General features: G+C 57.9%; 1 protein-coding gene across 1 annotated transcript; it reads right to left on the reverse strand.

Moving 5' to 3' along the window:
• Positions 1-18,402: 18,402 nt before the first annotated feature.
• LOC124579201 (titin-like) lies at positions 18,403-43,014 on the reverse strand. Its single transcript, XM_047131240.1, has 3 exons — positions 42,008-43,014; positions 24,622-25,630; positions 18,403-18,549 (listed from the first exon to the last, which is right to left on the reverse strand). The coding sequence occupies exons 1-3, from the start codon at positions 43,012-43,014 to the stop codon at positions 18,403-18,405; spliced, it is 2,163 nt and encodes a 720-aa protein (XP_046987196.1).
• Between the last annotated feature and the right edge of the window lie 28,867 nt (positions 43,015-71,881).

The raw sequence follows: 71,881 nt of genomic DNA on the forward strand, positions 1-71,881 counted from the left end.
GAATGGTACATCATCGTGCGTGTCGCCGTACACGTACAGTACAATACAACAACAATGCGTCTTAATGGCACGTTCATTTCAACGTCACTCACACACCTCCACGCTGCAGTTACGTCGCACCATTGTCAAACTCGGCGTACAGCAAAGGGAATAGTGGGCGGCAAAAAAACAAAACAAAAACCAAACAAAAACATTTCACATTTCACCCTCGCCATGTATGATGTGCAAAAAAACAAACCCGCAAACGGCCGTCGTTACGGTGACACAAAAGTCGCCGATCGCACTGTCCCCCCTCGCAGACGGGTAACACACACACACACCCCAACAACACCAATGGGTCAAAAACCACGCCAACGAGGCGTGCCACCATTCCACGCCACGGCGACCAACCTCGTGGCCGTACCCCGCGCAACACGCTTTGACGCGCCCCCCCACCCACAATCAAAATGCACACATACATCACAGCCGTCCACACACACAAACAACAACAACAATTCCGCCCTTCCCGCAAAAGGCAAGTTGGTGGCCCTGAAAAGGGCCGTTTTGCCGCTCTCGCAACGGAGGAGCCTTCTCCATCCTTCCTTCCATTCCAGAGCCACCTCCTTACTTGGAGCTCGTGTACTTGGTCACCGCCTTCGTGCCCTCGCTCACGGCGTGCTTGGCCAGCTCGCCAGGCAGCAACAGCCGCACAGCGGTCTGGATCTCGCGGGACGTGATGGTCGAGCGCTTGTTGTAGTGCGCCAGGCGAGAAGCCTCGGCCGCAATGCGCTCGAAAATGTCGTTCACGAAGCTGTTCATGATGCTCATCGCCTTCGACGAGATGCCCGTGTCAGGGTGCACCTGCTTCAGCACCTTGTAGATGTAGATGGCATAGCTCTCCTTCCTCTTGCGCTTCTTCTTCTTGTCGCCCTTCGAAATGTTCTTCTGCGCCTTGCCAGCCTTCTTGGCGGTCTTCCCGCTAGTCTTGGGCGGCATCTCGAACCAACGTACGGCAGCAGCAACACCAGTAGCAAGCGCTCCGCTCTAGTCAGCGTCTCCCCACACAGTGGCACCCGCCGCCAGCCGCCGCCGCACCTTTACCAGCTCGCCCTGTTGCGGCCGCCGACCAATGGGGCGCGCGCGCAACCGGCCGCCGCACCCGAGCCCATAAAGCACCCCCACCCCGGCTGCGCCGGCACGCACTCCGCTGCTCGACTCGCTGCCGCTCGCACCGGTCGTTTTCGTTTCCGTTTCGTGTGCACCGTCGCTAGCCCATCGCCATGTCCGGACGCGGAAAGGGAGGCAAAGTCAAGGGCAAGTCAAAGTCCCGCTCAAGCAGGGCTGGGCTCCAGTTCCCGGTCGGCAGAATCCACCGCCTCCTGCGCAAGGGAAACTACGCAGAGCGCGTCGGCGCCGGGGCGCCCGTCTACCTCGCCGCCGTCATGGAGTACCTCGCGGCTGAGGTGCTCGAGCTGGCCGGAAACGCGGCCCGCGACAACAAGAAGACGCGCATCATCCCGCGCCACCTGCAGCTTGCCATCCGCAACGACGAGGAGCTCAACAAGCTCCTGTCGGGCGTCACCATCGCACAGGGTGGTGTCCTGCCCAACATCCAGGCCGTCCTGCTGCCAAAGAAGACCGAGAAGAAGGCCTAAAGGAGGCCAGGCAATCGCAGCCGCCGCGTGCTCCCCTGCACGCAACGCGCTTTGCCGGCTCGGCCCACAACAATCGGCCCTTTTCAGGGCCACCACACAAACCTACGTCCAAAGCAAAATTTCAGTCGTCCTCGCCGCACCTTGTTTTGTTTTAACTTTGCACCGTCACAGCACAGCCGCCGCCGGCGCACGTCCGCCATCTTGTCGTCCACACAGCCCGTGTGGCCCAAAACACACACACACACACACACATTTTGCACGGTCGCAGTCGCCTTCCAAACCGACAACGGCAGCAATAATGACCATTGTTAAAGGGAGGCGTGTCGACACACCGCCCTCCACTCCCGCGCGCAACGGCCGTCGACACGAACGAAACAGCTGATCCGGCCGCCTATGCCCACACGCCTTGCCTCGGAAACCCCAACGCCGCCGCCGCAAACAAACACACAGAGCCAAACCACGCAAGCAAATAATCACCGCCTCTCGCACAACAACACACAGCCCGCCATCTCCGTCGCGATCGATACAAAGACACACAATAACAAACACACAAACGAAGCAGCTCCACACACAGCCAGCCACATGACACGTTTCCTTTCCTTCTCCCCTCCCAGTCACATCACGTCGCTCAAACGGAAAGAAAGAAAGAAACAAACAAACAACACAGCGCACACACGCAGCAACAACAACACAGACTCTTTCGCACTTTTCAACTTCCGAACAGTGTGGTGGCCCTGAAAAGGGCCGTTTTCTAGTCTCTCCCACCCACAAGCACGGCCGCGGGAAGGCCAGCGCCCGCTGCGACGCAGCCTAACCGCCGAAACCGTACAGGGTGCGCCCCTGCCTCTTCAGGGCGTACACCACGTCCATGGCCGTCACAGTCTTGCGCTTGGCGTGCTCAGTGTACGTCACCGCGTCGCGGATCACGTTCTCCAGGAACACCTTCAGCACCCCGCGGGTCTCCTCGTAGATCAGACCAGAGATGCGCTTCACGCCGCCCCTGCGAGCCAGGCGGCGGATGGCGGGCTTCGTGATGCCCTGGATGTTGTCGCGCAACACCTTGCGGTGCCGCTTGGCGCCACCCTTGCCGAGCCCCTTTCCTCCCTTGCCGCGGCCTGTCATCCTTCCTTCCTCGGGCAAAGCAAAACGTGCACAAACAGCAGCTGCAGCGGCTGGCGAGTCGGCTACGGTCTGCGCCCAGCGCTTTTTTTTAATAAAGGATGGGGCCCCTCCACGCCCGCACCAACGTGGTGACCAACACAAAAGTTCTACTGTCACCTCCGTATGCATGTTAGTTTTGAATCAAGGCGTCACAGGATGCAGGCTGTGATGTTATCCATGCGTCTGGGTAAGGCTACTCATTAACATGGTCCATCAGCGCGCCCGCCGCCCCCCTATATAGACTCTGGCCCGCCCTCCCCCCACCACGCGCAACCGAGGGCATATAAGCGCAGCACGGAGGCGCGCGGGCCCGTTGTCAAGGCAGCACCGGACGCCGCGCCGCACCTAACCTCCACGCACGCCGCTCCGCTACCGCTACCGCTACCGCTACCGCCATGGCCCGCACAAAGCAAACGGCCCGCAAGTCCACCGGCGGAAAGGCGCCGCGCAAACAGCTCGCCACCAAGGCGGCGAGGAAGAGCGCGCCCGCCACCGGAGGCGTCAAGAAGCCCCACCGCTACAGGCCGGGCACCGTCGCCCTGCGAGAAATCAGGCGCTACCAGAAGAGCACAGAGCTGCTCATCCGCAAGCTGCCATTCCAGCGCCTAGTGCGCGAGATCGCCCAGGACTTCAAGACCGACCTGCGCTTCCAGAGCTCCGCAGTCATGGCCCTGCAGGAGGCCAGCGAGGCCTACCTCGTCGGCCTCTTCGAAGACACCAACCTGTGCGCAATCCACGCCAAGCGCGTCACCATCATGCCCAAGGACATCCAGCTCGCGCGCCGCATCCGCGGCGAGCGCGCCTAAACCGCGCCGCGGCACCGCACCGCACCGCACCGCACAAACAAAAACGGCCCTTTTCAGGGCCACTAACATCTCTCCGTCGCGAGCAAACTTTGTCGGTCGCCTGCCTCTCGCCCCGCAACCCAAAAACAAAAAAAAACCACCACTTCCCGTCCGTCCGCCACACCCGCTCACTCTGCCTGCCTGCTAGCAGCGCGCAACAATCACACATCATCCCTCCCCGGCGCTCAAAGCGCACAATACCCAACGGCCGACGTCACACCGCACGGGTGGCTGGCCGGCCGCCGCTTTCGTTTCGAAAACAAAAAAAACCCGCACTCCACTCCGACGGCCAACGGCCAGGCAGGCGCGCGCGCTCGCTCGCTCTACGCGCCACCGAAATCCCCGCCGACTCCTTCCACATCTCAACGTGCCCCCCGTTGCAAAACATAACACACACACACACACACACAAAGGAACAAAACAAAACAAAGACCAGACACGACTCGACAAGACAGACATCCGAGACGAACGAACGCAGGCAAGCCAACCAACGTATTCAAACAAAACAACGTGACAGAAAAACCAACCGTCGGCCGCCGCCACAAACACGGCGACAATCAACCACGACAACAACAACAACACCGCTTACCGCTACCGCCGCCCACACCCGCCACCGACCCCCGCAATCCAACCACCACGGCACGCAAACAGCATCCCCACGGGCATACAGAAACGCCAGACAGACACCCACACCAAACGCAACACGACAATCAAAACCTTCCCCGACGTGCTTTGATGGCCCTGAGAAGGGCCGTTTTGGGCCGCGCGTCTCTTGCGCGCCACTAGACGACGACGGGGGGTGGGGACGACGGAGTCAAGCGCCAAACCCTTCCTTTCTCCCATCTCTTTCTCCTCTACTCTACTTCTTCTTCTTGGGCGAAGCCTTCGCCTTAGACGGCGTCGTCGCCTTCTTCGGGCGCGGCGCCTTCGGCTTCTTCGTCGGAACCTTGGCGGCCTTCTTCGCCTTCGACGGCGACTTGGCCTTGGCCGGCTTGGCCGCAGCCGCCTTCTTCGCACCCGCGGGCGCGGCCGACGCCGCAGACGCCTTCTTGGCGGCGCCCGCCTTCCGACCGGTCGCCGCCTTCACGCCACCAGCCTTCTTTGCGCCGGCCGCACGGGCGCCCTTCTTCTCCTTGCTGGCCGGAGCGGCGCGCTTCTTCTTGGCACCGCCAGCACGAGCCTTGCCGCCCTCGGCCGCCCCCCCGCCGCCGGCGCCGGCAAGCTTGAACGAGCCGGACGCGCCCTTCCCCTTCGTCTGCACCAGCTCGCCCGCCACGACGGCCGACTTGAGGTACTTCTTGATAAACGGCGCCAGCTTCTCCGCGTCCGCTTGTAGTGCGCGGCTATGTACTTCTTGATCGCCTGCAGCGACGACCCGCCGCGCTCCTTCAGACTCTTGATGGCGGCCGTCACCATCTCAGAGGTGCGCGGGTGCGCAGGCTTGGCGCGCGGCTTCTTCGCAGACGACGCAGACTTGGCCTTCTTCGTAGTGCCGGTGGCGGCGGGTGCCGCAGCAGTCTCGTTCGTAGCCGCCTGATCTGCCATTTCGACGACGCGCGTAACACACAGCGAGAGCGAGCGGGACGGCAGGCAGGCACGCAAGCACAGCACAGCAGCAGAGCAGAGAATCACAAGGCCCAGCCAGTGTCGCGGGCGGGCGCGGACGGCCGAGAGAGCGGCCGCCACTCTGCGCGCCGCCGCGCCGCGCCTCCCGCGCTTGCTACCGCCCAACGTCCGACAGCCTGTGCGGAGCAGCCCCAAACCTGCGCCACAACCGCCCGCGCCTTTCAAACCACCGAGGATGGGGCTACACACAGCCACACCACAGTCGCCAACCAGTCGCCACGGCAGCGCCGCAAACCACGGCCAAACTGCAGCTACCGCGCGCTACAGCCTGGGTCGGCCCGCCGAGAATCGCCGCCCCCGCCCAAATGCCGCCCCCACAGCCCCAGCCGACGACCCGCCACAATGGCCAAACCTTCGGCAAAACTCCCACACCGTCGCCGCGGCAGCCCGGCCAGCGCGGCCGGCGCCACAGCCACACAAGCCGAGGCGTGCGGCGATGACGGCCGTGCAAACGCGCCTCCGCCGCCCCATCGCCTTCCGTCGCCCTCCCGCCGTTTCCCGATCGGCCCGCAGCCGTCGGGCCACATCGCGCGCCGTCCTCCTCCTCTCGCCCGCCAACATTCACAGCCGTTTCTCAACAATTGCCCGCCGCAAACGGACGCCGCCTGCGCAACAGGCGCCGCCGCCCCTCGCCGCTTCCGACCCAACCCCTCGACCGAGGCAAACCGCAATCCGAATCTACAGACCAACCCAATCTGCCGTCAAGCACACACGACAGCCGACCTTACACGTTACGCGTTACACATTACGTTTACACGTCTACGTTAGGTTAGGTTAGGTTAGGTGGACGTGGGTTAGGTTAAGGGGACTTGGGTTAGGTTAAGCGTCAAACTTAGGTTAAGCATTCAAACACGTCAGGCGTCAGAGGTTAGGTTAGGTTAGGTTAGGTTAGGTTAGGTTAGGTTAGGTTAGGTTAGGTTAGGTTACACGTTAGGTTAAGGGGTCAGTGCTAGGTTAAGAAGCGTCAAACGTAGGTTAAAAAAGCGTTCAAAAACGTGAGGCGTGAGCCGGACAGCTTACCTTACGTAGACGTTAGGGGCTCACAGGCTGAGCTCACCTCGCCACACCACAGGTTAGGTTCGGTTCGGTTCGCTCGGCTCAGCGTAAAGCGCCGAGGTCAGGGTTACGTTCGTTCACCTTCGGGCGCCACACTTTCGGTTGAAAGGTCGCGACGGGACGACGTCGGCAGGCACGCCGCAAACGAACAAAAACGTACAGACGACGTCGGAAACCGCCGACAGACGGGGGAGCAGCACGACCACGACCAGACACCGAGCGCGAACGAGACACACGCGAACCACCCCCACCGGCCAAAGGGCACCACACAACAACCCAGAGCACCACGTGTCGACACCAGAGCAACCCGCCGCTCACGCGACATGGCTGGCACCGAAGGGCAACCGCCCGCAACTGCGCTTTCCGCGCCGGCCCGGATGCACGTCGTGCTACAACAACACCACTACCGTACACAGCCGCTGTTCACAACATCACTATCAATGGCGCGCCCGCGGCTCGCCGCCGTCGCCGTCGCAGTCGCAGCCCCAACGCCAGCACTTTTGCACCACCATTCACACGCACCGCAACACAGCTCGCCGACACAGCCGAACAAAACAAACACCACACAACAACAGCAACAACGCCGCCGCCTCTACTTGTGCCGGCGACCCACCCCGCCGATGGCGCACCTTTCGCCAGCCGGCAATCGACACACACGCACCCACCCACCGGGGCCCAGTGCAAAAAAAAAAAAAAAAAAAAAAAAAAAAAACAAAAACACACAAAAACAAAAAAACCAAACAACACAAACGACACGGGAAGCGCACACCGCCACTTCGCGCGCACGCCACCAACCAGTCGTCGTCTCAAAATAACAAACACAAACAAAATAAACTAACAACTAGGGCAACACAAAACAAAAACGCCTCGCACGAACCGCCCACAAAAAGGACAAGCACACGCACAGCCTCTGCTGACGACCACGACGCAGCGGCACGCTGCTCCTGTCCCGCGCCCCGCGCCCCACTCGATTCACAACTCACGCGACACCGTCAACGACGGGCTCGCTTCCCGCAACCTACCACCTTTCCGCCACGACGCACAGCCCCAGCCCCACCCGACGACGCCCGTGGCAACGACTGCACTTTCACCACCGCCTCCCCCTTCCCCCCCAAAACACACACACACACACACAGCCAGCCAAAAACGCACTCGCGACCCACACATGCACGTGCATCGGCACACGCCAACCAGTCAACGTCGACAACCACACGCAAGGCTCGAAACGAAACCGGCGTCCTTCCACGTTGCCATCAAGCTACGCGACACAAGACACAAGGAACCAACACAACAGCCGGCCCCACTAATTCCCACTCTCACGCCGCAAAAAGCACACCGAAACCGCCAAACGCACGCACATTCCCCTTCGCACTGACACCACCGACCGGCTCGCTACCACACACCTCTCGGCAGCCGTTTCACGCCAATTCGCCACACCGCCCACACAGTCGACAAGCGCCCGCCCTGTACGGCACACGCAACGACGCAGCGCAGCAAAGGGCGCCCGCAACACATACCTCTCCGCCGCCCGACGCGCCAACCGCCACACCACACCGCCAGCCACTCGCAAATTGTGCACTGCCACCAGCCACACGTCCAACACGCCGCGCCGCCTCCGGCCACCCGCCAGGGGGCGCTCACGTCCGCGACAACAGCGCGGCCCGCCGGGCCGGGCCGAACCGAACCGAGCCGCCGCTGCTCTGCACTCGGCACGGCCACACCCTGCTGCAGACCGGGCTCGTCCCTCTGTACGCGTCTGCCTGCGCATCAACACAACACGACCTTTTTCTTTTTTTCCTCTCTACCGCCATCCCTTCTTCTCGCGTTTTACTCGTTGTTGCAGCAGCGGCGCACACCTACACATCCACAGCCCCAGCCGAGCCGGCCTCACCTCAGGGCCCGCCGCCAGCGTCTCCTCCTCGGGCACAGGTGCGGTGCTGTGGCCGCCCATCCAACCGCATTGCTGGCCGTCCAGCCACCAGGCGTTCCCACTGCCGCGAGCCACGCCGCGCACCGACCCTGCTGCAGAAAACGAAGCATAGCCAGAGACCGACCGATACACAAAGCAAGCCGTCGCCTCGCCTCTTGTCCTTCCTGCCTTCCTTCCGCCCCCGCCCTTCTCACACCACCGCCTCTCCACTTTCGCCCCCCCCCCCCTCCTTTTTTTTTTTTTTGTTTTCTTCTTTCTTTCTTTCTTTCTTTGGCCCTCTCTCCTTCCCGCCATGGCGGTTACGGCACCGCCTGCAGCGGCAGATTTTTTGCGCCCACACGCCTACTCCTACCACCATTAACCTTGCCCTGCCCTGCCCATCAACGTCGCAGTCGAACCGACGCTTGCCAACACACTGCCCACGTTCCTTTCTCTTTTCGGCCTACGCCCATTACGCGCCGCCGCCACAGCACCTTCCCTTCCCACAACACACCGACGTCATCACACGCACCCAAAACAGGGGCCACGACCGTGTTCCTCGCCCACTCCCATCCCGCACGGTACGCACATTCCCAACTACTACCGCGCACCCTCCCTTTCCAATCTGTGTGTCTCTGTGTCTGTGTCCTGTCCGCGCGTGACGCCTCTCAACATCCGCCGTCCCCCGTCCCGTTTTCGCCCCCATGCCGTCGTCGCGCCGCCTCCTCCCCGTCCACCGCCGCCCCTGTCCGCCCCGCACCACACCATACACCGCTGCTTGTCCCGGCCGTTGCCACCAAAGGCGCCGACCGCAAACGCGCCACGCCGCAGCCCCCGTGCGTCTCGCGCTCGCTTGCATCTCCGTGCCGACGCTGCCTCTCTTCCCACTCGCACTCGACCTCGACAACACAGTCTTTGGCTCCGCCACTGCGTGTTCCGGTGGTACGCACGCTGCACCACGTATGTATTCATTACCAGAGCGATGGCGAGGCATGACAGCATCTCTGTCTGACCAGAGAGTTCTTTATCGCTGCTAGTCGGCGCTTGGACCGCGCCAGACGACAGTAGTTGCACGCACCGGGTCGCCAGGAACAGTTGTTATATATATTGTAGCGCGAGTCGGGAGAGGTAGTAGTCGGTCGACAGTAGTAGCGGGTGGACGGTTGTACTGAGCGGGCGTCGGCGGCGTGCTCTGCTCGTCTCGCGACTCTGGTCACGGTTCGGGACGATGTATAGTATATTGTGTTATAATCAAAAGGTGGTGTGACGCTGCATTGCGCAAATCTGATAACGTATGTTCATTGTACTTATTTTGTTCAACAACAAAAGCCCCACTATTACTTTTTTTCTAAAGTAACTTTTGTCTCTTAACGAAAAACATTCACTTTTTAAAGACTACTTCCTATGGCATTTCCCTCCAAGGAGTGCAATTAATTACCAGCCAGCACTCATTCATTGCACACAGCTGTGTAAGGGGTATCTACAATTGAGGAGCGGATATAAATGCAATTTTTTGTTTTTTTTTGTTTTTTGTTTTGTGTGTGTGTGTGTTGTAACCTCCCAGCAATATTTAAAATAATGGACAATGTTATTTACGGATGCTAATGGACATTGCGCTAATTGTAACCTCGCCCACAATGAGAGGTATTGAAAATGGCAACAAAAATGTGCAATTCGCAATCTGACTCAAATATAAAGTCTTCACACAACATTTACAAAAGTCCGTTCAGTGACAAGAAACTTCAATTAAACCGAAATATCGGTCTTTGGCCCTGTGCAAAACAATCAGAATTAAAAGTCTTACCTCCGAATAAATGGATGTCACATTTCTGCTCTGGTTGTTGCGCAGCGCTTGGAGGAACTGCATTGCAAATAATAATATTCTCTTTCTTTGTGATTTTAGTGACATTTTTCTTCAAAGAAGTGGAACGAACTCTTTAGTTCAATAAAAGATTAAATGTTTGAAAAATGCTTTTGAAATAAAAATTATTATTGGGGAACTTGTTGGAGAATAATTACAATAAATACAATTTCTCATTATCTAACGATTATATCAATTAACAGTATACCTTATTCACCATCTTGACCAGTGTTGCCGACCGCCTACATCACACAACCGCACTCGGCTGCTACTACTGACCGACCGCTCTGCATGACGACTATTAGCGTACTGCACGCGACGACTACTGACAGAGTACAGCCCTCAACTACACAGACTGACTGACTGACTGAGAACCGCTCGCAACACTCGCGCAGTCCAGCGCAAACTCTCTGGTCACAGATGCTACAATGTCTCGCCATCGCTACTATGTTACATACGTGTTTCAGTGTCTTTTTCATTGGGGTAACGATCTTTGGCTCTTTTTATTCTGAATACAGGGCCAAAGGTCAACGGCTGCTGCCCTTATACAATTTATCAGGTTTCATTATGTCTGTTGCAATGTTACATACGGTTCACTCTTTCATTAATATTATCGTTGGGTTTGTTTTGTAGGGACGTTAACATTCTGGCACATTTTTATTATCATCGGACTCTCTGCTATTTGTGCAGGGAGGTTATACCTGGGTCCATTTCCATTTACATTTTAATATTGATAGACTTTTTGTTTTCTTTTTTGTTTCTTGTTGTTTTTCCTTCTTTTTTTTTGTTGTTTTTTTTCTTTTGTTTTGTTTTTCCCGCTCTCACCACCACCGCCGCATCACGCCTTCCGTTTTCTTGGTTTCTTTTCTGTGCTTCAACATCACCGCGCCCCATTTCCACACCACAGCCATCAGCCTCCAAGACGGGCGGGCGCAGTGTGCCATTTCCGGCGCACAAGCACACCCGTACGGTACTCTCCTCGCCCCCACGCCACCAACAACACAGCGACCACGCGGCTTTCAGGCACGGCACGGCACGGCACCGGCGAAATGCGCCGCCCCCGCCCCTCCGCGCATCCGTCCGTCTCGCCACGTTCACTGACAGCCGCGTCTGCGGCTACACCACGACAACCACAACACAACACCGCTCCCCTCCCTGGCAACTCACATTGTTTTTCTCCTCCTCTTTTGCACAAACCACAACGCCGAGCACAGGCGCAAGCCACCCACACCGCGCCCCTCCCCGTCCCGTCTTTGGCCGCCGCTCCTCGTTTCCTCGTTTGCCCCCTCCCATCTCCCGAAATGCCATGCCAGCAGCGTTACGCATGCCCCTCCCCTGTCCACACAACACTACCGCCTAACGAACAGCCTTTTCCGGGCCACATGCAGGGCACGCCCACCTCCAAACGCTGCCAATTCACGGACGCACACACACACTCACTTTCTCGACACCTTTCTGTACGGAGGGTGCGTCATCTCGACCGTGACAGAGTGACGGCAACTATCGACGATCCATTTCCCCCCACTGGTAAAACATGTCCACTAACACCTACATACATCATTCAAGTACACAGACAATAGCATACACACAATGGGAGGGCACACGAACATGGACGGCACGGCACTGTCATACACTCTTCCTCAGAACCATATCAACAAACGTTACGTACATCCGGGAAAGCGAAAGCGAACGCGAAAGCGAAAGCGAAAGCAAAGGCAAAGCCCAATGCAGCCGTCAAAGGTAACGTTCACCACGGCAGACACTTGCAGCCGCGCCGCCGTTAAACGCATTTCAGTGCGGCTCCAATACGCCTCCGACACGGGAACGTTCCGTTGCTCTACGAATGCGTTTCTCCCCTTTTTCCCTTCCTCTCTCTTTTGCCCCCCCTCCTTGCACTCTTGCCTCATTCCTCACGTTCTGCCCAGACATTCGACCGATCAACGTCAACCTTTCGTTACCGTTCTCAGCGCGACGGTGTACAACAGTATGACGGGTGTGCCCAAGACTTCGGTTCAGTTGCGTGACGCCGGTCTATCGCGCCGATCGACAGTTACTCAGGGGGCGACGGATCGGACCACGTCACCGACACACAAAACACTTTCAAACAAACAAATACATACCGGATGGACACAGACAAACACGTGTACAGACATTCGCCAAACAAACGACCACCGCCGCCGCCGCCGTCGTCGTCTAGCGTGCATCTTGAATGACGACATCGGTGTGCGTGCGTCGTACGCAATCAGTCAGACACGGCTATCAAACATCAGAGTCGAATGGTACATCATCGTGCGTGTCGCCGTACACGTACAGTACAATACAACAACAATGCGTCTTAATGGCACGTTCATTTCAACGTCACTCACACACCTCCACGCTGCAGTTACGTCGCACCATTGTCAAACTCGGCGTACAGCAAAGGGAATAGTGGGCGGCAAAAAAACAAAACAAAAACCAAACAAAAACATTTCACATTTCACCCTCGCCATGTATGATGTGCAAAAAAACAAACCCGCAAACGGCCGTCGTTACGGTGACACAAAAGTCGCCGATCGCACTGTCCCCCCTCGCAGACGGGTAACACACACACACACCCCAACAACACCAATGGGTCAAAAACCACGCCAACGAGGCGTGCCACCATTCCACGCCACGGCGACCAACCTCGTGGCCGTACCCCGCGCAACACGCTTTGACGCGCCCCCCCACCCACAATCAAAATGCACACATACATCACAGCCGTCCACACACACAAACAACAACAACAATTCCGCCCTTCCCGCAAAAGGCAAGTTGGTGGCCCTGAAAAGGGCCGTTTTGCCGCTCTCGCAACGGAGGAGCCTTCTCCATCCTTCCTTCCATTCCAGAGCCACCTCCTTACTTGGAGCTCGTGTACTTGGTCACCGCCTTCGTGCCCTCGCTCACGGCGTGCTTGGCCAGCTCGCCAGGCAGCAACAGCCGCACAGCGGTCTGGATCTCGCGGGACGTGATGGTCGAGCGCTTGTTGTAGTGCGCCAGGCGAGAAGCCTCGGCCGCAATGCGCTCGAAAATGTCGTTCACGAAGCTGTTCATGATGCTCATCGCCTTCGACGAGATGCCCGTGTCAGGGTGCACCTGCTTCAGCACCTTGTAGATGTAGATGGCATAGCTCTCCTTCCTCTTGCGCTTCTTCTTCTTGTCGCCCTTCGAAATGTTCTTCTGCGCCTTGCCAGCCTTCTTGGCGGCCTTCCCGCTAGTCTTGGGCGGCATCTCGAACCAACGTACGGCAGCAGCAACACCAGTAGCAAGCGCTCCGCTCTAGTCAGCGTCTCCCCACACAGTGGCACCCGCCCGACATGAAATGGCTGGGTCTATACCCATGGTGTACTTGAAGAACCAGCGTCCTTGAAACGCTCTGTCTTACGAGGTGTTCCTTTATGGTGCGGATTCAGGGTTATATATGGTATTGGCTAGGGGTCGGTTTTCCCCTGGATAGATGATGGTTGTGGAGGCGGCAGCGATGATGGTGTAAATGTATGTTTGCACATGAATTTATATGACTAACGCCTGAATTGGCGATGGATGGTGGCGATTGGTGCTCTCTGGCCAGGGTTTTCATCCCTTCCCAGAGAGTTGATGAGTTGGTGTGGTGATGCATTGGATGATTCGTAGAATTTTAATGATTTTTGTTTTATGAGGTGATAAAATGATGGCTGTCCTAACATTGCTCTGATCTCCTCATTGCTCGAGAACCATGGAGCGTCTGCAACTATACGGAAGGCTTTGTTCTGGATGATTTCCAACTGTTTAAGGTTGGTGTCTGCTGCCATACTCCACGCTTCTGAACCGTAGAGCATGGCTGGCAGGATGATCGTTTTCCAAATTTTGAGCTTGGCAGGTATTGTGAGTCCCCTGCCTTTAAGGAGAGGATATAACTGAAAGAGCCGGGCGGAGCCCTTGTTTCTGGCCTCTTTAATGTGATGCACAAATGTCAGATTCTTATCCAGTTTTAGCCCGAGGTAGGTAACTACTTCTCTCCAGGGTAGTACCTGGTTGTTGTGCGTGATGTTCACTATGGGGCGTTTGATTTTGTGGCTGAATAAGATAGTCTGGCATTTGTCTGCGTTTATCTTTATCTTCCATAGATTGCACCACTTTGTCACTTTGTCTAGGTGTCGTTGTAGGCGGTAGGCTAAATAGTTGATGTTTCTGCCACTGTGGTATAATGCAGTATCATCTGCATATAGGGCAATGTTGCCGCCCGGCTCCTTCGGCAGATCGTTTGTGTATAGTAGATATAGGAGGGGGCCAAGCACAGATCCCTGTGGGACACCCGCTTCTATTTGTTTTAGCTCGCTGTTTGCTCGATCAACTGTAGAGTAGAATTTTCTTTCCACCAGGAAAGAGTGGACTATTTTAAGCAGGTGAAGTGGGCAGTTCATCTTCGACAGTTTGTATAGCAGACCGCCATGCCAAACCCGGTCGAACGCTTTTTCAATGTCCAGGAAAATGGCAGCTGTGCTATTGCCCTGGCTCTTCTCTGTGCAGATGTGCTCCACCAGACGAATGGCTTGTTGTGTTGTGCTATGCCCAGCACGAAATCCAAATTGCTCGGCGATAAGGATGTTGTTGGCGGATAGGAATTGTAGTAGGGAGTTTTGGATGAGGATTTCAAGTAATTTTGATAGATGGTTGAGCAGGGAGATTGGTCGATGGTTTTGAGGGAATAGGTGATCTTTATTTGGTTTTGGGATTGAAATTACTTTAGCAACCTTCCAGGTTGAAGGGAAATACTGAGTTGTAAGACAATTATTTAGGATGGCAGTGAGATGGGAGATTGCAGGTTGGGGGAGGGCCTTAAGGAAGGGTGGTTTGATGTTGTCAGGACCAGGGGCTTTTGCAGTGCCGATTCGCCTGATGATAGCTGCAACTACACGCTCGCTGGTCAGTTCGAAGGTCGTGTCGGACCTGGCGCGAAGTCTGCGATGGAGGTGTCGTTCCACCCGCTGTTCCAGGGCATCTGCTTCGTCCTCGTCGTCCTCTATGACATTCTCCTGGAATTGGAGCTCGAGGGTGTTTGACATGGCAGTCGCTTTGTCCTCTGGTGTGTAAACCAACCCGTTCTGCCCGTGTAGTGGTCTGTTGGCTTTGTGGGGTTGCCGCCTAGCTTTTATTATCCCCCAGAACTTTTCCGGATTTCTCTCAGCTGCCTGAAGACTTTGTTCCCACCTGGAACATCTCAGGAGTTTCAGTCTTGTCTGTATTTCATGGCCCATCTGGGTCATGCGTCTCCTATCCTGAGGGTCTCGGAAGGTCTGCCATCTTTTACGCGTGCGGTTTTTGTCCGATATTAGCTGTGCTAGATCTGGGGGCAGGTTGGATCGCCCATTGTTATGTGTGATTTTGGTGGTGGCAGCCTTTCCACACGCCTTGATAATGTTGGTAAACTCCTCTATGGCTAGATCTATTTCCGCGTGGGTTGGCATGTCTGGTGCATGGTCTGGGATGTGTGAGGCAACCAGTTGCTTGTACCTCTCCCAGTCAGTGTACAGTGTTGTGTGTACTCTGTTGTTGGGAACGTCCTGATCTCCCTCAAATCTGAGTACCACAGGGCTGTGATCTGAGTTAAGACTGTTGACAACTTCTGTAGTGGTTGCTAGATTGATATTTTTTAGTAAAAATATGTCAAGTATGTCTGGTCGACACCTTGAATCATACGGGAAGTGAGTAGGCTCGTCTGGAGAGACAACCTGCACTGCTGGATGGTTATCAAGATACCTTAATAACCGATTTCCACTGGTGTTCGTGGTGCGGCAACCCCATGCCCTGTGCTTGGCGTTCAGGTCCCCTCCTACTATTGTATTGTGACTGCCATTCAGGAGACCGTCCAGGTCGTGGGGAAATAGTGTTGTGCTCGGTGGATGGTATACTGCCACCAGGTGTGTGGGGCGGTTGTTGAGAACAACCTCTACCGCTGTTGCCTCTGTGTTAATCAGTCTTGGTACAGGTACCTGGCGATGGCATATGCGCCGTTTTATTAGGATACCTGTACCGCCACCTTGCCTGTTAGGACGGTCCGTCCTAATTAGTTGATAGTTGCGGACCTGAAAGGTGTCGTCAGGGGTGAGATGGGTCTCACTGAGGAGAGCCACATCGATTCCATGATCGTCCAAGAACATCTCGAGCTCGAACCTGTCGTGATAGATGCCATCTGCATTCCAGATGGCGATGGTGATATGTTGCTTCTCATCTTCATTTGCCATTGGAAAGCAGTGGTAGGATGTTGGTGGCGAGTATTGTGATTGTTGAAATTAAGTCTGGGGCTGCAGCTACTTTGGTGCATAGCTGGGTTATGCCTTCAAGGACGGCTGGTGAAATGAGGGACTTAATGAGCGCCCAAATCTTTGATAGGAACTGGAGTGGCTGTTCTTGTTCGATCTGAACAGAACTTTCCTGTGCAGTGGTCTGGCCACTGACGATGTTAGTAGTGTTGTTGGAATCTGCTGGTGCAGCTGTGGCTTGGGCGGATTCGGTGGGTATGGCTTGGGCTGGTATGGCCCTTGGTGGTTGTACATTTGTAGCCTTTGATGTTGAGGGCAGTGGCGTTGTCTCTGCCTTCTTTGTTTCAGGTTGGGTTGGGATGGGGAGGGGTGTGGTTTGTGGGGGAGAGACGACCTGTGGGGGTGGGGTTCTTTTTACAGGCAGAGTTGCCTTGAGGGGGGATCTTTGCGGCTTTGGTTTAGGGGTATTTGAGGGGGGAGGAGTGCGCCCAGTTTTCACAACCTCGGCTAAGGTTCTAATGCCGGTAGGGCTATCGTCTTGGTGTGACTGATGATGTGGAGTGGATGGTTCTGTACTCCTCTGGGTTTGAGTAGGGTTGGGAGGACTTGTTTCTGCTCTAGTAGGAGTCGGGGATGGTGGGGGGTTTACTTCTTCCATGGATAGTGCTGGAGGGGGGTTGGAGTTTTTCTGTGGCGCCCTAGGAAGTGGTTCCTGCCTTCTAGGAGCTGATGCTCGCTGTCGCTCCCACGCCTGGACGATCTTCAGTCGTTCTGGGCAGCCCCTGAAGGAGGCTGGATGGTTGCCCCTACAGTTGGCACATATGGCCGGTTCTTCTCTTTTCTTTGTGCAGGCGCCAGAAAGATGCGGTCCTGCACATTTAACGCACCTGGGGGCGAGTTCGCATTGGTTTGCCCCATGTCGAAATCTCTGGCATAGATAGCACTGTGTCGGCCCACTTGGTTTTTGGTATAATTCTATGGTAACCTTCATATGAAGTAGTCTCTCCACTTTGAATATTTTCCTAGCCTCCGCCGTGTTCAATAGATTGACCTGGAAATTGGCCGTTTTTCGTCTTGGCGCTGATACTATGTTTCCAGAGTCATCGATTTCTGTCTGCGGCTTAGACATTTGGAATACGTCTTGCACCGGAAAGCCCTTCTCGGCGAGTGCGTTCTTGACGTCCTCTGGGGTCCAGTAGGGCGTCAGTCTTTTAACGACGACCTTCAGTGTACTCTTCGGGTCGTCGTTGTACGTGAAGAATTCTAGATTACGCTTCCTGAATTCTTGCTTGAGGTATTGGAAATCCTCTGGGTTAGTAGCCTGATAGACAATGCTATCACCCTTGTACGTGGTACTGAGGGCACCCATTAGCTTTCCTTGAATTTGTCCTATCAAGGTCGTGTACCCTTTGGTCTCGAACACAGTGATAGGGGGAACCCTTCGACCTCTGTTAGTTCTTTGGTTTCTATTTTGTGTGGGGCCCCCTTGCGCCTGGGGAGCTACTGTACTTATTTTCTCCTGTCCCCTGTTGCCGCCCTCTGACGTCGTCTGGGTGGCCTTTGGCGTTGGTGCTGCGCTTTCTGCGTTCGCACTGATATCTGTTGGTTTTTGGGGGCGGTCAGATTTCGTGATTTCGATTTCTGTGCCCTGGCATTGCTGTGGCAGAACAGGATTTACCTGTTCTGCCGTTTCGACGTGTTTTGGGTTTTCTTTTGCTGAGGCAGGTGGCGTGTGCAGTTGAATTTCTTCTGCAATAGCGGGTTGCAGGGGCTGCCCAGATTTTTCCTGTTTTTGAAGCAGCCTCCCGCTTCGCCGCAGACGTCCCTCGCCCAGTGACGAGATAGAGCTGCTGTCACTGTCGGTGGCAATGACAAGATTGTCAGAGTCCGAGCTAGTGACTGAAGATGGTGATGGGGGTGGGTGGTCCATAGATGAAGAAAGAGATGATGATGTAGTCGCGATAGATGTCGGGTCCACACTGTGTGAGTCGCCGCTTGGATGTCGATCCTGTGGGTGCCCCATAGTGGGGCAACCGTGAAACGAAACGGTTTACTGAATTTGTCCTATATTTCGACAATTTCCGTGCCAGTGACCTTTCCCTACACCTAGCAGGCGCGGGATACCACCAAGGGCCTCACAGTCAGTCTGTTTGACTGTGTGGCTCGGCGGGTCCCTGGACTGCAGCTTCCCTAACACCTATGGCACAGAAATTCTCGAACAATATCGCTGATTTATAGTCGCCTACTTGCGGCGCGATGTTCTTCTTTCTTCTCGATCTATCCCATGTCAGAACGAGCGCTCAGTGGTCCAGAATTCCGTCCCCGGTCTTGAGTGTGCAACACGACTTTTGCTTTTCTAGAATCGACAGTTTTGCTTTTCCTGAAAACACACACTCGACCACGTCCGGAAACCCAGAACAAAGCGCAACCCGCTAGCCCCGACGGTACGGCAAAACACGCCGCTATAGCGCGAGCACGCGAGGCGGCGACCAAGCACACGAGAAGCAAGCAACGAGGCGAGCTCTGGACAAAGGCGGCGAGAGCGCGCGGTGGGGATTTCCAGGGCTGGGAGCACAATAGCGGCGCGGAGCACAGGTAGACGCACGTCCGTCCGCTTCGCAGTCCCACCTCGGAATGGCTGGCTGGCACTGGCACCCGCCGCCAGCCGCCGCCGCACCTTTACCAGCTCGCCCTGTTGCGGCCGCCGACCAATGGGGCGCGCGCGCAACCGGCCGCCGCACCCGAGCCCATAAAGCACCCCCACCCCGGCTGCGCCGGCACGCACTCCGCTGCTCGACTCGCTGCCGCTCGCACCGGTCGTTTTCGTTTCCGTTTCGTGTGCACCGTCGCTAGCCCATCGCCATGTCCGGACGCGGAAAGGGAGGCAAAGTCAAGGGCAAGTCAAAGTCCCGCTCAAGCAGGGCTGGGCTCCAGTTCCCGGTCGGCAGAATCCACCGCCTCCTGCGCAAGGGAAACTACGCAGAGCGCGTCGGCGCCGGGGCGCCCGTCTACCTCGCCGCCGTCATGGAGTACCTCGCGGCTGAGGTGCTCGAGCTGGCCGGAAACGCGGCCCGCGACAACAAGAAGACGCGCATCATCCCGCGCCACCTGCAGCTTGCCATCCGCAACGACGAGGAGCTCAACAAGCTCCTGTCGGGCGTCACCATCGCACAGGGTGGTGTCCTGCCCAACATCCAGGCCGTCCTGCTGCCAAAGAAGACCGAGAAGAAGGCCTAAAGGAGGCCAGGCAATCGCAGCCGCCGCGTGCTCCCCTGCACGCAACGCGCTTTGCCGGCTCGGCCCACAACAATCGGCCCTTTTCAGGGCCACCACACAAACCTACGTCCAAAGCAAAATTTCAGTCGTCCTCGCCGCACCTTGTTTTGTTTTAACTTTGCACCGTCACAGCACAGCCGCCGCCGGCGCACGTCCGCCATCTTGTCGTCCACACAGCCCGTGTGGCCCAAAACACACACACACACACACACATTTTGCACGGTCGCAGTCGCCTTCCAAACCGACAACGGCAGCAATAATGACCATTGTTAAAGGGAGGCGTGTCGACACACCGCCCTCCACTCCCGCGCGCAACGGCCGTCGACACGAACGAAACAGCTGATCCGGCCGCCTATGCCCACACGCCTTGCCTCGGAAACCCCAACGCCGCCGCCGCAAACAAACACACAGAGCCAAACCACGCAAGCAAATAATCACCGCCTCTCGCACAACAACACACAGCCCGCCATCTCCGTCGCGATCGATACAAAGACACACAATAACAAACACACAAACGAAGCAGCTCCACACACAGCCAGCCACATGACACGTTTCCTTTCCTTCTCCCCTCCCAGTCACATCACGTCGCTCAAACGGAAAGAAAGAAAGAAACAAACAAACAACACAGCGCACACACGCAGCAACAACAACACAGACTCTTTCGCACTTTTCAACTTCCGAACAGTGTGGTGGCCCTGAAAAGGGCCGTTTTCTAGTCTCTCCCACCCACAAGCACGGCCGCGGGAAGGCCAGCGCCCGCTGCGACGCAGCCTAACCGCCGAAACCGTACAGGGTGCGCCCCTGCCTCTTCAGGGCGTACACCACGTCCATGGCCGTCACAGTCTTGCGCTTGGCGTGCTCAGTGTACGTCACCGCGTCGCGGATCACGTTCTCCAGGAACACCTTCAGCACCCCGCGGGTCTCCTCGTAGATCAGACCAGAGATGCGCTTCACGCCGCCCCTGCGAGCCAGGCGGCGGATGGCGGGCTTCGTGATGCCCTGGATGTTGTCGCGCAACACCTTGCGGTGCCGCTTGGCGCCACCCTTGCCGAGCCCCTTTCCTCCCTTGCCGCGGCCTGTCATCCTTCCTTCCTCGGGCAAAGCAAAACGTGCACAAACAGCAGCTGCAGCGGCTGGCGAGTCGGCTACGGTCTGCGCCCAGCGACTCCGACTCCGTTACTCATGTGCCTACCTGAGGCACGTGTGTGAGCAGGGTAAGCACTTGTGTGCTGTTCCTGCAGGACCTGAAAGAGATGTTTTTGAAAAGACTTCCTAACTGTTGTTGGGGTCCTCTCGGTGTTTATCTCGTGGGTCCTGGTGTTGTTGGGGGAAGGGTTATTCCCGCAACAGGTCCGGCCAACGGGTAGTTGGTCGATGGTGTTGCTGCTGGCCCAAGCCCCGAATGAGCCGATTGCGGGATTCACCCGCTTTTTGGTAAAACTGACGTGCTAGGACTCGGAATCGGTCCCGCAACGTCAGGATACCCGTGTCTTCATGGAGAAAGGTGGTTGGGTAGAACCTGGGAAGGCCCAGCGCAAGCTTGAGCGCCTTGTTTTGGACGCATTGTAGCGATCGTATCGAGGAGTCGGCGGCATTGCCCCACACCACGGCCGCGTACTCTAACACTGGACGTACCAGTGTCAGATACAGCGTGATGCCGTGACGGGAGGGCAATGTGGACTCTGGGTTTAGCAAGGGATAGAGTGCACGAAGCCGCCCTATCGCCTTGTTTCGGATCCACTGGATGTGTGGGGCCCAGGTGAGCCGCTGGTCTAGTCTCACTCCGAGGTAGGTAGCTGTTTTTGACCACGGGATGGGGCCTCCCGCGATGTGTAGGGCTTCTAGGTTTGGCGGCACTCTGCGCTTCGTGAACGCCACCGCCTGGCTCTTGCCAGCGTTAAATTTAAGGCGCCACATGGTGGCCCAAGCACCAAGCGCTTCACATCCTTGCTGGAGGCGACGCCCCATGGTATGCGCGTTCATGCTCCGGGTGAACAGAGCAGTGTCGTCCGCATAAAGGGCCAACTCTACTCCGTTCACTCGCGGAGCGTCGGCGGTGAAGAGCGAGTAGAGTATGGGGCCTAGTACCGATCCCTGCGGTACGCCGGCACGTATGGGTCTGTTTGTGGACCTTCCCTGTTCTGCCCGGACGTGGAATGTCCTGCCAGATAAGTAGGACCTGAGAAGCACTCCGTGCGACGTCGGTACCCCGAGTACAAACAACTTGTAGACGAGGCCGTCATGCCACACGGAGTCGAAGGCGCGTGAGACGTCCAGGAATACCGCCCCAAGGTATTCCCTCGTCTCCAGCGCCCTCATAGCTGGTTCCACGAGGCGGAGCAGCTGGTGGGTCGTGGAGTGACCTCCACGAAAACCAAACTGTTCGTCTGGCAGTATGTCTTCCTGGTCCACGTGTTGTAGAAGTCGCCGCACGTAAAGTCTCTCGAAAACCTTCGAGAGACATGGGAGGAGGCTGATGGGTCTGTAGCTGGATGGCGACCGGGGGTCCTTGTCCTGCTTCGGGATGGCCACCACCTCGGCATGTTTCCACACCGAGGGGTAGACACCCGAGGCCAGGATTTCGTTAAAGACTGTGGCCAGGTATTGCTCGTACTCCTGAGGAAGATTCCTAAGGAGTGAGTTCGGGATGCCGTCGATGCCACCTGCCCTCCGGGCGTTGAGCGATCGGAGTTGCAATGCGACTTCTTCGGCGGTGATGGGGTCTATGCTGTCACCCTCCTCTCGTGCGACGAGGAAGACTGGGAGACGTTCTTCCACTAGACGGACGTGGGCCACGTCGATGTCTTCTACCACGGGTCGGAAGTTTGCCTCGAAGGTGTCCGCTAGGACACTTGCCTTGGCGTCCGGCTCGCAGTAGTGGTCCTGACCGAGTTTCAGGGGAGGAATGCGCTGCCTGCGGCGCAGAAAACCTCTCACGACTCGCCATGCACTGCCGTCATCTGGGTCGAGGGACTCGACAAGGTCGGCCCATGCTTGGTTGCGGTGTTCGCGGACGGCCGCAGTGATGGCACGACGCATGCGGTTTACGCGGCGTTTCGTTCCTGGCTGTCGCGTTATTTGCCACTCACGGAAAAGATGGTTCTTCGCCACTATAAGCTCCCGTATTGCTTGCGGGAGGCGTCGCGACCTGTCTTGCGGCTGACGTGTGCGACCAGGTGTGGCAGTCTCTGCAGCTCGCAGGAGCGCCTGATTTAGGGAGGTGATGGCGGCTTCCGCCCCCACCTCCTCCGGATCAGGGGCATCTGTGAGGTACTCCCGTACCTCGGTTTGGAAGTGCTCGACGTTGATATTTTTGAAGGATGGACGACCGGCCCGCACCGCCGCGCCGACGACGTCTATGTCAAAGATCACCGGCAAGTGATCTGATGACAGAGCCGTCCTCGTCTCGGCAGTCGTAAACCGATCGACCCCCCTCAGTATAGCAACGTCGAGAACGTCTGGTTGTCCGCGCACTGGGATGTGGGTTGGGTCGTAGGGCCCTAGAATGATGGCGCCGTGTCTGAGGGCGGCGCGTTCAAGTCGGCGCCCGCTGACATTTGTGAGGCGGGAGTTCCAGTGGGCGGACTTTGCGTTAAAGTCCCCCCCGATGAACAGCCTCCCCTCCATGTCCAGTAGGGTGTCGAAATCGGCCTCTTGCAGAACACCCCGCGGCGGCCGGTATGCCGCCACGAAGGTGATCTTGCCGACAGACGTGTTGACGGTCACGCCGGTGGCTTCAATGTGCTCGAGTCGTGGCAGCTGCACCGGGTAGTGCCGCAAGGACGACCTAACATACGCCGCCGTTCCGCCGCCGTGGGTCGGCCGGTCAGTGCGGTAGCAGCTGTAGTTTGCGACCCTGACATGCACACCGGGTTTTAGGAATGTTTCGCAGACGAGGCAGATGTCTACTGCCTCGCTGTATAGAAATTCCCTAAATTCACCCTGCTGCGGTATAAGACTGTTTGCGTTAAAAACGCAAATAGTCAGGCCATGGGTATGGTCGTTATCCATGACTGGGGGGCTGGGCGATGGCCTGGAGGGCCGTCGCAGCTGCGGAGACTAGACTGGGTAGTTGTGTCATGATTCTGTTTAATGTTTGCAGTAGCGTCTGCAGATCATCTGTGATAGCGCTCGAGGCCGCGGGGGCGGGTGGCGCTGGGGCTGTACTAGGCTGGCACTGTTTTGCGATGGGTGTCTGCGCAGCAGGGGCAGCCTGTCCATTTTCGGCGCGGGTCGGGGGGGGCGGTGGGAGTAGCCCAGCAGCACTGGGTTCCGTCTGTGTGTTGGTAGGTGGTTGCAGGTTGCGGGCGGGTAGGCGGCGTTCACCGCGAGGCGGGGCCTGCTGTTCAGCAGCCCGTCTCCCGGCAACGGACGCAAAACTGACTCCTGGCTGCACTTTTTTGGCGGCCTTGCCACGCTTGCGGGATTTGAATGCGTTACAGCCCCTGTAGCTGGCAACATGCGGCTCACTGCAGTTGCAGCATTTGGGCTGTTCGTCGCGCTTTTTTACGCAATCACGGCTTTGGTGTGCACCTGCACACTTTACGCAACGCGCGGGCATGGTGCAGTTGTGTGCAACATGGTCTAAGCCTTGGCAAGAGTAACACTGAAGCCTCTTGCCTTTGGCCTTGAGTAGTTCGACTGAAACGTCGATGTCCGCAATTTTGTCGAGTTGGAAGATTTTCCTGTTGTCCTCGTTGTCCACTAGGACGACAAGGAACAACGGCATCTTTTTGTGCGTACGCGGCGATGTCATTAATTCTACCGTGCGCGCGGAAAAACCCGACTCCGCGAGTTCTTGTTTAAGGTGGGTAGGGTCCATCTTGATTGGCAGGTGGCGTATAACCACCTTTAGTAGCTTCAGGGACTCGGTGTTGTGGGTATAGCAATGGAGTCCCTGATCCTTAACTAGATCCATGAGCTTTTTGTGCTCGTCTATGGATGTTGGGAGGATCTTGTAGACGTTATTCGCTTGGACTTTGAATGACTTTACTTCCACCACTTCTTTAATCATGCGGCGGAGGTCCATGAACTCGTCGTCCCACGTCACGACTACTGGAGGGGGGCGTGTGTGTTTACGTGCTGGGGCGGCGGGTTCCGCTTCCATGACAACTTCGGTTGCCTCTGCGAACCGATTTGATGTGGCTGGCGGTGGGGCGAGCACCTTCTCCAGCCTTTTGGGCTTGGCAGTGTGCCGCCGGTTTGGTACGGTAAAACCGTCTTCCTCGGCTGCAGGGGGCGCTGTGGGGGCGTCTGCAGCAGCAGCCTTCTTTTTTGTTTGGCGCCCTTCAGGCGCGGTTACTGCGGTTTGTTCCTCAGAGTCAGAGGTGGCTGGTCGTTTCCGTGATGCCTGTTGCACATCCATCGGCATTTCTGCCGATAGAAGTGTCCCCAGGTTGGCTTCAGGAATTTCTAGTAGAACTGGCGTTGTTGGGTGCCGTGTTGGGTTTGGGTGGTCGCTGTCAGTCAGTCTCTGCGCGGCGAGGACTGGCGCACTAGCGGCTTCTTCACTGGAATTGTCCGTTGGGGCGATCAGCAGCGCACTGGCTTCTTGAGTAGCCAAGACTGGTGACGCAACACCATTCGGGGCCGCCTCCGCCAGAGCAGCAACATCTTGAGTTGCTACACCCAGCAGGGCTCCCGGCGGAACAATAACCTCTTCTATGGCCGAGCGCGGCAGTTCACTCAGCGGAAAGGAAGACTCTGTTTGCGGCTGTTGTGCCCGGGCGGCGGCTAAGTCGTGGCGCACGAAATGTGCGTACGCCCTTTCCGCGGCCTCTTTTTCTGCGGGTGTTTCTGGCTTTGCTATGCGATTCATGATCACATACAGCTCAACGGCAGAGATGGGGCGGTAGCCTGAGGGGGCGCAAGTAGCGCCGACCGTGGACGCGGTATCGCTGTGGGCGGGTGGTGTGGCGGATGTTGCCGCCGACAGAGTGCGGTCTGTCGTGACAACATCCTCTATGGCGGTTAGGCAGCTATTATTTGGGTCCATGGGGCACCTGTAATTGAGAAAGAAAAGATGTAGATATCTAACTCTAGTGATCGCGGACTGGTCCCACGTGAAGGGGGTCCTGGATCACAGCGTGCCCTAGCGTTCCCTAGGCGTGACGCAAATCGATTCCTGAATCGATTTGTGCCACAGCCAGTAGCAGATAACACGACAATCTTGCCGCTAACCAACCCGCGCGCGAGTAGTCAGCAGGAGAGACAAGCTTTTGCTTTTGCCACGCGGACGCCGTTGACCAACGCACCTTAACAAAGGCGCGCAGACAAAGACGCGCGAGAACAATAGCGCGAGCGAGACAATAGCAGCTGCGGTGAGCCAGAGCGTCCTCTCGCTACGGCGGCTCAGCGCGCCCGCCGCCCCCCTATATAGACTCTGGCCCGCCCTCCCCCCACCACGCGCAACCGAGGGCATATAAGCGCAGCACGGAGGCGCGCGGGCCCGTTGTCAAGGCAGCACCGGACGCCGCGCCGCACCTAACCTCCACGCACGCCGCTCCGCTACCGCTACCGCTACCGCTACCGCTACCGCCATGGCCCGCACAAAGCAAACGGCCCGCAAGTCCACCGGCGGAAAGGCGCCGCGCAAACAGCTCGCCACCAAGGCGGCGAGGAAGAGCGCGCCCGCCACCGGAGGCGTCAAGAAGCCCCACCGCTACAGGCCGGGCACCGTCGCCCTGCGAGAAATCAGGCGCTACCAGAAGAGCACAGAGCTGCTCATCCGCAAGCTGCCATTCCAGCGCCTAGTGCGCGAGATCGCCCAGGACTTCAAGACCGACCTGCGCTTCCAGAGCTCCGCAGTCATGGCCCTGCAGGAGGCCAGCGAGGCCTACCTCGTCGGCCTCTTCGAAGACACCAACCTGTGCGCAATCCACGCCAAGCGCGTCACCATCATGCCCAAGGACATCCAGCTCGCGCGCCGCATCCGCGGCGAGCGCGCCTAAACCGCGCCGCGGCACCGCACCGCACCGCACCGCACAAACAAAAACGGCCCTTTTCAGGGCCACTAACATCTCTCCGTCGCGAGCAAACTTTGTCGGTCGCCTGCCTCTCGCCCCGCAACCCAAAAACAAAAAAAAACCACCACTTCCCGTCCGTCCGCCACACCCGCTCACTCTGCCTGCCTGCTAGCAGCGCGCAACAATCACACATCATCCCTCCCCGGCGCTCAAAGCGCACAATACCCAACGGCCGACGTCACACCGCACGGGTGGCTGGCCGGCCGCCGCTTTCGTTTCGAAAACAAAAAAAACCCGCACTCCACTCCGACGGCCAACGGCCAGGCAGGCGCGCGCGCTCGCTCGCTCTACGCGCCACCGAAATCCCCGCCGACTCCTTCCACATCTCAACGTGCCCCCCGTTGCAAAACATAACACACACACACACACACACAAAGGAACAAAACAAAACAAAGACCAGACACGACTCGACAAGACAGACATCCGAGACGAACGAACGCAGGCAAGCCAACCAACGTATTCAAACAAAACAACGTGACAGAAAAACCAACCGTCGGCCGCCGCCACAAACACGGCGACAATCAACCACGACAACAACAACAACACCGCTTACCGCTACCGCCGCCCACACCCGCCACCGACCCCCGCAATCCAACCACCACGGCACGCAAACAGCATCCCCACGGGCATACAGAAACGCCAGACAGACACCCACACCAAACGCAACACGACAATCAAAACCTTCCCCGACGTGCTTTGATGGCCCTGAGAAGGGCCGTTTTGGGCCGCGCGTCTCTTGCGCGCCACTAGACGACGACGGGGGGTGGGGACGACGGAGTCAAGCGCCAAACCCTTCCTTTCTCCCATCTCTTTCTCCTCTACTCTACTTCTTCTTCTTGGGCGAAGCCTTCGCCTTAGACGGCGTCGTCGCCTTCTTCGGGCGCGGCGCCTTCGGCTTCTTCGTCGGAACCTTGGCGGCCTTCTTCGCCTTCGACGGCGACTTGGCCTTGGCCGGCTTGGCCGCAGCCGCCTTCTTCGCACCCGCGGGCGCGGCCGACGCCGCAGACGCCTTCTTGGCGGCGCCCGCCTTCCGACCGGTCGCCGCCTTCACGCCACCAGCCTTCTTTGCGCCGGCCGCACGGGCGCCCTTCTTCTCCTTGCTGGCCGGAGCGGCGCGCTTCTTCTTGGCACCGCCAGCACGAGCCTTGCCGCCCTCGGCCGCCCCCCCGCCGCCGGCGCCGGCAAGCTTGAACGAGCCGGACGCGCCCTTCCCCTTCGTCTGCACCAGCTCGCCCGCCACGACGGCCGACTTGAGGTACTTCTTGATAAACGGCGCCAGCTTCTCCGCGTCCAGCTTGTAGTGCGCGGCTATGTACTTCTTGATCGCCTGCAGCGACGACCCGCCGCGCTCCTTCAGACTCTTGATGGCGGCCGTCACCATCTCAGAGGTGCGCGGGTGCGCAGGCTTGGCGCGCGGCTTCTTCGCAGACGACGCAGACTTGGCCTTCTTCGTAGTGCCGGTGGCGGCGGGTGCCGCAGCAGTCTCGTTCGTAGCCGCCTGATCTGCCATTTCGACGACGCGCGTAACACACAGCGAGAGCGAGCGGGACGGCAGGCAGGCACGCAAGCACAGCACAGCAGCAGAGCAGAGAATCACAAGGCCCAGCCAGTGTCGCGGGCGGGCGCGGACGGCCGAGAGAGCGGCCGCCACTCTGCGCGCCGCCGCGCCGCGCCTCCCGCGCTTGCTACCGCCCAACGTCCGACAGCCTGTGCGGAGCAGCCCCAAACCTGCGCCACAACCGCCCGCGCCTTTCAAACCACCGAGGATGGGGCTACACACAGCCACACCACAGTCGCCAACCAGTCGCCACGGCAGCGCCGCAAACCACGGCCAAACTGCAGCTACCGCGCGCTACAGCCTGGGTCGGCCCGCCGAGAATCGCCGCCCCCGCCCAAATGCCGCCCCCACAGCCCCAGCCGACGACCCGCCACAATGGCCAAACCTTCGGCAAAACTCCCACACCGTCGCCGCGGCAGCCCGGCCAGCGCGGCCGGCGCCACAGCCACACAAGCCGAGGCGTGCGGCGATGACGGCCGTGCAAACGCGCCTCCGCCGCCCCATCGCCTTCCGTCGCCCTCCCGCCGTTTCCCGATCGGCCCGCAGCCGTCGGGCCACATCGCGCGCCGTCCTCCTCCTCTCGCCCGCCAACATTCACAGCCGTTTCTCAACAATTGCCCGCCGCAAACGGACGCCGCCTGCGCAACAGGCGCCGCCGCCCCTCGCCGCTTCCGACCCAACCCCTCGACCGAGGCAAACCGCAATCCGAATCTACAGACCAACCCAATCTGCCGTCAAGCACACACGACAGCCGACCTTACACGTTACGCGTTACACATTACGTTTACACGTCTACGTTAGGTTAGGTTAGGTTAGGTGGACGTGGGTTAGGTTAAGGGGACTTGGGTTAGGTTAAGCGTCAAACTTAGGTTAAGCATTCAAACACGTCAGGCGTCAGAGGTTAGGTTAGGTTAGGTTAGGTTAGGTTAGGTTAGGTTAGGTTAGGTTAGGTTACACGTTAGGTTAAGGGGTCAGTGCTAGGTTAAGAAGCGTCAAACGTAGGTTAAAAAAGCGTTCAAAAACGTGAGGCGTGAGCCGGACAGCTTACCTTACGTAGACGTTAGGGGCTCACAGGCTGAGCTCACCTCGCCACACCACAGGTTAGGTTCGGTTCGGTTCGCTCGGCTCAGCGTAAAGCGCCGAGGTCAGGGTTACGTTCGTTCACCTTCGGGCGCCACACTTTCGGTTGAAAGGTCGCGACGGGACGACGTCGGCAGGCACGCCGCAAACGAACAAAAACGTACAGACGACGTCGGAAACCGCCGACAGACGGGGGAGCAGCACGACCACGACCAGACACCGAGCGCGAACGAGACACACGCGAACCACCCCCACCGGCCAAAGGGCACCACACAACAACCCAGAGCACCACGTGTCGACACCAGAGCAACCCGCCGCTCACGCGACATGGCTGGCACCGAAGGGCAACCGCCCGCAACTGCGCTTTCCGCGCCGGCCCGGATGCACGTCGTGCTACAACAACACCACTACCGTACACAGCCGCTGTTCACAACATCACTATCAATGGCGCGCCCGCGGCTCGCCGCCGTCGCCGTCGCAGTCGCAGCCCCAACGCCAGCACTTTTGCACCACCATTCACACGCACCGCAACACAGCTCGCCGACACAGCCGAACAAAACAAACACCACACAACAACAGCAACAACGCCGCCGCCTCTACTTGTGCCGGCGACCCACCCCGCCGATGGCGCACCTTTCGCCAGCCGGCAATCGACACACACGCACCCACCCACCGGGGCCCAGTGCAAAAAAAAAAAATAAAAAAAAAAAAAAAAAAAAAAAAAACACACAAAAACAAAAAAACCAAACAACACAAACGACACGGGAAGCGCACACCGCCACTTCGCGCGCACGCCACCAACCAGTCGTCGTCTCAAAATAACAAACACAAACAAAATAAACTAACAACTAGGGCAACACAAAACAAAAACGCCTCGCACGAACCGCCCACAAAAAGGACAAGCACACGCACAGCCTCTGCTGACGACCACGACGCAGCGGCACGCTGCTCCTGTCCCGCGCCCCGCGCCCCACTCGATTCACAACTCACGCGACACCGTCAACGACGGGCTCGCTTCCCGCAACCTACCACCTTTCCGCCACGACGCACAGCCCCAGCCCCACCCGACGACGCCCGTGGCAACGACTGCACTTTCACCACCGCCTCCCCCTTCCCCCCCCAAAACACACACACACACACACAGCCAGCCAAAAACGCACTCGCGACCCACACATGCACGTGCATCGGCACACGCCAACCAGTCAACGTCGACAACCACACGCAAGGCTCGAAACGAAACCGGCGTCCTTCCACGTTGCCATCAAGCTACGCGACACAAGACACACGGAACCAACACAACAGCCGGCCCCACTAATTCCCACTCTCACGCCGCAAAAAGCACACCGAAACCGCCAAACGCACGCACATTCCCCTTCGCACTGACACCACCGACCGGCTCGCTACCACACACCTCTCGGCAGCCGTTTCACGCCAATTCGCCACACCGCCCACACAGTCGACAAGCGCCCGCCCTGTACGGCACACGCAACGACGCAGCGCAGCAAAGGGCGCCCGCAACACATACCTCTCCGCCGCCCGACGCGCCAACCGCCACACCACACCGCCAGCCACTCGCAAATTGTGCACTGCCACCAGCCACACGTCCAACACGCCGCGCCGCCTCCGGCCACCCGCCAGGGGGCGCTCACGTCCGCGACAACAGCGCGGCCCGCCGGGCCGGGCCGAACCGAACCGAGCCGCCGCTGCTCTGCACTCGGCACGGCCACACCCTGCTGCAGACCGGGCTCGTCCCTCTGTACGCGTCTGCCTGCGCATCAACACAACACGACCTTTTTCTTTTTTTCCTCTCTACCGCCATCCCTTCTTCTCGCGTTTTACTCGTTGTTGCAGCAGCGGCGCACACCTACACATCCACAGCCCCAGCCGAGCCGGCCTCACCTCAGGGCCCGCCGCCAGCGTCTCCTCCTCGGGCACAGGTGCGGTGCTGTGGCCGCCCATCCAACCGCATTGCTGGCCGTCCAGCCACCAGGCGTTCCCACTGCCGCGAGCCACGCCGCGCACCGACCCTGCTGCAGAAAACGAAGCATAGCCAGAGACCGACCGATACACAAAGCAAGCCGTCGCCTCGCCTCTTGTCCTTCCTGCCTTCCTTCCGCCCCCGCCCTTCTCACACCACCGCCTCTCCACTTTCGCCCCCCCCCCTCCTTTTTTTTTTTTTGTTTTCTTCTTTCTTTCTTTCTTTCTTTGGCCCTCTCTCCTTCCCGCCATGGCGGTTACGGCACCGCCTGCAGCGGCAGATTTTTTGCGCCCACACGCCTACTCCTACCACCATTAACCTTGCCCTGCCCTGCCCATCAACGTCGCAGTCGAACCGACGCTTGCCAACACACTGCCCACGTTCCTTTCTCTTTTCGGCCTACGCCCATTACGCGCCGCCGCCACAGCACCTTCCCTTCCCACAACACACCGACGTCATCACACGCACCCAAAACAGGGGCCACGACCGTGTTCCTCGCCCACTCCCATCCCGCACGGTACGCACATTCCCAACTACTACCGCGCACCCTCCCTTTCCAATCTGTGTGTCTCTGTGTCTGTGTCCTGTCCGCGCGTGACGCCTCTCAACATCCGCCGTCCCCCGTCCCGTTTTCGCCCCCATGCCGTCGTCGCGCCGCCTCCTCCCCGTCCACCGCCGCCCCTGTCCGCCCCGCACCACACCATACACCGCTGCTTGTCCCGGCCGTTGCCACCAAAGGCGCCGACCGCAAACGCGCCACGCCGCAGCCCCCGTGCGTCTCGCGCTCGCTTGCATCTCCGTGCCGACGCTGCCTCTCTTCCCACTCGCACTCGACCTCGACAACACAGTCTTTGGCTCCGCCACTGCGTGTTCCGGTGGTACGCACGCTGCACCACGTATGTATTCATTACCAGAGCGATGGCGAGGCATGACAGCATCTCTGTCTGACCAGAGAGTTCTTTATCGCTGCTAGTCGGCGCTTGGACCGCGCCAGACGACAGTAGTTGCACGCACCGGGTCGCCAGGAACAGTTGTTATATATATTGTAGCGCGAGTCGGGAGAGGTAGTAGTCGGTCGACAGTAGTAGCGGGTGGACGGTTGTACTGAGCGGGCGTCGGCGGCGTGCTCTGCTCGTCTCGCGACTCTGGTCACGGTTCGGGACGATGTATAGTATATTGTGTTATAATCAAAAGGTGGTGTGACGCTGCATTGCGCAAATCTGATAACGTATGTTCATTGTACTTATTTTGTTCAACAACAAAAGCCCCACTATTACTTTTTTTCTAAAGTAACTTTTGTCTCTTAACGAAAAACATTCACTTTTTAAAGACTACTTCCTATGGCATTTCCCTCCAAGGAGTGCAATTAATTACCAGCCAGCACTCATTCATTGCACACAGCTGTGTAAGGGGTATCTACAATTGAGGAGCGGATATAAATGCAATTTTTTGTTTTTTTTTGTTTTTTGTTTTGTGTGTGTGTGTGTTGTAACCTCCAAGCAATATTTAAAATAATGGACAATGTTATTTACGGATGCTAATGGACATTGCGCTAATTGTAACCTCGCCCACAATGAGAGGTATTGAAAATGGCAACAAAAATGTGCAATTCGCAATCTGACTCAAATATAAAGTCTTCACACAACATTTACAAAAGTCCGTTCAGTGACAAGAAACTTCAATTAAACCGAAATATCGGTCTTTGGCCCTGTGCAAAACAATCAGAATTAAAAGTCTTACCTCCGAATAAATGGATGTCACATTTCTGCTCTGGTTGTTGCGCAGCGCTTGGAGGAACTGCATTGCAAATAATAATATTCTCTTTCTTTGTGATTTTAGTGACATTTTTCTTCAAAGAAGTGGAACGAACTCTTTAGTTCAATAAAAGATTAAATGTTTGAAAAATGCTTTTGAAATAAAAATTATTATTGGGGAACTTGTTGGAGAATAATTACAATAAATACAATTTCTCATTATCTAACGATTATATCAATTAACAGTATACCTTATTCACCATCTTGACCAGTGTTGCCGACCGCCTACATCACACAACCGCACTCGGCTGCTACTACTGACCGACCGCTCTGCATGACGACTATTAGCGTACTGCACGCGACGACTACTGACAGAGTACAGCCCTCAACTACACAGACTGACTGACTGACTGAGAACCGCTCGCAACACTCGCGCAGTCCAGCGCAAACTCTCTGGTCACAGATGCTACAATGTCTCGCCATCGCTACTATGTTACATACGTGTTTCAGTGTCTTTTTCATTGGGGTAACGATCTTTGGCTCTTTTTATTCTGAATACAGGGCCAAAGGTCAACGGCTGCTGCCCTTATACAATTTATCAGGTTTCATTATGTCTGTTGCAATGTTACATACGGTTCACTCTTTCATTAATATTATCGTTGGGTTTGTTTTGTAGGGACGTTAACATTCTGGCACATTTTTATTATCATCGGACTCTCTGCTATTTGTGCAGGGAGGTTATACCTGGGTCCATTTCCATTTACATTTTAATATTGATAGACTTTTTGTTTTCTTTTTTGTTTCTTGTTGTTTTTCCTTCTTTTTTTTTGTTGTTTTTTTTCTTTTGTTTTGTTTTTCCCGCTCTCACCACCACCGCCGCATCACGCCTTCCGTTTTCTTGGTTTCTTTTCTGTGCTTCAACATCACCGCGCCCCATTTCCACACCACAGCCATCAGCCTCCAAGACGGGCGGGCGCAGTGTGCCATTTCCGGCGCACAAGCACACCCGTACGGTACTCTCCTCGCCCCCACGCCACCAACAACACAGCGACCACGCGGCTTTCAGGCACGGCACGGCACGGCACCGGCGAAATGCGCCGCCCCCGCCCCTCCGCGCATCCGTCCGTCTCGCCACGTTCACTGACAGCCGCGTCTGCGGCTACACCACGACAACCACAACACAACACCGCTCCCCTCCCTGGCAACTCACATTGTTTTTCTCCTCCTCTTTTGCACAAACCACAACGCCGAGCACAGGCGCAAGCCACCCACACCGCGCCCCTCCCCGTCCCGTCTTTGGCCGCCGCTCCTCGTTTCCTCGTTTGCCCCCTCCCATCTCCCGAAATGCCATGCCAGCAGCGTTACGCATGCCCCTCCCCTGTCCACACAACACTACCGCCTAACGAACAGCCTTTTCCGGGCCACATGCAGGGCACGCCCACCTCCAAACGCTGCCAATTCACGGACGCACACACACACTCACTTTCTCGACACCTTTCTGTACGGAGGGTGCGTCATCTCGACCGTGACAGAGTGACGGCAACTATCGACGATCCATTTCCCCCCACTGGTAAAACATGTCCACTAACACCTACATACATCATTCAAGTACACAGACAATAGCATACACACAATGGGAGGGCACACGAACATGGACGGCACGGCACTGTCATACACTCTTCCTCAGAACCATATCAACAAACGTTACGTACATCCGGGAAAGCGAAAGCGAACGCGAAAGCGAAAGCGAAAGCAAAGGCAAAGCCCAATGCAGCCGTCAAAGGTAACGTTCACCACGGCAGACACTTGCAGCCGCGCCGCCGTTAAACGCATTTCAGTGCGGCTCCAATACGCCTCCGACACGGGAACGTTCCGTTGCTCTACGAATGCGTTTCTCCCCTTTTTCCCTTCCTCTCTCTTTTGCCCCCCCTCCTTGCACTCTTGCCTCATTCCTCACGTTCTGCCCAGACATTCGACCGATCAACGTCAACCTTTCGTTACCGTTCTCAGCGCGACGGTGTACAACAGTATGACGGGTGTGCCCAAGACTTTGGTTCAGTTGCGTGACGCCGGTCTATCGCGCCGATCGACAGTTACTCAGGGGGCGACGGATCGGACCACGTCACCGACACACAAAACACTTTCAAACAAACAAATACATACCGGATGGACACAGACAAACACGTGTACAGACATTCGCCAAACAAACGACCACCGCCGCCGCCGCCGTCGTCGTCTAGCGTGCATCTTGAATGACGACATCGGTGTGCGTGCGTCGTACGCAATCAGTCAGACACGGCTATCAAACATCAGAGTCGAATGGTACATCATCGTGCGTGTCGCCGTACACGTACAGTACAATACAACAACAATGCGTCTTAATGGCACGTTCATTTCAACGTCACTCACACACCTCCACGCTGCAGTTACGTCGCACCATTGTCAAACTCGGCGTACAGCAAAGGGAATAGTGGGCGGCAAAAAAACAAAACAAAAACCAAACAAAAACATTTCACATTTCACCCTCGCCATGTATGATGTGCAAAAAAACAAACCCGCAAACGGCCGTCGTTACGGTGACACAAAAGTCGCCGATCGCACTGTCCCCCCTCGCAGACGGGTAACACACACACACACCCCAACAACACCAATGGGTCAAAAACCACGCCAACGAGGCGTGCCACCATTCCACGCCACGGCGACCAACCTCGTGGCCGTACCCCGCGCAACACGCTTTGACGCGCCCCCCCACCCACAATCAAAATGCACACATACATCACAGCCGTCCACACACACAAACAACAACAACAATTCCGCCCTTCCCGCAAAAGGCAAGTTGGTGGCCCTGAAAAGGGCCGTTTTGCCGCTCTCGCAACGGAGGAGCCTTCTCCATCCTTCCTTCCATTCCAGAGCCACCTCCTTACTTGGAGCTCGTGTACTTGGTCACCGCCTTCGTGCCCTCGCTCACGGCGTGCTTGGCCAGCTCGCCAGGCAGCAACAGCCGCACAGCGGTCTGGATCTCGCGGGACGTGATGGTCGAGCGCTTGTTGTAGTGCGCCAGGCGAGAAGCCTCGGCCGCAATGCGCTCGAAAATGTCGTTCACGAAGCTGTTCATGATGCTCATCGCCTTCGACGAGATGCCCGTGTCAGGGTGCACCTGCTTCAGCACCTTGTAGATGTAGATGGCATAGCTCTCCTTCCTCTTGCGCTTCTTCTTCTTGTCGCCCTTCGAAATGTTCTTCTGCGCCTTGCCAGCCTTCTTGGCGGCCTTCCCGCTAGTCTTGGGCGGCATCTCGAACCAACGTACGGCAGCAGCAACACCAGTAGCAAGCGCTCCGCTCTAGTCAGCGTCTCCCCACACAGTGGCACCCGCCGCCAGCCGCCGCCGCACCTTTACCAGCTCGCCCTGTTGCGGCCGCCGACCAATGGGGCGCGCGCGCAACCGGCCGCCGCACCCGAGCCCATAAAGCACCCCCACCCCGGCTGCGCCGGCACGCACTCCGCTGCTCGACTCGCTGCCGCTCGCACCGGTCGTTTTCGTTTCCGTTTCGTGTGCACCGTCGCTAGCCCATCGCCATGTCCGGACGCGGAAAGGGAGGCAAAGTCAAGGGCAAGTCAAAGTCCCGCTCAAGCAGGGCTGGGCTCCAGTTCCCGGTCGGCAGAATCCACCGCCTCCTGCGCAAGGGAAACTACGCAGAGCGCGTCGGCGCCGGGGCGCCCGTCTACCTCGCCGCCGTCATGGAGTACCTCGCGGCTGAGGTGCTCGAGCTGGCCGGAAACGCGGCCCGCGACAACAAGAAGACGCGCATCATCCCGCGCCACCTGCAGCTTGCCATCCGCAACGACGAGGAGCTCAACAAGCTCCTGTCGGGCGTCACCATCGCACAGGGTGGTGTCCTGCCCAACATCCAGGCCGTCCTGCTGCCAAAGAAGACCGAGAAGAAGGCCTAAAGGAGGCCAGGCAATCGCAGCCGCCGCGTGCTCCCCTGCACGCAACGCGCTTTGCCGGCTCGGCCCACAACAATCGGCCCTTTTCAGGGCCACCACACAAACCTACGTCCAAAGCAAAATTTCAGTCGTCCTCGCCGCACCTTGTTTTGTTTTAACTTTGCACCGTCACAGCACAGCCGCCGCCGGCGCACGTCCGCCATCTTGTCGTCCACACAGCCCGTGTGGCCCAAAACACACACACACACACACACATTTTGCACGGTCGCAGTCGCCTTCCAAACCGACAACGGCAGCAATAATGACCATTGTTAAAGGGAGGCGTGTCGACACACCGCCCTCCACTCCCGCGCGCAACGGCCGTCGACACGAACGAAACAGCTGATCCGGCCGCCTATGCCCACACGCCTTGCCTCGGAAACCCCAACGCCGCCGCCGCAAACAAACACACAGAGCCAAACCACGCAAGCAAATAATCACCGCCTCTCGCACAACAACACACAGCCCGCCATCTCCGTCGCGATCGATACAAAGACACACAATAACAAACACACAAACGAAGCAGCTCCACACACAGCCAGCCACATGACACGTTTCCTTTCCTTCTCCCCTCCCAGTCACATCACGTCGCTCAAACGGAAAGAAAGAAAGAAACAAACAAACAACACAGCGCACACACGCAGCAACAACAACACAGACTCTTTCGCACTTTTCAACTTCCGAACAGTGTGGTGGCCCTGAAAAGGGCCGTTTTCTAGTCTCTCCCACCCACAAGCACGGCCGCGGGAAGGCCAGCGCCCGCTGCGACGCAGCCTAACCGCCGAAACCGTACAGGGTGCGCCCCTGCCTCTTCAGGGCGTACACCACGTCCATGGCCGTCACAGTCTTGCGCTTGGCGTGCTCAGTGTACGTCACCGCGTCGCGGATCACGTTCTCCAGGAACACCTTCAGCACCCCGCGGGTCTCCTCGTAGATCAGACCAGAGATGCGCTTCACGCCGCCCCTGCGAGCCAGGCGGCGGATGGCGGGCTTCGTGATGCCCTGGATGTTGTCGCGCAACACCTTGCGGTGCCGCTTGGCGCCACCCTTGCCGAGCCCCTTTCCTCCCTTGCCGCGGCCTGTCATCCTTCCTTCCTCGGGCAAAGCAAAACGTGCACAAACAGCAGCTGCAGCGGCTGGCGAGTCGGCTACGGTCTGCGCCCAGCGACTCCGACTCCGACTCCGTTACTCATGTGCCTACCTGAGGCACGTGTGTGAGCAGGGTAAGCACTTGTGTGCTGTTCCTGCAGGACCTGAAAGAGATGTTTTTGAAAAGACTTCCTAACTGTTGTTGGGGTCCTCTCGGTGTATATCTCGTGGGTCCTGGTGTTGTTGGGGGAAGGGTTATTCCCGCAACAGGTCCGGCCAACGGGTAGTTGGTCGATGGTGTTGCTGCTGGCCCAAGCCCCGAATGAGCCGATTGCGGGATTGACCCGCTTTTTGGTAAAACTGACGTGCTAGGACTCGGAATCGGTCCCGCAACGTCAGGATGCCCGTGTCTTCATGGAGAAAGGTGGTTGGGTAGAACCTGGGAAGGCCCAGCGCAAGCTTCAGCGCCTTGTTTTGGACGCATTGTAGCGATCGTATCGAGGAGTCGGCGGCATTGCCCCACACCACGGCCGCGTACTCTAACACTGGACGTACCAGTGTCAGATACAGCGTGATGCCGTGACGGGAGGGCAATGTGGACTCCGGGTTTAACAAGGGATAGAGTGCACGAAGCCGCCCTATCGCCTTGTTTCGGATCCACTGGATGTGTGGGGCCCAGGTGAGCCGCTGGTCTAGTCTCACTCCGAGGTAGGTAGCTGTTTTTGACCACGGGATGGGGCCTCCCGCGATGTGTAGGGCTTCTAGGTTTGGCGGCACTCTGCGCTTCGTGAACGCCACCGCCTGGCTCTTGCCAGCGTTAAATTTAAGGCGCCACATGGTGGCCCAAGCACCAAGCGCTTCACATCCTTGCTGGAGGCGACGCCCCATGGTATGCGCGTTCATGCTCCGGGTGAACAGAGCAGTGTCGTCCGCATAGAGGGCCAACTCTACTCCGTTCACTCGCGGAGCGTCGGCAGTGAAGAGCGAGTAGAGTATGGGGCCTAGTACCGATCCCTGCGGTACGCCGGCACGTATGGGTCTGTTTGTGGACCTTCCCTGTTCTGCCCTGACGTGGAAAGTCCTGCCAGATAAGTAGGACCTGAGAAGCACTCCGTGTGACGTCGGTACCCCGAGTACAAACAACTTGTAGACGAGGCCGTCATGCCACACGGAGTCGAAGGCGCGTGAGACGTCCAGGAATACCGCCCCAAGGTATTCCCTCGTCTCCAGCGCCCTCATAGCTGGTTCCACGAGGCGGAGCAGCTGGTGGGTCGTGGAGTGACCTCCACGAAAACCAAACTGTTCGTCTGGCAGTATGTCTTCCTGGTCCACGTGTTGCAGAAGTCGCCGCACGTAAAGTCTCTCGAAAACCTTCGAGAGACATGGGAGGAGGCTGATGGGTCTGTAGCTGGATGGCGACCGGGGGTCCTTGTCTTGCTTCGGGATGGCCACCACCTCGGCATGTTTCCACACCGAGGGGTAGACACCCGAGGCCAGGATTTCGTTAAAGACTGTGGCCAGGTATTGCTCGTACTCCTGAGGAAGATTTCTAAGGAGTGAGTTCGGGATGCCGTCGATGCCACCTGCCCTCCGGGCATTGAGCGATCGGAGTTGCAATGCGACTTCTTCGGCGGTGATGGGGTCTATGCTGTCACCCTCCTCTCGTGCTTCGAGGAAGACTGGGAGACGTTCTTCCACTAGACGGACGTGGGCCACGTCGATGTCTTCTACCACGGGTCGGAAGTTTGCCTCAAAGGTGTCCGCTAGGACACTTGCCTTGGCGTCCGGCTCGCAGTAGTGGTCCTGACCGAGTTGCAGGGGGGGAATGCGCTGCCTGCGGCGCAGAAAACCTCTCACGACTCGCCATGCACTGCCGTCATCTGGGTCGAGGGACTCGACAAGGTCGGCCCATGCTTGGTTGCGGTGTTCGCGGACGGCCGCAGTGATGGCACGACGCATGCGGTTTACGCGGCGTTTCGTTTCTGGCTGTCGCGTTATTTGCCACTCACGGAAGAGATGGTTCTTCGCAACTATAAGCTCCCGTATTGCTTGCGGGAGGCGACGCGACCTGTCTTGCGGCTGACGTGTGCGACCAGGTGTGGCAGTCTCTGCAGCTCGCAGGAGCGCCTGATTTAGGGAGGTGATGGCGGCTTCCGCCCCCACCTCCTCCGGATCAGGGGCATCTGTGAGGTACTCCCGTACCTCGGTTTGGAAGTGCTCGACGTTGATATTTTTGAAGGATGGACGACCGGCCCGCACCGCCGCGCCGACGACGTCTATGTCGAAGATCACCGGCAAGTGATCTGATGACAAAGCCGTCCTCGTCTCGGCAGTCGTAAACCGATCGACCCCCCTCAGTATAGCAACGTCGAGAACGTCTGGTTGTCCGCGCACTGGGATGTGGGTTGGGTCGTAGGGCCCTAGAATGATGGCGCCGTGTCTGAGGGCGGCGCGTTCAAGTCGGCGCCCGCTGACATTTGTGAGGCGGGAGTTCCAGTAGGCGGACTTTGCGTTAAAGTCCCCCCCGATGAACAGCCTCCCCTCCATGTCCAGTAGGGTGTCGAAATCGGCCTCTTGCAGAACACCCCGCGGCGGCCGGTATGCCGCCACGAAGGTGATCTTGCCGACAGACGTGTTGACGGTTACGCCGGTGGCTTCAACGTGCTCGAGTTGTGGCAGTTGCACCGGGTAGTGCCGCAGGGACGACCTAACATACGCCGCCGTTCCGCCGCCGTGGGTCGGCCGGTCGGTGCGGTAGCAGCTGTAGTTTGCGACCCTGACGTGCACACCGGGTTTTAGGAATGTTTCACAGACGAGGCAGATGTCTACTGCCTCGCTGTATAGAAATTCCCTGAATTCACCCTGCTGCGGTATGAGACTGTTTGCGTTAAAAACGCAAATAGTCAGGCCATGGGTATGGTCGTTATCCATGACTGGGGGGCTGGGCGATGGCCTGGAGGGCCGTCGCAGCTGCGGAGACTAGACTGGGTAGTTGTGTCATGATTCTGTTTAATGTTTGCAGTAGCGTCTGCAGATCATCTGTGGTAGCGCTCGCGGCCGCGGTGGCGGGTGGCGCTGGGGCTGTACTAGGCTGGCACTGTTTTGCGATGGGTGTCTGCGCAGCAGGGGCAGCCTGTCCATTTTCGGCGCGGGTCGGGGGGGGCGGTGGGAGTAGCCCAGCAGCACTGGGTTCCGGCTGTGTGTTGGTAGGTGGTTGCAGGTTGCGGGCGGGTAGGCGGCGTTCACCGCGAGGCGGGGCCTGCTGTTCAGCAGCCCGTCTCCCGGCAACGGACGCAAAACTGACTCCTGGCTGCACTTTTTTGGCGGCCTTGCCACGCTTGCGGGATTTGAATGCGTTACAGCCCCTGTAGCTGGCAACATGCGGCTCACTGCAGTTGCAGCATTTGGGCTGTTCGTCGCGCTTTTTTACGCAATCACGGCTTTGGTGTGCACCTGCACACTTTACGCAACGCGCGGGCATGGTGCAGTTGTGTGCAACATGGTCTAAGCCTTGGCAAGAGTAACACTGAAGCCTCTTGCCTTTGGCCTTGAGTAGTTCGACTGAGACGTCGATGTCCGCAATTTTGTCGAGTTGGAAGATTTTCCTGTTGTCCTCGTTGTCCACTAGGACGACAAGGAACAACGGCATCTTTTTGTGCGTACGCGGCGATGTCATTAATTCTACCGTGCGCGCGGAAAAACCCGACTCCGCGAGTTCTTGTTTAAGGTGGGCAGGGTCCATCTTGATTGGCAGGTGGCGTATAACCACCTTTAGTAGCTTCAGGGACTCGGTGTTGTGGGTATAGCAATGGAGTCCCTGATCCCTAACGAGATCCATGAGCTTTTTGTGCTCGTCTATGGATGTTGGGAGGATCTTGTAGACGTTATTCGCTTGGACTTTGAATGACTTTACTTCCACCACTTCTTTAATCATGCGGCGGAGGTCCATGAACTCGTCGTCCCACGTCACGACTACTGGAGGGGGGCGTGTGTGTTTACGTGCTGGGGCGGCGGGTTCCGCTTCCATGACAACTTCGGTTGCCTCTGCGAACCGATTTGATGTGGCTGGCGGTGGGGCGAGCACCTTCTCCAGCCTTTTGGGCTTGGCAGTGTGCCGCCGGTTTGGTACGGTAAAACCGTCTTCCTCGGCTGCAGGGGGCGCTGTGGGGGCGTCTGCAGCAGCAGCCTTCTTTTTTGTTTGGCGCCCTTCAGGCGCGGTTACTGCGGTTTGTTCCTCAGAGTCAGAGGTGGCTGGTCGTTTCCGTGATGCCTGTTGCACATCCATCGGCATTTCTGCCGATAGAAGTGTCCCCAGGTTGGCTTCAGGAATTTCTAGTAGAACTGGCGTTGTTGGGTGCCGTGTTGGGTTGGGGTGGTCGCTGTCAGTCAGTCTCTGCGCGGCGAGGACTGGCGCGCTAGCGGCTTCTTCACTGGAATTGTCCGTTGGGGCGATCAGCAGCGCACTGGCTTCTTGAGTAGCCAAGACTGGTGACGCAACACCATTCGGGGCCGCCTCCGCCAGAGCAGCAACATCTTGAGTTGCTACACCCAGCAGGGCTCCCGGCGGAACAATCACCTCTTCTGTGGCCGAGCGCGGCAGTTCACTCAGCGGAAAGGAAGACTCTGTTTGCGGCTGTTGTGCCCGGGCGGCGGCTAAGTCGTGGCGCACGAAATGTGCGTACGCCCTTTCCGCGGCCTCTTTTTCTGCGGGTGTTTCTGGCTTTGCTATGCGATTCATAATCACATACAGCTCAACGGCAGAGATGGGGCGGTAGCCTGAGGGGGCGCAAGAAGCGCCGACCGTGGACGCGGTATCGCTGTGGGCGGGTGGTGTGGCGGATGTTGCCGCCGACAGAGTGCGGTCTGTCGTGACAACATCCTCTATGGCGGTTAGGCAGCTATTATTTGGGTCCATGGGGCACCTGTAATTGAGAAAGAAAAGATGTAGATATCTAACTCTAGTGATCGCGGACTGGTCCCACGTGAAGGGGGTCCTGGATCACAGCGTGCCCTAACGTTCCCTAGGCGTGACGCAAATCGATTCCTGAATCGATTTGTGCCACAGCCAGTAGCAGATAACACGACAATTTTGCCGCTAACCAACCCGCGCGCGAGTAGTCAGCAGGAGAGACAAGCTTTTGCTTTTGCCACGCGGACGCCGTTGACCAACGCACCTTAACAAAGGCGCGCAGACAAAGACGCGCGAGAACAATAGCGCGAGCGAGACAATAGCAGCTGCGGTGAGCCAGAGCGTCCTCTCGCTACGGCGGCTCAGCGCGGTCTCTTCTGCTGCGCCCAGCGCGCCCGCCGCCCCCCTATATAGACTCTGGCCCGCCCTCCCCCCACCACGCGCAACCGAGGGCATATAAGCGCAGCACGGAGGCGCGCGGGCCCGTTGTCAAGGCAGCACCGGACGCCGCGCCGCACCTAACCTCCACGCACGCCGCTCCGCTACCGCTACCGCTACCGCTACCGCCATGGCCCGCACAAAGCAAACGGCCCGCAAGTCCACCGGCGGAAAGGCGCCGCGCAAACAGCTCGCCACCAAGGCGGCGAGGAAGAGCGCGCCCGCCACCGGAGGCGTCAAGAAGCCCCACCGCTACAGGCCGGGCACCGTCGCCCTGCGAGAAATCAGGCGCTACCAGAAGAGCACAGAGCTGCTCATCCGCAAGCTGCCATTCCAGCGCCTAGTGCGCGAGATCGCCCAGGACTTCAAGACCGACCTGCGCTTCCAGAGCTCCGCAGTCATGGCCCTGCAGGAGGCCAGCGAGGCCTACCTCGTCGGCCTCTTCGAAGACACCAACCTGTGCGCAATCCACGCCAAGCGCGTCACCATCATGCCCAAGGACATCCAGCTCGCGCGCCGCATCCGCGGCGAGCGCGCCTAAACCGCGCCGCGGCACCGCACCGCACCGCACCGCACAAACAAAAACGGCCCTTTTCAGGGCCACTAACATCTCTCCGTCGCGAGCAAACTTTGTCGGTCGCCTGCCTCTCGCCCCGCAACCCAAAAACAAAAAAAAACCACCACTTCCCGTCCGTCCGCCACACCCGCTCACTCTGCCTGCCTGCTAGCAGCGCGCAACAATCACACATCATCCCTCCCCGGCGCTCAAAGCGCACAATACCCAACGGCCGACGTCACACCGCACGGGTGGCTGGCCGGCCGCCGCTTTCGTTTCGAAAACAAAAAAAACCCGCACTCCACTCCGACGGCCAACGGCCAGGCAGGCGCGCGCGCTCGCTCGCTCTACGCGCCACCGAAATCCCCGCCGACTCCTTCCACATCTCAACGTGCCCCCCGTTGCAAAACATAACACACACACACACACACACACACAAAGGAACAAAACAAAACAAAGACCAGACACGACTCGACAAGACAGACATCCGAGACGAACGAACGCAGGCAAGCCAACCAACGTATTCAAACAAAACAACGTGACAGAAAAACCAACCGTCGGCCGCCGCCACAAACACGGCGACAATCAACCACGACAACAACAACAACACCGCTTACCGCTACCGCCGCCCACACCCGCCACCGACCCCCGCAATCCAACCACCACGGCACGCAAACAGCATCCCCACGGGCATACAGAAACGCCAGACAGACACCCACACCAAACGCAACACGACAATCAAAACCTTCCCCGACGTGCTTTGATGGCCCTGAGAAGGGCCGTTTTGGGCCGCGCGTCTCTTGCGCGCCACTAGACGACGACGGGGGGTGGGGACGACGGAGTCAAGCGCCAAACCCTTCCTTTCTCCCATCTCTTTCTCCTCTACTCTACTTCTTCTTCTTGGGCGAAGCCTTCGCCTTAGACGGCGTCGTCGCCTTCTTCGGGCGCGGCGCCTTCGGCTTCTTCGTCGGAACCTTGGCGGCCTTCTTCGCCTTCGACGGCGACTTGGCCTTGGCCGGCTTGGCCGCAGCCGCCTTCTTCGCACCCGCGGGCGCGGCCGACGCCGCAGACGCCTTCTTGGCGGCGCCCGCCTTCCGACCGGTCGCCGCCTTCACGCCACCAGCCTTCTTTGCGCCGGCCGCACGGGCGCCCTTCTTCTCCTTGCTGGCCGGAGCGGCGCGCTTCTTCTTGGCACCGCCAGCACGAGCCTTGCCGCCCTCGGCCGCCCCCCCGCCGCCGGCGCCGGCAAGCTTGAACGAGCCGGACGCGCCCTTCCCCTTCGTCTGCACCAGCTCGCCCGCCACGACGGCCGACTTGAGGTACTTCTTGATAAACGGCGCCAGCTTCTCCGCGTCCAGCTTGTAGTGCGCGGCTATGTACTTCTTGATCGCCTGCAGCGACGACCCGCCGCGCTCCTTCAGACTCTTGATGGCGGCCGTCACCATCTCAGAGGTGCGCGGGTGCGCAGGCTTGGCGCGCGGCTTCTTCGCAGACGACGCAGACTTGGCCTTCTTCGTAGTGCCGGTGGCGGCGGGTGCCGCAGCAGTCTCGTTCGTAGCCGCCTGATCTGCCATTTCGACGACGCGCGTAACACACAGCGAGAGCGAGCGGGACGGCAGGCAGGCACGCAAGCACAGCACAGCAGCAGAGCAGAGAATCACAGGGCCCAGCCAGTGTCGCGGGCGGGCGCGGACGGCCGAGAGAGCGGCCGCCACTCTGCGCGCCGCCGCGCCGCGCCTCCCGCGCTTGCTACCGCCCAACGTCCGACAGCCTGTGCGGAGCAGCCCCAAACCTGCGCCACAACCGCCCGCGCCTTTCAAACCACCGAGGATGGGGCTACACACAGCCACACCACAGTCGCCAACCAGTCGCCACGGCAGCGCCGCAAACCACGGCCAAACTGCAGCTACCGCGCGCTACAGCCTGGGTCGGCCCGCCGAGAATCGCCGCCCCCGCCCAAATGCCGCCCCCACAGCCCCAGCCGACGACCCGCCACAATGGCCAAACCTTCGGCAAAACTCCCACACCGTCGCCGCGGCAGCCCGGCCAGCGCGGCCGGCGCCACAGCCACACAAGCCGAGGCGTGCGGCGATGACGGCCGTGCAAACGCGCCTCCGCCGCCCCATCGCCTTCCGTCGCCCTCCCGCCGTTTCCCGATCGGCCCGCAGCCGTCGGGCCACATCGCGCGCCGTCCTCCTCCTCTCGCCCGCCAACATTCACAGCCGTTTCTCAACAATTGCCCGCCGCAAACGGACGCCGCCTGCGCAACAGGCGCCGCCGCCCCTCGCCGCTTCCGACCCAACCCCTCGACCGAGGCAAACCGCAATCCGAATCTACAGACCAACCCAATCTGCCGTCAAGCACACACGACAGCCGACCTTACACGTTACGCGTTACACATTACGTTTACACGTCTACGTTAGGTTAGGTTAGGTTAGGTGGACGTGGGTTAGGTTAAGGGGACTTGGGTTAGGTTAAGCGTCAAACTTAGGTTAAGCATTCAAACACGTCAGGCGTCAGAGGTTAGGTTAGGTTAGGTTAGGTTAGGTTAGGTTAGGTTAGGTTAGGTTAGGTTAGGTTACACGTTAGGTTAAGGGGTCAGTGCTAGGTTAAGAAGCGTCAAACGTAGGTTAAAAAAGCGTTCAAAAACGTGAGGCGTGAGCCGGACAGCTTACCTTACGTAGACGTTAGGGGCTCACAGGCTGAGCTCACCTCGCCACACCACAGGTTAGGTTCGGTTCGGTTCGCTCGGCTCAGCGTAAAGCGCCGAGGTCAGGGTTACGTTCGTTCACCTTCGGGCGCCACACTTTCGGTTGAAAGGTCGCGACGGGACGACGTCGGCAGGCACGCCGCAAACGAACAAAAACGTACAGACGACGTCGGAAACCGCCGACAGACGGGGGAGCAGCACGACCACGACCAGACACCGAGCGCGAACGAGACACACGCGAACCACCCCCACCGGCCAAAGGGCACCACACAACAACCCAGAGCACCACGTGTCGACACCAGAGCAACCCGCCGCTCACGCGACATGGCTGGCACCGAAGGGCAACCGCCCGCAACTGCGCTTTCCGCGCCGGCCCGGATGCACGTCGTGCTACAACAACACCACTACCGTACACAGCCGCTGTTCACAACATCACTATCAATGGCGCGCCCGCGGCTCGCCGCCGTCGCCGTCGCAGTCGCAGCCCCAACGCCAGCACTTTTGCACCACCATTCACACGCACCGCAACACAGCTCGCCGACACAGCCGAACAAAACAAACACCACACAACAACAGCAACAACGCCGCCGCCTCTACTTGTGCCGGCGACCCACCCCGCCGATGGCGCACCTTTCGCCAGCCGGCAATCGACACACACGCACCCACCCACCGGGGCCCAGTGCAAAAAAAAAAAAAAAAAAAAAAAAAAAAAAACAAAAACACACAAAAACAAAAAAACCAAACAACACAAACGACACGGGAAGCGCACACCGCCACTTCGCGCGCACGCCACCAACCAGTCGTCGTCTCAAAATAACAAACACAAACAAAATAAACTAACAACTAGGGCAACACAAAACAAAAACGCCTCGCACGAACCGCCCACAAAAAGGACAAGCACACGCACAGCCTCTGCTGACGACCACGACGCAGCGGCACGCTGCTCCTGTCCCGCGCCCCGCGCCCCACTCGATTCACAACTCACGCGACACCGTCAACGACGGGCTCGCTTCCCGCAACCTACCACCTTTCCGCCACGACGCACAGCCCCAGCCCCACCCGACGACGCCCGTGGCAACGACTGCACTTTCACCACCGCCTCCCCCTTCCCCCCCAAAACACACACACACACACACAGCCAGCCAAAAACGCACTCGCGACCCACACATGCACGTGCATCGGCACACGCCAACCAGTCAACGTCGACAACCACACGCAAGGCTCGAAACGAAACCGGCGTCCTTCCACGTTGCCATCAAGCTACGCGACACAAGACACAAGGAACCAACACAACAGCCGGCCCCACTAATTCCCACTCTCACGCCGCAAAAAGCACACCGAAACCGCCAAACGCACGCACATTCCCCTTCGCACTGACACCACCGACCGGCTCGCTACCACACACCTCTCGGCAGCCGTTTCACGCCAATTCGCCACACCGCCCACACAGTCGACAAGCGCCCGCCCTGTACGGCACACGCAACGACGCAGCGCAGCAAAGGGCGCCCGCAACACATACCTCTCCGCCGCCCGACGCGCCAACCGCCACACCACACCGCCAGCCACTCGCAAATTGTGCACTGCCACCAGCCACACGTCCAACACGCCGCGCCGCCTCCGGCCACCCGCCAGGGGGCGCTCACGTCCGCGACAACAGCGCGGCCCGCCGGGCCGGGCCGAACCGAACCGAGCCGCCGCTGCTCTGCACTCGGCACGGCCACACCCTGCTGCAGACCGGGCTCGTCCCTCTGTACGCGTCTGCCTGCGCATCAACACAACACGACCTTTTTCTTTTTTTCCTCTCTACCGCCATCCCTTCTTCTCGCGTTTTACTCGTTGTTGCAGCAGCGGCGCACACCTACACATCCACAGCCCCAGCCGAGCCGGCCTCACCTCAGGGCCCGCCGCCAGCGTCTCCTCCTCGGGCACAGGTGCGGTGCTGTGGCCGCCCATCCAACCGCATTGCTGGCCGTCCAGCCACCAGGCGTTCCCACTGCCGCGAGCCACGCCGCGCACCGACCCTGCTGCAGAAAACGAAGCATAGCCAGAGACCGACCGATACACAAAGCAAGCCGTCGCCTCGCCTCTTGTCCTTCCTGCCTTCCTTCCGCCCCCGCCCTTCTCACACCACCGCCTCTCCACTTTCGCCCCCCCCCCCCTCCTTTTTTTTTTTTTGTTTTCTTCTTTCTTTCTTTCTTTCTTTGGCCCTCTCTCCTTCCCGCCATGGCGGTTACGGCACCGCCTGCAGCGGCAGATTTTTTGCGCCCACACGCCTACTCCTACCACCATTAACCTTGCCCTGCCCTGCCCATCAACGTCGCAGTCGAACCGACGCTTGCCAACACACTGCCCACGTTCCTTTCTCTTTTCGGCCTACGCCCATTACGCGCCGCCGCCACAGCACCTTCCCTTCCCACAACACACCGACGTCATCACACGCACCCAAAACAGGGGCCACGACCGTGTTCCTCGCCCACTCCCATCCCGCACGGTACGCACATTCCCAACTACTACCGCGCACCCTCCCTTTCCAATCTGTGTGTCTCTGTGTCTGTGTCCTGTCCGCGCGTGACGCCTCTCAACATCCGCCGTCCCCCGTCCCGTTTTCGCCCCCATGCCGTCGTCGCGCCGCCTCCTCCCCGTCCACCGCCGCCCCTGTCCGCTCCGCACCACACCATACACCGCTGCTTGTCCCGGCCGTTGCCACCAAAGGCGCCGACCGCAAACGCGCCACGCCGCAGCCCCCGTGCGTCTCGCGCTCGCTTGCATCTCCGTGCCGACGCTGCCTCTCTTCCCACTCGCACTCGACCTCGACAACACAGTCTTTGGCTCCGCCACTGCGTGTTCCGGTGGTACGCACGCTGCACCACGTATGTATTCATTACCAGAGCGATGGCGAGGCATGACAGCATCTCTGTCTGACCAGAGAGTTCTTTATCGCTGCTAGTCGGCGCTTGGACCGCGCCAGACGACAGTAGTTGCACGCACCGGGTCGCCAGGAACAGTTGTTATATATATTGTAGCGCGAGTCGGGAGAGGTAGTAGTCGGTCGACAGTAGTAGCGGGTGGACGGTTGTACTGAGCGGGCGTCGGCGGCGTGCTCTGCTCGTCTCGCGACTCTGGTCACGGTTCGGGACGATGTATAGTATATTGTGTTATAATCAAAAGGTGGTGTGACGCTGCATTGCGCAAATCTGATAACGTATGTTCATTGTACTTATTTTGTTCAACAACAAAAGCCCCACTATTACTTTTTTTCTAAAGTAACTTTTGTCTCTTAACGAAAAACATTCACTTTTTAAAGACTACTTCCTATGGCATTTCCCTCCAAGGAGTGCAATTAATTACCAGCCAGCACTCATTCATTGCACACAGCTGTGTAAGGGGTATCTACAATTGAGGAGCGGATATAAATGCAATTTTTTGTTTTTTTTTGTTTTTTGTTTTGTGTGTGTGTGTGTTGTAACCTCCCAGCAATATTTAAAATAATGGACAATGTTATTTACGGATGCTAATGGACATTGCGCTAATTGTAACCTCGCCCACAATGAGAGGTATTGAAAATGGCAACAAAAATGTGCAATTCGCAATCTGACTCAAATATAAAGTCTTCACACAACATTTACAAAAGTCCGTTCAGTGACAAGAAACTTCAATTAAACCGAAATATCGGTCTTTGGCCCTGTGCAAAACAATCAGAATTAAAAGTCTTACCTCCGAATAAATGGATGTCACATTTCTGCTCTGGTTGTTGCGCAGCGCTTGGAGGAACTGCATTGCAAATAATAATATTCTCTTTCTTTGTGATTTTAGTGACATTTTTCTTCAAAGAAGTGGAACGAACTCTTTAGTTCAATAAAAGATTAAATGTTTGAAAAATGCTTTTGAAATAAAAATTATTATTGGGGAACTTGTTGGAGAATAATTACAATAAATACAATTTCTCATTATCTAACGATTATATCAATTAACAGTATACCTTATTCACCATCTTGACCAGTGTTGCCGACCGCCTACATCACACAACCGCACTCGGCTGCTACTACTGACCGACCGCTCTGCATGACGACTATTAGCGTACTGCACGCGACGACTACTGACAGAGTACAGCCCTCAACTACACAGACTGACTGACTGACTGAGAACCGCTCGCAACACTCGCGCAGTCCAGCGCAAACTCTCTGGTCACAGATGCTACAATGTCTCGCCATCGCTACTATGTTACATACGTGTTTCAGTGTCTTTTTCATTGGGGTAACGATCTTTGGCTCTTTTTATTCTGAATACAGGGCCAAAGGTCAACGGCTGCTGCCCTTATACAATTTATCAGGTTTCATTATGTCTGTTGCAATGTTACATACGGTTCACTCTTTCATTAATATTATCGTTGGGTTTGTTTTGTAGGGACGTTAACATTCTGGCACATTTTTATTATCATCGGACTCTCTGCTATTTGTGCAGGGAGGTTATACCTGGGTCCATTTCCATTTACATTTTAATATTGATAGACTTTTTGTTTTCTTTTTTGTTTCTTGTTGTTTTTCCTTCTTTTTTTTTGTTGTTTTTTTTCTTTTGTTTTGTTTTTCCCGCTCTCACCACCACCGCCGCATCACGCCTTCCGTTTTCTTGGTTTCTTTTCTGTGCTTCAACATCACCGCGCCCCATTTCCACACCACAGCCATCAGCCTCCAAGACGGGCGGGCGCAGTGTGCCATTTCCGGCGCACAAGCACACCCGTACGGTACTCTCCTCGCCCCCACGCCACCAACAACACAGCGACCACGCGGCTTTCAGGCACGGCACGGCACGGCACCGGCGAAATGCGCCGCCCCCGCCCCTCCGCGCATCCGTCCGTCTCGCCACGTTCACTGACAGCCGCGTCTGCGGCTACACCACGACAACCACAACACAACACCGCTCCCCTCCCTGGCAACTCACATTGTTTTTCTCCTCCTCTTTTGCACAAACCACAACGCCGAGCACAGGCGCAAGCCACCCACACCGCGCCCCTCCCCGTCCCGTCTTTGGCCGCCGCTCCTCGTTTCCTCGTTTGCCCCCTCCCATCTCCCGAAATGCCATGCCAGCAGCGTTACGCATGCCCCTCCCCTGTCCACACAACACTACCGCCTAACGAACAGCCTTTTCCGGGCCACATGCAGGGCACGCCCACCTCCAAACGCTGCCAATTCACGGACGCACACACACACTCACTTTCTCGACACCTTTCTGTACGGAGGGTGCGTCATCTCGACCGTGACAGAGTGACGGCAACTATCGACGATCCATTTCCCCCCACTGGTAAAACATGTCCACTAACACCTACATACATCATTCAAGTACACAGACAATAGCATACACACAATGGGAGGGCACACGAACATGGACGGCACGGCACTGTCATACACTCTTCCTCAGAACCATATCAACAAACGTTACGTACATCCGGGAAAGCGAAAGCGAACGCGAAAGCGAAAGCGAAAGCAAAGGCAAAGCCCAATGCAGCCGTCAAAGGTAACGTTCACCACGGCAGACACTTGCAGCCGCGCCGCCGTTAAACGCATTTCAGTGCGGCTCCAATACGCCTCCGACACGGGAACGTTCCGTTGCTCTACGAATGCGTTTCTCCCCTTTTTCCCTTCCTCTCTCTTTTGCCCCCCCTCCTTGCACTCTTGCCTCATTCCTCACGTTCTGCCCAGACATTCGACCGATCAACGTCAACCTTTCGTTACCGTTCTCAGCGCGACGGTGTACAACAGTATGACGGGTGTGCCCAAGACTTCGGTTCAGTTGCGTGACGCCGGTCTATCGCGCCGATCGACAGTTACTCAGGGGGCGACGGATCGGACCACGTCACCGACACACAAAACACTTTCAAACAAACAAATACATACCGGATGGACACAGACAAACACGTGTACAGACATTCGCCAAACAAACGACCACCGCCGCCGCCGCCGTCGTCGTCTAGCGTGCATCTTGAATGACGACATCGGTGTGCGTGCGTCGTACGCAATCAGTCAGACACGGCTATCAAACATCAGAGTCGAATGGTACATCATCGTGCGTGTCGCCGTACACGTACAGTACAATACAACAACAATGCGTCTTAATGGCACGTTCATTTCAACGTCACTCACACACCTCCACGCTGCAGTTACGTCGCACCATTGTCAAACTCGGCGTACAGCAAAGGGAATAGTGGGCGGCAAAAAAACAAAACAAAAACCAAACAAAAACATTTCACATTTCACCCTCGCCATGTATGATGTGCAAAAAAACAAACCCGCAAACGGCCGTCGTTACGGTGACACAAAAGTCGCCGATCGCACTGTCCCCCCTCGCAGACGGGTAACACACACACACACCCCAACAACACCAATGGGTCAAAAACCACGCCAACGAGGCGTGCCACCATTCCACGCCACGGCGACCAACCTCGTGGCCGTACCCCGCGCAACACGCTTTGACGCGCCCCCCCACCCACAATCAAAATGCACACATACATCACAGCCGTCCACACACACAAACAACAACAACAATTCCGCCCTTCCCGCAAAAGGCAAGTTGGTGGCCCTGAAAAGGGCCGTTTTGCCGCTCTCGCAACGGAGGAGCCTTCTCCATCCTTCCTTCCATTCCAGAGCCACCTCCTTACTTGGAGCTCGTGTACTTGGTCACCGCCTTCGTGCCCTCGCTCACGGCGTGCTTGGCCAGCTCGCCAGGCAGCAACAGCCGCACAGCGGTCTGGATCTCGCGGGACGTGATGGTCGAGCGCTTGTTGTAGTGCGCCAGGCGAGAAGCCTCGGCCGCAATGCGCTCGAAAATGTCGTTCACGAAGCTGTTCATGATGCTCATCGCCTTCGACGAGATGCCCGTGTCAGGGTGCACCTGCTTCAGCACCTTGTAGATGTAGATGGCATAGCTCTCCTTCCTCTTGCGCTTCTTCTTCTTGTCGCCCTTCGAAATGTTCTTCTGCGCCTTGCCAGCCTTCTTGGCGGCCTTCCCGCTAGTCTTGGGCGGCATCTCGAACCAACGTACGGCAGCAGCAACACCAGTAGCAAGCGCTCCGCTCTAGTCAGCGTCTCCCCACACAGTGGCACCCGCCGCCAGCCGCCGCCGCACCTTTACCAGCTCGCCCTGTTGCGGCCGCCGACCAATGGGGCGCGCGCGCAACCGGCCGCCGCACCCGAGCCCATAAAGCACCCCCACCCCGGCTGCGCCGGCACGCACTCCGCTGCTCGACTCGCTGCCGCTCGCACCGGTCGTTTTCGTTTCCGTTTCGTGTGCACCGTCGCTAGCCCATCGCCATGTCCGGACGCGGAAAGGGAGGCAAAGTCAAGGGCAAGTCAAAGTCCCGCTCAAGCAGGGCTGGGCTCCAGTTCCCGGTCGGCAGAATCCACCGCCTCCTGCGCAAGGGAAACTACGCAGAGCGCGTCGGCGCCGGGGCGCCCGTCTACCTCGCCGCCGTCATGGAGTACCTCGCGGCTGAGGTGCTCGAGCTGGCCGGAAACGCGGCCCGCGACAACAAGAAGACGCGCATCATCCCGCGCCACCTGCAGCTTGCCATCCGCAACGACGAGGAGCTCAACAAGCTCCTGTCGGGCGTCACCATCGCACAGGGTGGTGTCCTGCCCAACATCCAGGCCGTCCTGCTGCCAAAGAAGACCGAGAAGAAGGCCTAAAGGAGGCCAGGCAATCGCAGCCGCCGCGTGCTCCCCTGCACGCAACGCGCTTTGCCGGCTCGGCCCACAACAATCGGCCCTTTTCAGGGCCACCACACAAACCTACGTCCAAAGCAAAATTTCAGTCGTCCTCGCCGCACCTTGTTTTGTTTTAACTTTGCACCGTCACAGCACAGCCGCCGCCGGCGCACGTCCGCCATCTTGTCGTCCACACAGCCCGTGTGGCCCAAAACACACACACACACACACACACATTTTGCACGGTCGCAGTCGCCTTCCAAACCGACAACGGCAGCAATAATGACCATTGTTAAAGGGAGGCGTGTCGACACACCGCCCTCCACTCCCGCGCGCAACGGCCGTCGACACGAACGAAACAGCTGATCCGGCCGCCTATGCCCACACGCCTTGCCTCGGAAACCCCAACGCCGCCGCCGCAAACAAACACACAGAGCCAAACCACGCAAGCAAATAATCACCGCCTCTCGCACAACAACACACAGCCCGCCATCTCCGTCGCGATCGATACAAAGACACACAATAACAAACACACAAACGAAGCAGCTCCACACACAGCCAGCCACATGACACGTTTCCTTTCCTTCTCCCCTCCCAGTCACATCACGTCGCTCAAACGGAAAGAAAGAAAGAAACAAACAAACAACACAGCGCACACACGCAGCAACAACAACACAGACTCTTTCGCACTTTTCAACTTCCGAACAGTGTGGTGGCCCTGAAAAGGGCCGTTTTCTAGTCTCTCCCACCCACAAGCACGGCCGCGGGAAGGCCAGCGCCCGCTGCGACGCAGCCTAACCGCCGAAACCGTACAGGGTGCGCCCCTGCCTCTTCAGGGCGTACACCACGTCCATGGCCGTCACAGTCTTGCGCTTGGCGTGCTCAGTGTACGTCACCGCGTCGCGGATCACGTTCTCCAGGAACACCTTCAGCACCCCGCGGGTCTCCTCGTAGATCAGACCAGAGATGCGCTTCACGCCGCCCCTGCGAGCCAGGCGGCGGATGGCGGGCTTCGTGATGCCCTGGATGTTGTCGCGCAACACCTTGCGGTGCCGCTTGGCGCCACCCTTGCCGAGCCCCTTTCCTCCCTTGCCGCGGCCTGTCATCCTTCCTTCCTCGGGCAAAGCAAAACGTGCACAAACAGCAGCTGCAGCGGCTGGCGAGTCGGCTACGGTCTGCGCCCAGCGCGCCCGCCGCCCCCCTATATAGACTCTGGCCCGCCCTCCCCCCACCACGCGCAACCGAGGGCATATAAGCGCAGCACGGAGGCGCGCGGGCCCGTTGTCAAGGCAGCACCGGACGCCGCGCCGCACCTAACCTCCACGCACGCCGCTCCGCTACCGCTACCGCTACCGCTACCGCCATGGCCCGCACAAAGCAAACGGCCCGCAAGTCCACCGGCGGAAAGGCGCCGCGCAAACAGCTCGCCACCAAGGCGGCGAGGAAGAGCGCGCCCGCCACCGGAGGCGTCAAGAAGCCCCACCGCTACAGGCCGGGCACCGTCGCCCTGCGAGAAATCAGGCGCTACCAGAAGAGCACAGAGCTGCTCATCCGCAAGCTGCCATTCCAGCGCCTAGTGCGCGAGATCGCCCAGGACTTCAAGACCGACCTGCGCTTCCAGAGCTCCGCAGTCATGGCCCTGCAGGAGGCCAGCGAGGCCTACCTCGTCGGCCTCTTCGAAGACACCAACCTGTGCGCAATCCACGCCAAGCGCGTCACCATCATGCCCAAGGACATCCAGCTCGCGCGCCGCATCCGCGGCGAGCGCGCCTAAACCGCGCCGCGGCACCGCACCGCACCGCACCGCACAAACAAAAACGGCCCTTTTCAGGGCCACTAACATCTCTCCGTCGCGAGCAAACTTTGTCGGTCGCCTGCCTCTCGCCCCGCAACCCAAAAACAAAAAAAAACCACCACTTCCCGTCCGTCCGCCACACCCGCTCACTCTGCCTGCCTGCTAGCAGCGCGCAACAATCACACATCATCCCTCCCCGGCGCTCAAAGCGCACAATACCCAACGGCCGACGTCACACCGCACGGGTGGCTGGCCGGCCGCCGCTTTCGTTTCGAAAACAAAAAAAACCCGCACTCCACTCCGACGGCCAACGGCCAGGCAGGCGCGCGCGCTCGCTCGCTCTACGCGCCACCGAAATCCCCGCCGACTCCTTCCACATCTCAACGTGCCCCCCGTTGCAAAACATAACACACACACACACACACACAAAGGAACAAAACAAAACAAAGACCAGACACGACTCGACAAGACAGACATCCGAGACGAACGAACGCAGGCAAGCCAACCAACGTATTCAAACAAAACAACGTGACAGAAAAACCAACCGTCGGCCGCCGCCACAAACACGGCGACAATCAACCACGACAACAACAACAACACCGCTTACCGCTACCGCCGCCCACACCCGCCACCGACCCCCGCAATCCAACCACCACGGCACGCAAACAGCATCCCCACGGGCATACAGAAACGCCAGACAGACACCCACACCAAACGCAACACGACAATCAAAACCTTCCCCGACGTGCTTTGATGGCCCTGAGAAGGGCCGTTTTGGGCCGCGCGTCTCTTGCGCGCCACTAGACGACGACGGGGGGTGGGGACGACGGAGTCAAGCGCCAAACCCTTCCTTTCTCCCATCTCTTTCTCCTCTACTCTACTTCTTCTTCTTGGGCGAAGCCTTCGCCTTAGACGGCGTCGTCGCCTTCTTCGGGCGCGGCGCCTTCGGCTTCTTCGTCGGAACCTTGGCGGCCTTCTTCGCCTTCGACGGCGACTTGGCCTTGGCCGGCTTGGCCGCAGCCGCCTTCTTCGCACCCGCGGGCGCGGCCGACGCCGCAGACGCCTTCTTGGCGGCGCCCGCCTTCCGACCGGTCGCCGCCTTCACGCCACCAGCCTTCTTTGCGCCGGCCGCACGGGCGCCCTTCTTCTCCTTGCTGGCCGGAGCGGCGCGCTTCTTCTTGGCACCGCCAGCACGAGCCTTGCCGCCCTCGGCCGCCCCCCCGCCGCCGGCGCCGGCAAGCTTGAACGAGCCGGACGCGCCCTTCCCCTTCGTCTGCACCAGCTCGCCCGCCACGACGGCCGACTTGAGGTACTTCTTGATAAACGGCGCCAGCTTCTCCGCGTCCAGCTTGTAGTGCGCGGCTATGTACTTCTTGATCGCCTGCAGCGACGACCCGCCGCGCTCCTTCAGACTCTTGATGGCGGCCGTCACCATCTCAGAGGTGCGCGGGTGCGCAGGCTTGGCGCGCGGCTTCTTCGCAGACGACGCAGACTTGGCCTTCTTCGTAGTGCCGGTGGCGGCGGGTGCCGCAGCAGTCTCGTTCGTAGCCGCCTGATCTGCCATTTCGACGACGCGCGTAACACACAGCGAGAGCGAGCGGGACGGCAGGCAGGCACGCAAGCACAGCACAGCAGCAGAGCAGAGAATCACAAGGCCCAGCCAGTGTCGCGGGCGGGCGCGGACGGCCGAGAGAGCGGCCGCCACTCTGCGCGCCGCCGCGCCGCGCCTCCCGCGCTTGCTACCGCCCAACGTCCGACAGCCTGTGCGGAGCAGCCCCAAACCTGCGCCACAACCGCCCGCGCCTTTCAAACCACCGAGGATGGGGCTACACACAGCCACACCACAGTCGCCAACCAGTCGCCACGGCAGCGCCGCAAACCACGGCCAAACTGCAGCTACCGCGCGCTACAGCCTGGGTCGGCCCGCCGAGAATCGCCGCCCCCGCCCAAATGCCGCCCCCACAGCCCCAGCCGACGACCCGCCACAATGGCCAAACCTTCGGCAAAACTCCCACACCGTCGCCGCGGCAGCCCGGCCAGCGCGGCCGGCGCCACAGCCACACAAGCCGAGGCGTGCGGCGATGACGGCCGTGCAAACGCGCCTCCGCCGCCCCATCGCCTTCCGTCGCCCTCCCGCCGTTTCCCGATCGGCCCGCAGCCGTCGGGCCACATCGCGCGCCGTCCTCCTCCTCTCGCCCGCCAACATTCACAGCCGTTTCTCAACAATTGCCCGCCGCAAACGGACGCCGCCTGCGCAACAGGCGCCGCCGCCCCTCGCCGCTTCCGACCCAACCCCTCGACCGAGGCAAACCGCAATCCGAATCTACAGACCAACCCAATCTGCCGTCAAGCACACACGACAGCCGACCTTACACGTTACGCGTTACACATTACGTTTACACGTCTACGTTAGGTTAGGTTAGGTTAGGTGGACGTGGGTTAGGTTAAGGGGACTTGGGTTAGGTTAAGCGTCAAACTTAGGTTAAGCATTCAAACACGTCAGGCGTCAGAGGTTAGGTTAGGTTAGGTTAGGTTAGGTTAGGTTAGGTTAGGTTAGGTTAGGTTAGGTTACACGTTAGGTTAAGGGGTCAGTGCTAGGTTAAGAAGCGTCAAACGTAGGTTAAAAAAGCGTTCAAAAACGTGAGGCGTGAGCCGGACAGCTTACCTTACGTAGACGTTAGGGGCTCACAGGCTGAGCTCACCTCGCCACACCACAGGTTAGGTTCGGTTCGGTTCGCTCGGCTCAGCGTAAAGCGCCGAGGTCAGGGTTACGTTCGTTCACCTTCGGGCGCCACACTTTCGGTTGAAAGGTCGCGACGGGACGACGTCGGCAGGCACGCCGCAAACGAACAAAAACGTACAGACGACGTCGGAAACCGCCGACAGACGGGGGAGCAGCACGACCACGACCAGACACCGAGCGCGAACGAGACACACGCGAACCACCCCCACCGGCCAAAGGGCACCACACAACAACCCAGAGCACCACGTGTCGACACCAGAGCAACCCGCCGCTCACGCGACATGGCTGGCACCGAAGGGCAACCGCCCGCAACTGCGCTTTCCGCGCCGGCCCGGATGCACGTCGTGCTACAACAACACCACTACCGTACACAGCCGCTGTTCACAACATCACTATCAATGGCGCGCCCGCGGCTCGCCGCCGTCGCCGTCGCAGTCGCAGCCCCAACGCCAGCACTTTTGCACCACCATTCACACGCACCGCAACACAGCTCGCCGACACAGCCGAACAAAACAAACACCACACAACAACAGCAACAACGCCGCCGCCTCTACTTGTGCCGGCGACCCACCCCGCCGATGGCGCACCTTTCGCCAGCCGGCAATCGACACACACGCACCCACCCACCGGGGCCCAGTGCAAAAAAAAAAAAAAAAAAAAAAAAAAAAAAAACAAAAACACACAAAAACAAAAAAACCAAACAACACAAACGACACGGGAAGCGCACACCGCCACTTCGCGCGCACGCCACCAACCAGTCGTCGTCTCAAAATAACAAACACAAACAAAATAAACTAACAACTAGGGCAACACAAAACAAAAACGCCTCGCACGAACCGCCCACAAAAAGGACAAGCACACGCACAGCCTCTGCTGACGACCACGACGCAGCGGCACGCTGCTCCTGTCCCGCGCCCCGCGCCCCACTCGATTCACAACTCACGCGACACCGTCAACGACGGGCTCGCTTCCCGCAACCTACCACCTTTCCGCCACGACGCACAGCCCCAGCCCCACCCGACGACGCCCGTGGCAACGACTGCACTTTCACCACCGCCTCCCCCTTCCCCCCCAAAACACACACACACACACACAGCCAGCCAAAAACGCACTCGCGACCCACACATGCACGTGCATCGGCACACGCCAACCAGTCAACGTCGACAACCACACGCAAGGCTCGAAACGAAACCGGCGTCCTTCCACGTTGCCATCAAGCTACGCGACACAAGACACAAGGAACCAACACAACAGCCGGCCCCACTAATTCCCACTCTCACGCCGCAAAAAGCACACCGAAACCGCCAAACGCACGCACATTCCCCTTCGCACTGACACCACCGACCGGCTCGCTACCACACACCTCTCGGCAGCCGTTTCACGCCAATTCGCCACACCGCCCACACAGTCGACAAGCGCCCGCCCTGTACGGCACACGCAACGACGCAGCGCAGCAAAGGGCGCCCGCAACACATACCTCTCCGCCGCCCGACGCGCCAACCGCCACACCACACCGCCAGCCACTCGCAAATTGTGCACTGCCACCAGCCACACGTCCAACACGCCGCGCCGCCTCCGGCCACCCGCCAGGGGGCGCTCACGTCCGCGACAACAGCGCGGCCCGCCGGGCCGGGCCGAACCGAACCGAGCCGCCGCTGCTCTGCACTCGGCACGGCCACACCCTGCTGCAGACCGGGCTCGTCCCTCTGTACGCGTCTGCCTGCGCATCAACACAACACGACCTTTTTCTTTTTTTCCTCTCTACCGCCATCCCTTCTTCTCGCGTTTTACTCGTTGTTGCAGCAGCGGCGCACACCTACACATCCACAGCCCCAGCCGAGCCGGCCTCACCTCAGGGCCCGCCGCCAGCGTCTCCTCCTCGGGCACAGGTGCGGTGCTGTGGCCGCCCATCCAACCGCATTGCTGGCCGTCCAGCCACCAGGCGTTCCCACTGCCGCGAGCCACGCCGCGCACCGACCCTGCTGCAGAAAACGAAGCATAGCCAGAGACCGACCGATACACAAAGCAAGCCGTCGCCTCGCCTCTTGTCCTTCCTGCCTTCCTTCCGCCCCCGCCCTTCTCACACCACCGCCTCTCCACTTTCGCCCCCCCCCCCTCCTTTTTTTTTTTTTGTTTTCTTCTTTCTTTCTTTCTTTCTTTGGCCCTCTCTCCTTCCCGCCATGGCGGTTACGGCACCGCCTGCAGCGGCAGATTTTTTGCGCCCACACGCCTACTCCTACCACCATTAACCTTGCCCTGCCCTGCCCATCAACGTCGCAGTCGAACCGACGCTTGCCAACACACTGCCCACGTTCCTTTCTCTTTTCGGCCTACGCCCATTACGCGCCGCCGCCACAGCACCTTCCCTTCCCACAACACACCGACGTCATCACACGCACCCAAAACAGGGGCCACGACCGTGTTCCTCGCCCACTCCCATCCCGCACGGTACGCACATTCCCAACTACTACCGCGCACCCTCCCTTTCCAATCTGTGTGTCTCTGTGTCTGTGTCCTGTCCGCGCGTGACGCCTCTCAACATCCGCCGTCCCCCGTCCCGTTTTCGCCCCCATGCCGTCGTCGCGCCGCCTCCTCCCCGTCCACCGCCGCCCCTGTCCGCCCCGCACCACACCATACACCGCTGCTTGTCCCGGCCGTTGCCACCAAAGGCGCCGACCGCAAACGCGCCACGCCGCAGCCCCCGTGCGTCTCGCGCTCGCTTGCATCTCCGTGCCGACGCTGCCTCTCTTCCCACTCGCACTCGACCTCGACAACACAGTCTTTGGCTCCGCCACTGCGTGTTCCGGTGGTACGCACGCTGCACCACGTATGTATTCATTACCAGAGCGATGGCGAGGCATGACAGCATCTCTGTCTGACCAGAGAGTTCTTTATCGCTGCTAGTCGGCGCTTGGACCGCGCCAGACGACAGTAGTTGCACGCACCGGGTCGCCAGGAACAGTTGTTATATATATTGTAGCGCGAGTCGGGAGAGGTAGTAGTCGGTCGACAGTAGTAGCGGGTGGACGGTTGTACTGAGCGGGCGTCGGCGGCGTGCTCTGCTCGTCTCGCGACTCTGGTCACGGTTCGGGACGATGTATAGTATATTGTGTTATAATCAAAAGGTGGTGTGACGCTGCATTGCGCAAATCTGATAACGTATGTTCATTGTACTTATTTTGTTCAACAACAAAAGCCCCACTATTACTTTTTTTCTAAAGTAACTTTTGTCTCTTAACGAAAAACATTCACTTTTTAAAGACTACTTCCTATGGCATTTCCCTCCAAGGAGTGCAATTAATTACCAGCCAGCACTCATTCATTGCACACAGCTGTGTAAGGGGTATCTACAATTGAGGAGCGGATATAAATGCAATTTTTTGTTTTTTTTTGTTTTTTGTTTTGTGTGTGTGTGTGTTGTAACCTCCCAGCAATATTTAAAATAATGGACAATGTTATTTACGGATGCTAATGGACATTGCGCTAATTGTAACCTCGCCCACAATGAGAGGTATTGAAAATGGCAACAAAAATGTGCAATTCGCAATCTGACTCAAATATAAAGTCTTCACACAACATTTACAAAAGTCCGTTCAGTGACAAGAAACTTCAATTAAACCGAAATATCGGTCTTTGGCCCTGTGCAAAACAATCAGAATTAAAAGTCTTACCTCCGAATAAATGGATGTCACATTTCTGCTCTGGTTGTTGCGCAGCGCTTGGAGGAACTGCATTGCAAATAATAATATTCTCTTTCTTTGTGATTTTAGTGACATTTTTCTTCAAAGAAGTGGAACGAACTCTTTAGTTCAATAAAAGATTAAATGTTTGAAAAATGCTTTTGAAATAAAAATTATTATTGGGGAACTTGTTGGAGAATAATTACAATAAATACAATTTCTCATTATCTAACGATTATATCAATTAACAGTATACCTTATTCACCATCTTGACCAGTGTTGCCGACCGCCTACATCACACAACCGCACTCGGCTGCTACTACTGACCGACCGCTCTGCATGACGACTATTAGCGTACTGCACGCGACGACTACTGACAGAGTACAGCCCTCAACTACACAGACTGACTGACTGACTGAGAACCGCTCGCAACACTCGCGCAGTCCAGCGCAAACTCTCTGGTCACAGATGCTACAATGTCTCGCCATCGCTACTATGTTACATACGTGTTTCAGTGTCTTTTTCATTGGGGTAACGATCTTTGGCTCTTTTTATTCTGAATACAGGGCCAAAGGTCAACGGCTGCTGCCCTTATACAATTTATCAGGTTTCATTATGTCTGTTGCAATGTTACATACGGTTCACTCTTTCATTAATATTATCGTTGGGTTTGTTTTGTAGGGACGTTAACATTCTGGCACATTTTTATTATCATCGGACTCTCTGCTATTTGTGCAGGGAGGTTATACCTGGGTCCATTTCCATTTACATTTTAATATTGATAGACTTTTTGTTTTCTTTTTTGTTTCTTGTTGTTTTTCCTTCTTTTTTTTTGTTGTTTTTTTTCTTTTGTTTTGTTTTTCCCGCTCTCACCACCACCGCCGCATCACGCCTTCCGTTTTCTTGGTTTCTTTTCTGTGCTTCAACATCACCGCGCCCCATTTCCACACCACAGCCATCAGCCTCCAAGACGGGCGGGCGCAGTGTGCCATTTCCGGCGCACAAGCACACCCGTACGGTACTCTCCTCGCCCCCACGCCACCAACAACACAGCGACCACGCGGCTTTCAGGCACGGCACGGCACGGCACCGGCGAAATGCGTGGCCCCCGCCCCTCCGCGCATCCGTCCGTCTCGCCACGTTCACTGACAACCACAACACAACACCGCTCCCCTCCCTGGCAACTCACATTGTTTTTCTCCTCCTCTTTTGCACAAACCACAACGCCGAGCACAGGCGCAAGCCACCCACACCGCGCCCCTCCCCGTCCCGTCTTTGGCCGCCGCTCCTCGTTTCCTCGTTTGCCCCCTCCCATCTCCCGAAATGCCATGCCAGCAGCGTTACGCATGCCCCTCCCCTGTCCACACAACACTACCGCCTAACGAACAGCCTTTTCCGGGCCACATGCAGGGCACGCCCACCTCCAAACGCTGCCAATTCACGGACGCACACACACACTCACTTTCTCGACACCTTTCTGTACGGAGGGTGCGTCATCTCGACCGTGACAGAGTGACGGCAACTATCGACGATCCATTTCCCCCCACTGGTAAAACATGTCCACTAACACCTACATACATCATTCAAGTACACAGACAATAGCATACACACAATGGGAGGGCACACGAACATGGACGGCACGGCACTGTCATACACTCTTCCTCAGAACCATATCAACAAACGTTACGTACATCCGGGAAAGCGAAAGCGAACGCGAAAGCGAAAGCGAAAGCAAAGGCAAAGCCCAATGCAGCCGTCAAAGGTAACGTTCACCACGGCAGACACTTGCAGCCGCGCCGCCGTTAAACGCATTTCAGTGCGGCTCCAATACGCCTCCGACACGGGAACGTTCCGTTGCTCTACGAATGCGTTTCTCCCCTTTTTCCCTTCCTCTCTCTTTTGCCCCCCCTCCTTGCACTCTTGCCTCATTCCTCACGTTCTGCCCAGACATTCGACCGATCAACGTCAACCTTTCGTTACCGTTCTCAGCGCGACGGTGTACAACAGTATGACGGGTGTGCCCAAGACTTTGGTTCAGTTGCGTGACGCCGGTCTATCGCGCCGATCGACAGTTACTCAGGGGGCGACGGATCGGACCACGTCACCGACACACAAAACACTTTCAAACAAACAAATACATACCGGATGGACACAGACAAACACGTGTACAGACATTCGCCAAACAAACGACCACCGCCGCCGCCGCCGTCGTCGTCTAGCGTGCATCTTGAATGACGACATCGGTGTGCGTGCGTCGTACGCAATCAGTCAGACACGGCTATCAAACATCAGAGTCGAATGGTACATCATCGTGCGTGTCGCCGTACACGTACAGTACAATACAACAACAATGCGTCTTAATGGCACGTTCATTTCAACGTCACTCACACACCTCCACGCTGCAGTTACGTCGCACCATTGTCAAACTCGGCGTACAGCAAAGGGAATAGTGGGCGGCAAAAAAACAAAACAAAAACCAAACAAAAACATTTCACATTTCACCCTCGCCATGTATGATGTGCAAAAAAACAAACCCGCAAACGGCCGTCGTTACGGTGACACAAAAGTCGCCGATCGCACTGTCCCCCCTCGCAGACGGGTAACACACACACACACCCCAACAACACCAATGGGTCAAAAACCACGCCAACGAGGCGTGCCACCATTCCACGCCACGGCGACCAACCTCGTGGCCGTACCCCGCGCAACACGCTTTGACGCGCCCCCCCACCCACAATCAAAATGCACACATACATCACAGCCGTCCACACACACAAACAACAACAACAATTCCGCCCTTCCCGCAAAAGGCAAGTTGGTGGCCCTGAAAAGGGCCGTTTTGCCGCTCTCGCAACGGAGGAGCCTTCTCCATCCTTCCTTCCATTCCAGAGCCACCTCCTTACTTGGAGCTCGTGTACTTGGTCACCGCCTTCGTGCCCTCGCTCACGGCGTGCTTGGCCAGCTCGCCAGGCAGCAACAGCCGCACAGCGGTCTGGATCTCGCGGGACGTGATGGTCGAGCGCTTGTTGTAGTGCGCCAGGCGAGAAGCCTCGGCCGCAATGCGCTCGAAAATGTCGTTCACGAAGCTGTTCATGATGCTCATCGCCTTCGACGAGATGCCCGTGTCAGGGTGCACCTGCTTCAGCACCTTGTAGATGTAGATGGCATAGCTCTCCTTCCTCTTGCGCTTCTTCTTCTTGTCGCCCTTCGAAATGTTCTTCTGCGCCTTGCCAGCCTTCTTGGCGGCCTTCCCGCTAGTCTTGGGCGGCATCTCGAACCAACGTACGGCAGCAGCAACACCAGTAGCAAGCGCTCCGCTCTAGTCAGCGTCTCCCCACACAGTGGCACCCGCCGCGTGTGTGGGATGTCGGATGGGTTCTAGACCCCTTATTTGTTTCGAAGGACCGGGACTGATTGAAGCCCATACCTTCTGTCTGAGATGTGGGGATTGGAATGATGGGTTTGGAGTGCGTCATGAGTGATGTTGCATGATAAAGTGGTAGGATGATAAGGGATGTGTTTGATAATGAGTTGAGTAGTGTTTCATGACTGAATGTTAGTCGGATTGTTTGATTTTTAGACGTGAAATTGGCGCGTGAGCGTCATTTTCGGGTATTTTGCTGTGGGGTTGTCGGGAATGATTCCTAAGTTTCTGATGGTTGGATGATTAGAAATGGAGGTTGAGGCAAAGAATTTTTCGGATTTTGTTTTGATGAGTTGCGAGATTGGCTCGATGTTTGCCAAGAGGTACAGGTGTCTGTTTGGCAAATAGCGGGACGCATTTAGTGCCAAGCGCAAGAATCTATTTTGCACTGCTTGAACTTTTTTGATGTTCTTGTTTGAAGCCAGTGACCAGAGTTCTGAACCGTATAGTATGGATGGTAGCACTACTGATTTGTATAGTTTTAACTTGGTATTTACTGATAGTCCTTCTCCTTTGAGGAGGGGGTATAATGTACATATGTGCTGTGACCCTCTGTTACAGATTTGGGTGACATGTTCGCTGAATGTCAGTCTTTTGTCAAATGTTATGCCTAAGTATTTTACATGATCATTCCATTCTAAGTTTACGTTGTTAAATCTAATGGCTATGTTTGGGCTCATTCTCCTGTGGGTGAACATAATAGCCTGTGTCTTGGCACTATTTATGGTTATCTTCCACAGGTTAGCCCAGTTCTGGATTAATTGTAGGTGATCCTGGAGTTTCCTGGCGATGAACAGTAAGTTTTTACTGCTCCTGTACACCGCAGTGTCGTCAGCAAACAGTGACAGGTGGCCCCCTGGTTGCTTTGGTACGTCATTTGTATAGTGAGAGTAGAGAGCTGGGCCCAATACTGAACCTTGGGGCACTCCAGCTTCTATTTGTCTGATGTTACTCTGGGCACCTGATAGTCTTACATAAAAAGTTCTGTTCCTAAGGAAGGATGCCAGGATTTGTGTGATGTGTTTGGGACAGCCTTGTAGGTTGAGCTTGTAGATAAGGCCCTGGTGCCAGACCTTATCAAAGGCCTTTTCTATGTCAAGGAAGACTGCCCCTGTGCTGTGCCTGATACTTCGAGCTCTGCATAGTTCGTCAGTCAGTCTCATCGATTGGTGAATGGTGCTGTGTTCACCCCTGAAGCCGAACTGTTCCTGTATGATGATGTTGTTTTCTGTGCTGAATTTCTGGAGCTCCTTGTAGATGAACCTTTCTAGGACTTTCCCCAAGAAACTCAGTAAGGAAATTGGTCTGTGGTTCTGGGGGAAAAGGTGGTCCTTATTTGGCTTTGGTATGGTTAGGCACCCGCCGCCAGCCGCCGCCGCACCTTTACCAGCTCGCCCTGTTGCGGCCGCCGACCAATGGGGCGCGCGCGCAACCGGCCGCCGCACCCGAGCCCATAAAGCACCCCCACCCCGGCTGCGCCGGCACGCACTCCGCTGCTCGACTCGCTGCCGCTCGCACCGGTCGTTTTCGTTTCCGTTTCGTGTGCACCGTCGCTAGCCCATCGCCATGTCCGGACGCGGAAAGGGAGGCAAAGTCAAGGGCAAGTCAAAGTCCCGCTCAAGCAGGGCTGGGCTCCAGTTCCCGGTCGGCAGAATCCACCGCCTCCTGCGCAAGGGAAACTACGCAGAGCGCGTCGGCGCCGGGGCGCCCGTCTACCTCGCCGCCGTCATGGAGTACCTCGCGGCTGAGGTGCTCGAGCTGGCCGGAAACGCGGCCCGCGACAACAAGAAGACGCGCATCATCCCGCGCCACCTGCAGCTTGCCATCCGCAACGACGAGGAGCTCAACAAGCTCCTGTCGGGCGTCACCATCGCACAGGGTGGTGTCCTGCCCAACATCCAGGCCGTCCTGCTGCCAAAGAAGACCGAGAAGAAGGCCTAAAGGAGGCCAGGCAATCGCAGCCGCCGCGTGCTCCCCTGCACGCAACGCGCTTTGCCGGCTCGGCCCACAACAATCGGCCCTTTTCAGGGCCACCACACAAACCTACGTCCAAAGCAAAATTTCAGTCGTCCTCGCCGCACCTTGTTTTGTTTTAACTTTGCACCGTCACAGCACAGCCGCCGCCGGCGCACGTCCGCCATCTTGTCGTCCACACAGCCCGTGTGGCCCAAAACACACACACACACACACACATTTTGCACGGTCGCAGTCGCCTTCCAAACCGACAACGGCAGCAATAATGACCATTGTTAAAGGGAGGCGTGTCGACACACCGCCCTCCACTCCCGCGCGCAACGGCCGTCGACACGAACGAAACAGCTGATCCGGCCGCCTATGCCCACACGCCTTGCCTCGGAAACCCCAACGCCGCCGCCGCAAACAAACACACAGAGCCAAACCACGCAAGCAAATAATCACCGCCTCTCGCACAACAACACACAGCCCGCCATCTCCGTCGCGATCGATACAAAGACACACAATAACAAACACACAAACGAAGCAGCTCCACACACAGCCAGCCACATGACACGTTTCCTTTCCTTCTCCCCTCCCAGTCACATCACGTCGCTCAAACGGAAAGAAAGAAAGAAACAAACAAACAACACAGCGCACACACGCAGCAACAACAACACAGACTCTTTCGCACTTTTCAACTTCCGAACAGTGTGGTGGCCCTGAAAAGGGCCGTTTTCTAGTCTCTCCCACCCACAAGCACGGCCGCGGGAAGGCCAGCGCCCGCTGCGACGCAGCCTAACCGCCGAAACCGTACAGGGTGCGCCCCTGCCTCTTCAGGGCGTACACCACGTCCATGGCCGTCACAGTCTTGCGCTTGGCGTGCTCAGTGTACGTCACCGCGTCGCGGATCACGTTCTCCAGGAACACCTTCAGCACCCCGCGGGTCTCCTCGTAGATCAGACCAGAGATGCGCTTCACGCCGCCCCTGCGAGCCAGGCGGCGGATGGCGGGCTTCGTGATGCCCTGGATGTTGTCGCGCAACACCTTGCGGTGCCGCTTGGCGCCACCCTTGCCGAGCCCCTTTCCTCCCTTGCCGCGGCCTGTCATCCTTCCTTCCTCGGGCAAAGCAAAACGTGCACAAACAGCAGCTGCAGCGGCTGGCGAGTCGGCTACGGTCTGCGCCCAGCGCGCCCGCCGCCCCCCTATATAGACTCTGGCCCGCCCTCCCCCCACCACGCGCAACCGAGGGCATATAAGCGCAGCACGGAGGCGCGCGGGCCCGTTGTCAAGGCAGCACCGGACGCCGCGCCGCACCTAACCTCCACGCACGCCGCTCCGCTACCGCTACCGCTACCGCTACCGCCATGGCCCGCACAAAGCAAACGGCCCGCAAGTCCACCGGCGGAAAGGCGCCGCGCAAACAGCTCGCCACCAAGGCGGCGAGGAAGAGCGCGCCCGCCACCGGAGGCGTCAAGAAGCCCCACCGCTACAGGCCGGGCACCGTCGCCCTGCGAGAAATCAGGCGCTACCAGAAGAGCACAGAGCTGCTCATCCGCAAGCTGCCATTCCAGCGCCTAGTGCGCGAGATCGCCCAGGACTTCAAGACCGACCTGCGCTTCCAGAGCTCCGCAGTCATGGCCCTGCAGGAGGCCAGCGAGGCCTACCTCGTCGGCCTCTTCGAAGACACCAACCTGTGCGCAATCCACGCCAAGCGCGTCACCATCATGCCCAAGGACATCCAGCTCGCGCGCCGCATCCGCGGCGAGCGCGCCTAAACCGCGCCGCGGCACCGCACCGCACCGCACCGCACAAACAAAAACGGCCCTTTTCAGGGCCACTAACATCTCTCCGTCGCGAGCAAACTTTGTCGGTCGCCTGCCTCTCGCCCCGCAACCCAAAAACAAAAAAAAACCACCACTTCCCGTCCGTCCGCCACACCCGCTCACTCTGCCTGCCTGCTAGCAGCGCGCAACAATCACACATCATCCCTCCCCGGCGCTCAAAGCGCACAATACCCAACGGCCGACGTCACACCGCACGGGTGGCTGGCCGGCCGCCGCTTTCGTTTCGAAAACAAAAAAAACCCGCACTCCACTCCGACGGCCAACGGCCAGGCAGGCGCGCGCGCTCGCTCGCTCTACGCGCCACCGAAATCCCCGCCGACTCCTTCCACATCTCAACGTGCCCCCCGTTGCAAAACATAACACACACACACACACACACACAAAGGAACAAAACAAAACAAAGACCAGACACGACTCGACAAGACAGACATCCGAGACGAACGAACGCAGGCAAGCCAACCAACGTATTCAAACAAAACAACGTGACAGAAAAACCAACCGTCGGCCGCCGCCACAAACACGGCGACAATCAACCACGACAACAACAACAACAACACCGCTTACCGCTACCGCCGCCCACACCCGCCACCGACCCCCGCAATCCAACCACCACGGCACGCAAACAGCATCCCCACGGGCATACAGAAACGCCAGACAGACACCCACACCAAACGCAACACGACAATCAAAACCTTCCCCGACGTGCTTTGATGGCCCTGAGAAGGGCCGTTTTGGGCCGCGCGTCTCTTGCGCGCCACTAGACGACGACGGGGGGTGGGGACGACGGAGTCAAGCGCCAAACCCTTCCTTTCTCCCATCTCTTTCTCCTCTACTCTACTTCTTCTTCTTGGGCGAAGCCTTCGCCTTAGACGGCGTCGTCGCCTTCTTCGGGCGCGGCGCCTTCGGCTTCTTCGTCGGAACCTTGGCGGCCTTCTTCGCCTTCGACGGCGACTTGGCCTTGGCCGGCTTGGCCGCAGCCGCCTTCTTCGCACCCGCGGGCGCGGCCGACGCCGCAGACGCCTTCTTGGCGGCGCCCGCCTTCCGACCGGTCGCCGCCTTCACGCCACCAGCCTTCTTTGCGCCGGCCGCACGGGCGCCCTTCTTCTCCTTGCTGGCCGGAGCGGCGCGCTTCTTCTTGGCACCGCCAGCACGAGCCTTGCCGCCCTCGGCCGCCCCCCCGCCGCCGGCGCCGGCAAGCTTGAACGAGCCGGACGCGCCCTTCCCCTTCGTCTGCACCAGCTCGCCCGCCACGACGGCCGACTTGAGGTACTTCTTGATAAACGGCGCCAGCTTCTCCGCGTCCAGCTTGTAGTGCGCGGCTATGTACTTCTTGATCGCCTGCAGCGACGACCCGCCGCGCTCCTTCAGACTCTTGATGGCGGCCGTCACCATCTCAGAGGTGCGCGGGTGCGCAGGCTTGGCGCGCGGCTTCTTCGCAGACGACGCAGACTTGGCCTTCTTCGTAGTGCCGGTGGCGGCGGGTGCCGCAGCAGTCTCGTTCGTAGCCGCCTGATCTGCCATTTCGACGACGCGCGTAACACACAGCGAGAGCGAGCGGGACGGCAGGCAGGCACGCAAGCACAGCACAGCAGCAGAGCAGAGAATGCGTGCGTGTGCATAAGTGTGTGTGACGCATTTCTGCGTTAACACTTGTGAGGAAGTTTTCAGCGTACTTGACGCTCTTTCTTCCATAAATAGGGTGCACCATGTTAGTATAAGTCTTTGTGAGGTTTTAGTCTTGTTCTGCACTGGAACATCAGATGAGGAATGTCTTCACTTCGCGGCACTATTGTTGCAGGCGAAGGAGATCTGGCCAGCGCAGCGTGGCGCGCCAGTGTGGTCGATGGCCGAGATCGCGTACCTTAGGGTTACGCGATACTTCGACCTTCTCGTAGAAGTCTTGGGCAGCGAGTTGGAACCGCTGTCTGAGTAAGGGAACTCCTGCGACGTGGTGTAGTTCCGCGGTGTTGAAGTCCCACGGAAGATGCAGCACCGTTCTGAGGGCCCTGTTTTGGACCATTTGTAGACGG

This window comes from Schistocerca americana, unplaced genomic scaffold (assembly GCF_021461395.2).
Source record: "Schistocerca americana isolate TAMUIC-IGC-003095 unplaced genomic scaffold, iqSchAmer2.1 HiC_scaffold_302, whole genome shotgun sequence".
NCBI classification, from domain to species: Eukaryota; Metazoa; Arthropoda; class Insecta; order Orthoptera; family Acrididae; genus Schistocerca; species Schistocerca americana.

What these genes read in the sequence shown, in the direction of transcription:
- LOC124579201 (XM_047131240.1), bottom strand. Translation starts at nt 43,014, where the DNA reads ATGGACCCAAATAATAGCTGCCTAACCGCCATAGAGGATGTTGTCACG. An exon ending in AAAGAAGTGGTGGAAGTAAA is followed by an intron (nt 25,631 to 42,007) that starts GTCATTCAAAGT and finishes TCTCAATTACAG; the next exon opens with GTGCCCCATGGACCCAAATA. An exon ending in TGATTAAAGAAGTGGTGGAA is followed by an intron (nt 18,550 to 24,621) that starts GTAAAGTCATTC and finishes TCTGTGCCATAG; the next exon opens with GTGTTAGGGAAGCTGCAGTC.